This window comes from Diceros bicornis, chromosome 40 (genome assembly GCF_020826845.1).
Source record: "Diceros bicornis minor isolate mBicDic1 chromosome 40, mDicBic1.mat.cur, whole genome shotgun sequence".
NCBI classification, from domain to species: Eukaryota; Metazoa; Chordata; class Mammalia; order Perissodactyla; family Rhinocerotidae; genus Diceros; species Diceros bicornis.
In genome coordinates, this window is record NC_080779.1 from 1,301,069 (window position 1) to 1,373,157 (window position 72,089).

Genomic DNA, 72,089 nt, shown 5'->3' on the forward strand with positions numbered 1-72,089 from the left:
AGAACTGAGCTAAACTTGGTATGTCTCCAACTCCTAGAAATAACTTCATGCCCCAACTCCCTTACTTCCAGCCGGTGAGGATCACATAATTCCTAAAAAGTTTTGACACAGATTCCCAATTCGGGCATTCAGAACATGTCGCACGTTGCTGTAAGCAATCACATTCTCATTCAAAGTTGCAAGTTACTATGTAGGAACAAGTTTGTATAGGTATTTCAAAGATGCCCAGAAGTGAGCTAAACTTGGTATGTGTCCATCTCCTAGAAATAACTTCATGCCCCAAACTCCCTTACTTCCAGCTAGTAAGGATCACATAATTCCTAACAAAGTTTTGACACAGATTCCCAATTCGGTCATTCAGAACATATAGCACGTTGCTGTAAGCAAGCACATTCTCATTCAAAGTTGCAAGTTACTATGTAGGAACAAGTTTGAATAGGAATTTCAAAGATGCCCAGAACTGAGCTAAACTTGGTATGAGTCCAACTCCTAGAAATAACTCCATGCCCCATCTCCCTTACTTCCAGCAAGTAAGGATCACATAATTCCTAACAAAGTTTTGACACAGATTTCCAATTCGGGCCTTCAGAATATATCGCACGTTGCTGTAAGTAAGCACATTCTCATTCAAAGTTGCAAGTTACTATGTAGGAACAAGTTTGTATAGGTATTTCAAAGATGCCCAGAACTGTGCTAAACGTGGTATGTGTCCAACTCCTAGAAATACCTTCATGCCCCAACTCCCTTACTTCCAGCTAGTAAGGATCACATAATTCCTAACAAATTTTGACACAGATTCCCAATTCGGGCATTCAGAACATATAGCACGTTGCTGTAAGCAAGCACATTCTCATTCAAAGTTGCAAGTTAATATGTAGGAACAAGTTTGTATAGGTATTTCAAAGATGCCCAGAACTGAGCTAAACTTGGTATGTCTCCAACTCCTAGAAATAACTTCATGCCCCATCTCCCTTACTTCCAGCTAGTAAGGATCACATAATTCCTAACAAAGTTTTGACACAGATTCCCAATTCGGGCATTCAGAACATATCGCACGTTGCTGTAAGCAAGCACATTCTCATTCAAAGTTGCAAGTTACTATGTAGGAACAAGTTTGTATAGGTATTTCAAAGATGCCCAGAACTGAGCTAAACTTGGTATGTGTCCATCTCCTAGAAATAACTTCATGCCCCAAACTCCCTTACTTCCAGCTAGTAAGGATCACATAATTCCTAACAAAGTTTTGACACAGATTCCCAATTCGGGCATTCAGATCATATAGCACGTTGCCGTAAGCAAGCACATTCTAATTCAAAGTTGCAAGTTACTATGTAGGAACAAGGTTGAATAGGAATTTCAAAGATGCCCAGAACTCAGCTAAACTTGGTATGTGTCCAACTCCTAGAAATAACTCCATGCCCCATCTCCCTTACTTCCAGCTAGTAAGGATCACATAATTCCTAACAAAGTTTTGACACAGATTCCCAATTCGGGCATTCAGAATATATCGCACGTTGCTGTAAGCAGGCACATTCTCATTCAAAGTTGCAAGTTACTATGTAGGAACAAGTTTGTATAGGTATTTCAAAGATGCCCAGAACTGTGCTAAACTTGGTATGTGTCCAACTCCTAGAAATACCTTCATGCCCCAACTCCCTTACTTCCAGCTAGTAAGGATCACATAATTCCTAACAAATTTTGACAAAGATTCCCAATTCGGGCATTCAGATCATATAGCACGTTGCTGAAAGCAAGCACATTCTCATTCAAAGTTGCAAGTTAATATGTAGGAACAAGTTTGTATAGGTATCTCAAAGATGCCGAGAACTGAGCTAAACGTTGCATGTCTCCAGCTCCTAGAAATAACTTCATGCCCCATCTCCCTTACTTCCATCTAGTAAGGATCACATAATTTCTAACAAAGTTTTAACACAGATTCCCAATTCGGGCTTTCAGAACATATAGCACGTTGCTGTAAGCAAGCACATTCTCATTCAAAGTTGCAAGTTACTATGTAGGAACAAGTTTGTATAGGTATTTCAAAGATTCCCAGAACTGAGCTAAACTTGGTATGTGTCCAACCTCTAGAAATAACTTCATGCCCCAACTCCCTTACTTCCAGCTAGTAAGGATCACATAATTCCTAACAAAGTTTTGACACAGATTCCCAATTCGGGCATTCAGAACATATAGCACGTTGCTGTAAGCAAGCACATTCTCATTCAAAGTTGCAAGTTACTATGTAGGAACAAGTTTGTATAGGTATTTCAAAGATGCCCAGAACTGAGCTAAACTTGGTATGTGTCCAACTCCTAGAAATAACTTCATGCCCCATCTCACTTACTTCCACCTAGTAAGGATCACATAATTCCTAACAAAGTTTTGACACAGATTCCCAATTCGGGCATTCAGAACATGTAGCACGTTGCTGTAAGCAAGCACATTCTCATTCAAAGTTGCAAGTTACTATGTAGGAACAAGTTTGTATAGGTATTTCAAACATGCTCAGAACTGAGCTAATTGTTGTATGTCTTCAACTCCTAGAAATAACTTCATGCCCCATCTCACTTACTTCCAGCTATTATGGATCAAATAATTTCTAACAAAGTTTTGACACAGATTCCCAATTCGGGCATTCAGAACATATAGCACGTTGCTGTAAGCAAGCACATTCTCATTCAAAGTTGCAAGTTACTATGTAGGAACAAGTTTGTATAGGTATTTCAAAGATGCCCAGAACTGAGCTAAACGTTGTATGTCTCCAACTCCTAGAAATAACTTCATGCCCCATCTCCCTTACTTCCAGCTAGTAAGGATCACATAATTCCTAACAAAGTTTTGACACAGATTCCCAATTCGGGCATTCAGAACATGTAGCACGTTGCTGTAAGCAAGCACATTCTCATTCAAAGTTGCAAGTTACTATGTAGGAACAAGTTTGTATAGGTATTTCAAAGATGCCCAGAACTGAGCTAAACGTTGTATGTCTCAAACTCCTAGAAATAACTTCATGCCCCATCTCCCTTACTTCCATCTAGTAAGGATCACATAATTTCTAACAAAGTTTTAACACAGATTCCCAATTCGGGCATTCAGAACATATAGCACGTTGCTGTAAGCAAGCACATTCTCATTCAAAGTTGCAAGTTACTATGTAGGAACAAGTTTGTATAGGTATTTCAAAGATTCCCACAACTGAGCTAAACTTGGTATGTGTCCAACCTCTAGAAATAACTTCATGCCCCAACTCCCTTACTTCCAGCCAGTAAGGATCACATAATTCCTAACAAAGTTTTGACACAGATTCCCAATTCGGGCATTCAGAACATATAGCACGTTGCTGTAAGCAAGCACATTCTCATTCAAAGTTGCAAGTTACTATGTAGGAACAAGTTTGTATAGGTATTTCAAAGATGCCCAGAACTGAGCTAAACTTGGTATGTGTCCAACTCCTAGAAATAACTTCATGACCCATCTCATTTACTTCCACCTAGTAAGGATCACATAATTCCTAACAAAGTTTTGACACAGATTCCCAATTCGGGCATTCAGAACATGTAGCACGTTGCTGTAAGCAAGCACATTCTCATTCAAAGTTGCAAGTTACTATGTAGAAACAAGTTTGTATAGGTATTTCAAACATGCCCAGAACTGAGCAAATTGTTGTATGTCTTCAACTCCTAGAAATAACTTCATGCCCCATCTCACTTACTTCCAGCTATTATGGATCACATAATTTCTAACAAAGTTTTGACACAGATTCCCAATTCGGGCATTCAGAACATATAGCACGTTGCTGTAAGCAAGCACATTCTCATTCAAAGTTGCAAGTTACTATGTAGGAACAAGTTTGTATAGGTATTTCAACGATGCCCAGAACTGAGCTAAACGTTGTATGTCTCCAACTCCTAGAAATAACTTCATGCCCCATCTCCCTTACTTCCAGCTAGTAAGGATCACATAATTCCTAACAAAGTTTTGACACAGATTCCCAATTCGGGCATTCCGAACATGTAGGACGTTGCTGTAAGCAAGCACATTCTCATTCAAACTTGCAAGTTACTATGTAGGAACAAGTTTGTATAGGTATTTCAAAGATGCCCAGAACTGAGCTAAACGTTGTATGTCTCCAACTCCTAGAAATACCTTCATGCCCCAACTCCCTTACTTCCAGCTAGTAAGGATCACATAATTCCTAACAAAGTTTTGACACAGATTCCCAAATCGGGCATTCAGAACATATAGCACGTTGCTGTAAGCAAGCACATTCTCATTCAAAGTTGCAAGTTACTATGTAGCAACAAGTTTGTATAGGTATTTCAAAGATGCCCAGAACTGAGCTAAACTTGGTATGTCTCCAACTCCTAGAAATAACTTCATGCCCCATCTCCCTTACTTCCACCTAGTAATGATCACATAATTCCTAACAAAGTTTTGACACAGATTCCCAATTCGGGCATTCAGAACATATCGCACGTTGCTGTAAGCAAGCACATTCTCATTCAAAGTTGCAAGTTACTATGTAGGAACAAGTTTGTATAGGTATTTCAAAGATGCCCAGAAGTGAGCTAAACTTGGTATGTGTCCATCTCCTAGAAATAACTTCATGCCCCAAACTCCCTTAATTCCAGCTAGTAAGGATCACATAATTCCTAACAAAGTTTTGACACAGATTCCCAATTCGGGCATTCAGAATATATCGCACGTTGCTGTAAGTAAGCACATTCTCATTCAAAGTTGCAAGTTACTATGTAGGAACAAGTTTGTATAGGTATTTCAAAGATGCCCAGAACTGTGCTAAACTTGGTATGTGTCCAACTCCTAGAAATACCTTCATGCCCCAACTCCCTTACTTCCAGCTAGTAAGGATCACATAATTCCTAACAAAGTTTTGACACAGATTCCCAATTCGGGCATTCAGAACATGTAGCACGTTGCTGTAAGCAAGCACATTCTCATTCAAAGTTTCAAGTTACTATGTAGGAACAAGTGTGTATAGGTATTTCAAAGATGCCGAGAACTGAGCTAAACGTTGCATGTCTCCAACTCCTAGAAATAACTTCATGCCCCATCTCCCTTACTTCCAGCTAGTAAGGATCACATAATTCCTAACAAAGTTTTGACACAGATTCCCAATTCGGGCATTCAGAACATGTAGCACGTTGCTGTAAGCAAGCACATTCTCATTCAAAGTTGCAAGTTACTATGTAGGAACAAGTTTGTATAGGTATTTCAAACATGCCCAGAACTGAGCTAAACGTTGTATGTCTTCAATTCCTAGAAATAACTTCATGCCCCATCTCACTTACTTCCAGCTATTATGGATCACATAATTTCCAACAAAGTTTTGACACAGATTCCCAATTCGGGCATTCAGAACATATAGCACGTTGCTGTAAGCAAGCACATTCTCATTCAAAGTTGCAAGTTACTATGTAGGAACAAGTTTGTATAGGTATTTCAAAGATGCCCAGAACTGAGCTAAACGTTGTATGTCTCCAACTCCTAGAAATAACTTCATGCCCCATCTCCCTTACTTCCAGCTAGTAAGGATCACATAATTCCTAACAAAGTTTTGACACAGATTCCCAATTCGGGCATTCAGAACATTTAGGACGTTGCTGTAAGCAAGCACATTCTCATTCAAAGTTGCAAGTTACTATGTAGAAACAAGTTTGTATAGGTATTTCAAAGATGCCCAGAACTGAGCTAAACGTTGTATGTCTCCAACTCCTAGAAATACCTTCATGCCCCAACTCCCTTACTTCCAGCTAGTAATGATCACATAATTCCTAACAAAGTTTTGACACAGATTCCCAATTCGGGCATTCAGAACATATAGCACGTTGCTGTAAGCAAGCACATTCTCATTCAAAGTTGCAAGTTACTATGTAGGAACAAGTTTGTATAGGTATTTCAAAGATGCCCAGAACTGAGCTAAACTTGGTATGTGTCCAACTCCTAGAAATAACTTCATGCCCCATCTCCCTTACTTCCACCTAGTAAAGATCACATAATTCCTAACAAAGTTTTGACACAGATTCCCAATTCGGGCATTCAGAACATATCGCACGTTGCTGTAAGCAAGCACATTCTCATTCAAAGTTGCAAGTTACTATGTAGGAACAAGTTTGTATAGGTATTTCAAAGATGCCCAGAACTGAGCTAAACTTGGTATGTGTCCATCTCCTAGAAATAACTTCATGCCCCAAACTCCCTTACTTCCAGCTAGTAAGGATCACATAATTCCTAACAAAGTTTTGACACAGATTCCCAATTCGGGCATTCAGAACATGTAGCACGTTGCTGTAAGCAAGCACATTCTCATTCAAAGTTGCAAGTTACTATGTAGAAACAAGTTTGTATAGGTATTTCAAACATGCCCAGAACTGAGCAAATTGTTGTATGTCTTCAACTCCTAGAAATAACTTCATGCCCCATCTCACTTACTTCCAGCTATTATGGATCACATAATGTCTAACAAAGTTTTGACACAGATTCCCAATTCGGGCATTCAGAACATATAGCACGTTGCTGTAAGCAAGCACATTCTCATTCAAAGTTGCAAGTTACTATGTAGGAACAAGTTTGTATAGGTATTTCAACGATGCCCAGAACTGAGCTAAACGTTGTATGTCTCCAACTCCTAGAAATAACTTCATGACCCATCTCCCTTACTTCCAGCTAGTAAGGATCACATAATTCCTAACAAAGTTTTGACACAGATTCCCAATTCGGGCATTCCGAACATGTAGGACGTTGCTGTAAGCAACCACATTCTCATTCAAACTTGCAAGTTACTATGTAGGAACAAGTTTGTATAGGTATTTCAAAGATGCCCAGAACTGAGCTAAACGTTGTATGTCTCCAACTCCTAGAAATACCTTCATGCCCCAACTCCCTTACTTCCAGCTAGTAAGGATCACATAATTCCTAACAAAGTTTTGACACAGATTCCCAATTCGGGCATTCAGAACATACAGCACGTTGCTGTAAGCAAGCACATTCTCATTCAAAGTTGCAAGTTACTATGTAGCAACAAGTTTGTATAGGTATTTCAAAGATGCCCAGAACTGAGCTAAACTTGGTATGTCTCCAACTCCTAGAAATAACTTCATGCCCCATCTCCCTTACTTCCAGCTAGTAATGATCACATAATTCCTAACAAAGTTTTGACACAGATTCCCAATTCGGGCATTCAGAACATATCTCACGTTGCTGTAAGCAAGCACATTCTCATTCAAAGTTGCAAGTTACTATGTAGGAACAAGTTTGTATAGGTATTTCAAAGATGCCCAGAAGTGAGCTAAACTTGGTATGTGTCCATCTCCTAGAAATAACTTCATGCCCCAAACTCCCTTACTTCCAGCTAGTAAGGATCACATAATTCCTAACAAAGTTTTGACACAGATTCCCAATTCGGTCATTCAGAACATATAGCACGTTGCTGTAAGCAAGCACATTCTCATTCAAAGTTGCAAGTTACTATGTAGGAACAAGTTTGAATAGGAATTTCAAAGATGCCCAGAACTGAGCTAAACTTGGTATGTGTCCAACTCCTAGAAATAACTCCATGCCCCATCTCCCTTACTTCCAGCTAGTAAGGATCACATAATTCCTAACAAAGTTTTGACACAGATTCCCAATTCGGGCATTCAGAATATATCGCACGTTGCTGTAAGTAAGCACATTCTCATTCAAAGTTGCAAGTTACTATGTAGGAACAAGTTTGTATAGGTATTTCAAAGATGCCCAGAACTGTGCTAAACTTGGTATGTGTCCAACTCCTAGAAATACCTTCATGCCCCAACTCCCTTACTTCCAGCTAGTAAGGATCACATAATTCCTAACAAAGTTTTGACACAGATTCCCAATTCGGGCATTCAGAACATGTAGCACGTTGCTGTAAGCAAGCACATTCTCATTCAAAGATTCAAGTTACTATGTAGGAACAAGTGTGTATAGGTATTTCAAAGATGCCGAGAACTGAGCTAAACGTTGCATGTCTCCAACTCCTAGAAATAACTTCATGCCCCATCTCCCTTACTTCCAGCTAGTAAGGATCACATAATTCCTAACAAAGTTTTGACACAGATTCCCAATTCGGGCATTCAGAACATGTAGCACGTTGCTGTAAGCAAGCACATTCTCATTCAAAGTTGCAAGTTACTATGTAGGAACAAGTTTGTATAGGTATTTCAACGATGCCCAGAACTGAGCTAAACGTTGTATGTCTCCAACTCCTAGAAATAACTTCATGCCCCATCTCCCTTACTTCCAGCTAGTAAGGATCACATAATTCCTAACAAAGTTTTGACACAGATTCCCAATTCGGGCATTCAGAACATGTAGCACGTTGCTGTAAGCAAGCACATTCTCATTCAAAGTTCCAAGTTACTGTGTAGGAACAAGTTTGTATAGGTATTTTAAAGATGCCCAGAACTGAGCTAAACGTTGTATGTCTCCAACACCTAGAAATAACTTCATGCCCCATCTCCCTTACTTCCAGCTAGTAAGGATCACATAATTCCTAACAAATTTTGACACAGATTCCCAATTCGGGCATTCAGAAGATATAGCACGTTGCTGTAAGCAAGCAAATTCTCATTCAAAGATGCAAGTTACTATGTAGGAATAAGTTTGTATAGGTATTTCAAAGATGCCCAGAAGTGTGATAAACTTGGTATGTGTCCAACTCCTAGATATAACTTCATGACCCATCTCCCTTACTTCCAGCAGACAAGGATCACATAATTCCTAACATATTTTTGACACAGATTCCCAATTCGGGCATTCAGAACATATAGCACGTTGCTGTAAGCAAGCACATTCTCATTCAAAGTTGCAAGTTACTATGTAGGATCAAGTTTGTATAGGTATCGCAAAGATGCCCAGAACTGAGCTAAACGTTCTATGTCTCCAACTCCTATTAATAACTTCATGCCCAATCTCCCTTACTTCCAGCTAGTAAGGATCACATAATTTCTAACAAAGTTTTGACACAGATTCCCAATTCGGGCATTCAGAACATGTAGCACGTTTCTGTAAGCAAGCACATTCTCATTCAAAGTTGCATGTTACTATGTAGGAACAAGTTTGTATAGGTATTTCAAAGATCCCAGAACTGAGCTAAATGTTGTATGTCTCCAACTCCTAGAAATAACTTCATGCCCCATCTCCCTTACTTCCATCTAGTAAGGATCACATAATTTCTAACAAAGTTTTGACACAAATTCCAAATTCGGGCATTCAGAACATATAGCACGTTTCTTTAAGCAAGCACATTCTCATTCAAAGTTGCAAGTTACTATGTAGGAACAAGTTTGTAAAGGTATTTCAAAGATGCCCAGAACTGAGCTAAACTTGGTATGTGTCCATTTCCTCGAAATACCTTCATGCCCCAACTCCCTTACTTCCAGCTAGTAAGGATCACATAATTCCTAACAATGTTTTGACACAGATTCCCAATTCGGGCATTCAGAACATAGAGCACGTTGATGTAAGCAAGCACATTCTCATTCAAAGTTGCAAGTTAATATGTAGGAACAAGTTCGTATAGGTATTTCAAAGATGCCCAGAACTGAGCTAAACTTGGTATGTGTCCAACTCCTAGAAATAACTTCATGCCCCATCTCCCTTACTTCCAGCTAGTAAGGATCACATAATTCCTAACAAAGATTTGACACAGATTCCCAATTCGGGCATTCAGAACATGTAGCACGTTGCTGTAAGCAAGCACATTCTCATTCAAAGTTGCAAGTTACTATGTAGGAACAAGTTTGTATAGGTATTTCAAACATGCCCAGAACTGAGCTAAACGTTTTATGTCTCCAACTCCTTGAAATAACTTCATGCCCCATCTCCCTTACTTCCAGCTAGTAAGGATCACATAATTCCTAACAATGTTTTGACACAGATTCCCAATTCGGGCATTCAGAACATATAGCACGTTGCTGTAAGCAAGCACATTCTCATTCAAAGTTGCAAGTTACTATGTAGGAACAAGTTTGAATAGGACTTTCAAAGAAGCCCAGAACTGAGCTAAACTTGGTATGTCTCCAACTCCCAGAAATAACTTCATGCCCCATCACCCTTACTTCCAGCTAGTAAGGATCACATAATTCCTAACAAAGTTTTGACACAGATTTCTAATTCGGGCATTCAGAACATATCGCACGTTGCTGTAAGCAAGCACATTCTCATTCAAAGTTGCAAGTTACTATGTAGGAACAAGTTTGTATAGGTATTTCAAAGATGCCCAGAACTGTGCTAAACTTGGTATGTGTCCAACTCCTAGAAATACCTCCATGCCCCAACTCCCTTACTTCCAGCTAGTAAGGATCACATAATTCCTAACAAATTTTGACACAGATTCCCAATTCGGGCATTCAGAACATATAGCACGTTGCTGTAAGCAAGCACATTCTCATTCAAAGTTGCAAGTTAATATGTAGGAACAAGTTCGTATAGGTATTTCAAACATGCCCAGAACTGAGCTAAACTTGGTATGTGTCCAACTCCTAGAAATAACATCAAGCCCCATCTCCCTTGCTTCCATCTGGTAAGGATCACATAATTCCTAACAAAGGTTTGACACAGATTTCCAATTCGGGCATTCAGAACATATAGCACGTTGCTGTAAGCAAGCACATTCTCATTCAAAGTTGCAAGTTACTATGTAGGAACAAGTTTGTATAGGTATTTCAAAGATGCCCAGAACTGAGCTAAACTTGGTATGTCTCCAACTCCTAGAAATAACTTCATGCCCCATCTCCCTTACTTCCAGCTATTAAGGATCACATAATTCCTAACAAAGTTTTGACACAGATTCCCAATTCAGGCATTCAGAACATGTAGCACGTTGCTGTAAGCAAGCACATTCTCATTCAAAGTTGCAAGTTACTATGTAGAAACAAGTTTGTATAGGTATTTCAAAGATGCCCAGAACTGAGCTAAACGTTGTATGTCTCCAACTACTAGAAATAACTTCATGCCCCATCTCACTTACATCCAGCTAGTAAGGATCACATAATTCCTAACAAAGTTTTGACACTGATTCCCAATTCGGGCATTCAGTTCATATACCACGTTGATGTAAGCAAGCACATTCTCATTCAAAGTTGCAAGTTACTATGTAGGAACAAGTTTGTATAGGTATTTTAAAGATGCCAAGAACTGAGCTAAACTTGGTATGTCTCCAACACCTAGAAATAACTTCATGCCCCATCTCCCTTACCTCCAGCTACTAAGGATCACATAATTCCTAACAAAGTTTTGATGCAGATTCCCAATTCGGGAATTCAGAACATATAGCACGTTGCTGTAAGCAAGCACATTCTCATTCAAAGTTGCAAGTTACTATGTAGGAACAAGTTTGTATAGGTATTTCAAAGATGCCCAGACTGAGCTAAACGTTGTATGTCTCAAACTCCTAGAAATAACTTCATGCCCCAACTCCCTTACTTCCATCTAGTAAGGATCACATAATTTCTAACAAAGTTTTAACACAGATTCCCAATTCGGGCATTCAGAACATATAGCACGTTGCTGTAAGCAAGCACATTCTCATTCAAAGTTGCAAGTTACTATGTAGGAACAAGTTTGTATAGGTATTTCAAAGATGCCCAGAACTGAGCTAAACTTGGTATGTGTCCAACCTCTAGAAAAAACTTCATGCCCCAACTCCCTTACTTCCAGCCAGTAAGGATCACATAATTCCTAACAAAGTTTTGACACAGATTCCCAATTCGGGCATTCAGAACATATAGCACGTTGCTGTAAGCAAGCACATTCTCATTCAAAGTTGCAAGTTACTATGTAGGAACAAGATTGTATAGGTATTTGAACGATGCCCAGAACTGAGCTAAACGTTGTATGTCTCCAACTCCTAGAAATAACTTCATGCCCCATCTCACTTTCTTCCAGCTATTATGGATCACATAATTTCTAACAATGTTTTGACACAGATTCCCAATTCGGGCATTCAGAACATATAGCACGTTGCTGTAAGCAAGCACATTCTCATTCAAAGTTGCAAGTTACTATGTAGGAACAAGATTGTATAGGTATTTGAACGATGCCCAGAACTGAGCTAAACGTTGTATGTCTCCAACTCCAGAAATAACTTCATGCCCCATCTCCCTTACTTCCAGCTAGTAAGGATCACATAATTCCTAACAAAGTTTTGACACAGATTCCCAATTCGGGCATTCAGAACATGTAGCACGTTGTTGTAAGCAAGCACATTCTCATTCAAAGTTCCAAGTTACTGTGTAGGAACAAGTTTGTATAGGTATTTCAAAGATGCCCAGAACTGAGCTAAACGTTGTATGTCTCCAACTCCTAGAAATAACTACATGCCCCATCTCCCTTACTTCCAGCTAGTAAGGATCACATAATTCCTAACAAATTTTGACACAGATTCCAAATTCGGGCATTCAGAACATATAGCACGTTGCTGTAAGCAAGCACATTCTCATTCAAAGATGCAAGTTACTATGTAGGAATAAGTTTGTATAGGTATTTCAAAGATGCACAGAAGTGTGCTAAACTTGGTATGTGTCCAACTCCTAGATATAACTTCATGACCCATCTCCCTTACTTCCAGCAGACAAGGATCACATAATTCCTAACAAAGTTTTGACACAGATTCCCAATTCGGGCATTCAGAACATATAGCACGTTGCTGTAAGCAAGCACATTCTCATTCAAAGTTGCAAGTTACTATGTAGGAACAAGTTTGTATAGGTATTTCAAAGATGCCCAGAACTGAGCTAAACTTGGTATGTGTCCAACTCCTAGAAATAACTTCATGCCCCAACTCCCTTACTTCCATCTAGTAAGGATCACATAATTTCTAACAAAGTTTTAACACAGATTCCCAATTCGGGCATTCAGAACATATAGCACGTTGCTGTAAGCAAGCACATTCTCATTCAAAGTTGCAAGTTACTATGTAGGAACAAGTTTGTATAGGTATTTCAAAGATGCCCAGAACTGAGCTAAACTTGGTATGTGTCCAACCTCTAGAAATAACTTCATGCCCCAACTCCCTTACTTCCAGCCAGTAAGGATCACATAATTCCTAACAAAGTTTTGACACAGATTCCCAATTCGGGCATTCAGAACATATAGCACGTTGCTGTAAGCAAGCACATTCTCATTCAAAGTTGCAAGTTACTATGTAGGAACAAGTTTGTATAGGTATTTCAAAGATGCCCAGAACTGAGCTAAACTTGGTATGTGTCCAACTCCTAGAAATAACTTCATGCCCCATCTCCCTTACTTCCAGCTAGTAAGGATCACATAATTCCTAACAAAGTTTTGACACAGATTCCCAATTCGGGCATTCAGAACATGTAGCACGTTGCTGTAAGCAAGCACATTCTCATTCAAAGTTGCAAGTTACTATGTAGGAACAAGTTTGTATAGGTATTTCAAACATGCCCAGAACTGAGCTAAACGTTGTATGTCTCCAACTCCTAGAAATAACTTCATGCCCCATCTCACTTTCTTCCAGCTATTATGGATCACATAATTTCTAACAATGTTTTGACACAGATTCCCAATTCGGGCATTCAGAACATATAGCACGTTGCTGTAAGCAAGCACATTCTCATTCAAAGTTGCAAGTTACTATGTAGGAACAAGTTTGTATAGGTATTTCAACGATGCCCAGAACTGAGCTAAACGTTGTATGTCTCCAACTCCTAGAAATAACTTCATGCCCCATCTCCCTTACTTCCAGCTAGTAAGGATCACATAATTTCTAACAAGGTTTTGACACAGATTCCCAATTCGGGCATTCAGAACATGTAGCACGTTGCTGTAAGCAAGCACATTCTCATTCAAAGTTCCCAGTTACTGTGTCGGAACAAGTTTGTATAGGTATTTCAAAGATGCCCAGAACTGAGCTAAACGTTGTATGTCTCCAACTCCTAGAAATAACTTCATGCCCCATCTCCCTTACTTCCAGCTAGTAAGGATCACATAATTCCTAACAAATTTTGACACAGATTCCCAATTCGGGCATTCAGAACATATAGCACGTTGCTGTAAGCAAGCACATTCTCATTCAAAGATGCAAGATACTATGTAGGAATAAGTTTGTATAGGTATTTCAAAGATGCACAGAAGTGTGCTAAACTTGGTATGTGTCCAACTCCTAGATATAACTTCATGACCCATCTCCCTTACTTCCAGCAGACAAGGATCACATAATTCCTAACAAAGTTTTGACACAGATTCCCAATTCGGGCATTCAGAACATATAGCACGTTGCTGTAAGCAAGCACATTCTCATTCAAAGTTGCAAGTTACTATGTAGGAACAAGTTTGTATAGGTATTTCAAAGATGCCCAGAACTGAGCTAAACTTGGTATGTGTCCAACTCCTAGAAATAACTTCATGCCCCAACTCCCTTACTTCCATCTAGTAAGGATCACATAATTTCTAACAAAGTTTTAACACAGATTCCCAATTCGGGCATTCAGAACATATGGCACGTTGCTGTAAGCAAGCACATTCTCATTGAAAGTTGCAAGTTACTATGTAGGAACAAGTTTGTATAGGTATTTCAAAGATGCCCAGATCTGAGCTAAACTTGGTATGTGTCCAACCTCTAGAAATAACTTCATGCCCCAACTCCCTTACTTCCAGCCAGTAAGGATCACATAATTCCTAACAAAGTTTTGACACAGATTCCCAATTCGGGCATTCAGAACATATAGCACGTTGCTGTAAGCAAGCACATTCTCATTCAAAGTTGCAAGTTACTATGTAGGAACAAGTTTGTATAGGTATTTCAAAGATCCCAGAACTGAGCTAAACTTGGTATGTGTCCAACTCCTAGAAATAACTTCATGCCCCATCTCCCTTACTTCCACCTAGTAAGGATCACATAATTCCTAACAAAGTTTTGACACAGATTCCCAATTCGGGCATTCAGAACATGTAGCACGTTGCTGTAAGCAAGCACATTCTCATTCAAAGTTGCAAGTTACTATGTAGGAACAAGTTTGTATAGGTATTTCAAACATGCCCAGAACTGAGCTAAACGTTGTATGTCTCCAACTCCTAGAAATAACTTCATGCCCCATCTCACTTTCTTCCAGCTATTATGGATCACATAATTTCTAACAATGTTTTGACACAGATTCCCAATTCGGGCATTCAGAACATATAGCACGTTGCTGTAAGCAAGCACATTCTCATTCAAAGTTGCAAGTTACTATGTAGGAACAAGTTTGTATAGGTATTTCAACGATGCCCAGAACTGAGCTAAACGTTGTATGTCTCCAACTCCTAGAAATAACTTCAAGCCCCATCTCCCTTACTTCCAGCTAGTAAGGATCCCATAATTCCTAACAAAGTTTTGAGACAGATTCCCAATTCGGGCATTCAGAACATGTAGCACGTTGCTGTAAGCAAGCACATTCTCATTCAAAGTTCCCAGTTACTGTGTCGGAACAAGTTTGTATAGGTATTTCAAAGATGCCCAGAACTGAGCTAAACGTTGTATGTCTCCAACTCCTAGAAATAACTTCATGCCCCATCTCCCTTACTTCCAGCTAGTAAGGATCACATAATTCCTAACAAATTTTGACACAGATTCCCAATTCGGGCATTCAGAACATATAGCACGTTGCTGTAAGCAAGCACATTCTCATTCAAAGATGCAAGTTACTATGTAGGAATAAGTTTGTATAGGTATTTCAAAGATGCACAGAAGTGTGCTAAACTTGGTATGTGTCCAACTCCTAGATATAACTTCATGACCCATCTCCCTTACTTCCAGCAGACAAGGATCACATAATTCCTAACAAAGTTTTGACACAGATTCCCAATTCGGGCATTCAGAACATATAGCACGTTGCTGTAAGCAAGCACATTCTCATTCAAAGTTGCAAGTTACTATGTAGGAACAAGTTTGTATAGGTATTTCAAAGATGCCCAGAACTGAGCTAAACTTGGTATGTGTCCAACTCCTAGAAATAACTTCATGCCCCAACTCCCTTACTTCCATCTAGTAAGGATCACATAATTTCTAACAAAGTTTTAACACAGATTCCCAATTCGGGCATTCAGAACATATAGCACGTTGCTGTAAGCAAGCACATTCTCATTCAAAGTTGCAAGTTACTATGTAGGAACAAGTTTGTATAGGTATTTCAAAGATGCCCAGATCTGAGCTAAACTTGGTATGTGTCCAACCTCTAGAAATAACTTCATGCCCCAACTCCCTTACTTCCAGCCAGTAAGGATCACATAATTCCTAACAAAGTTTTGACACAGATTCCCAATTCGGGCATTCAGAACATATAGCACGTTGCTGTAAGCAAGCACATTCTCATTCAAAGTTGCAAGTTACTATGTAGGAACAAGTTTGTATAGGTATTTCAAAGATGCCCAGAACTGAGCTAAACTTGGTATGTGTCCAACTCCTAGAAATAACTTCATGCCCCATCTCCCTTACTTCCAGCTAGTAAGGATCACATAATTCCTAACAAAGTTTTGACACAGATTCCCAATTCGGGCATTCAGAACATGTAGCACGTTGCTGTAAGCAAGCACATTCTCATTCAAAGTTGCAAGTTACTATGTAGGAACAAGTTTGTATAGGTATTTCAAACATGCCCAGAACTGAGCTAAACGTTGTATGTCTCCAACTCCTAGAAATAACTTCATGCCCCATCTCACATTCTTCCAGCTATTATGGATCACATAATTTCTAACAATGTTTTGACACAGATTCCCAATTCGGGCATTCAGAACATATAGCACGTTGCTGTAAGCAAGCACATTCTCATTCAAAGTTGCAAGTTACTATGTAGGAACAAGTTTGTATAGGTATTTCAACGATGCCCAGAACTGAGCTAAACGTTGTATGTCTCCAACTCCTAGAAATAACTTCATGCCCCATCTCCCTTACTTCCAGCTAGTAAGGATCACATAATTCCTAACAAAGTTTTGACACAGATTCCCAATTCGGGCATTCAGAACATGTAGCACGTTGCTGTAAGCAAGCACATTCTCATTCAAAGTTCCCAGTTACTGTGTCGGAACAAGTTTGTATAGGTATTTCAAAGATGCCCAGAACTGAGCTAAACGTTGTATGTCTCCAACTCCTAGAAATAACTTCATGCCCCATCTCCCTTACTTCCAGCTAGTAAGGATCACATAATTCCTAACAAATTTTGACACAGATTCCCAATTCGGGCATTCAGAACATATAGCATGTTGCTGTAAGCAAGCACATTCTCATTCAAAGATGCAAGTTACTATGTAGGAATAAGTTTGTATAGGTATTTCAAAGATGCCCAGAATTGTGCTAATCTTGGTATGTGTCCAACTCCTAGATATAACTTCATGACCCATCTCCCTTACTTCCAGCAGACAAGGATCACATAATTCCTAACAAAGTTTTGACACAGATTCCCAATTCGGGCATTCAGAACATATAGCACGTTGCTGTAAGCAAGCACATTCTCATTCAAAGTTGCAAGTTACTATGTAGGAACAAGTTTGTATAGGCATTTCAAAGATGCCCAGAACTGAGCTAAACTTGGTATGTGTCCAACTCCTAGAAATAACTTCATGCCCCATCTCCCTTACCTCCAGCTAGCAAGAATCACATAATTCCTAACAAAGTTTTGACACAGATTCCCAATTCGGGCATTCAGAACATATAGCACGTTACTGTAAGCAAGCACATTCTCATTCAAAGTTTCAAGTTACTATGTAGGAACAAGTTCGTATAGGTATTTCAAAGATGCCCAGAACTGTGCTAAACTTGGTATGTGTCCATCTCCTAGAAATAACTTCATGCCCCAACTCCCTTACTTCCAGCTAGTAAGGATCACATAATTCCTAACAAATTTTGACACAGATTCCCAATTCGGGCATTCAGAACATGTAGCACGTTGCTGTAAGCAAGCACATTCTCATTCAAAGTTGCAAGTTACTATGTAGGAACAAGTTTGTATAGGTATCTCAAAGATGCCCAGAACTGAGCTAAACGTTGTATGTCTCCAACTCCTATAAATAACTTCATGCCCAATCTCCCTTACTTCCAGCTAGTAAGGATCACATAATTTCTAACAAAGTTTTGACACAGATTCCCAATTCGGGCATTCAGAACATGTAGCACGTTTCTGTAAGCAAGCACATTCTCATTCAAAGTTGCATGTTACTATGTAGGGAAAGTTTGTAAAGGTATTTCAAAGATGCCCAGAACTGAGGTAAACGTTTTATGTCTCCAACTCCTAGAAATAACTTCATGCCCCATCACCCTTACTTCCAGCCAGTAAGGATCACATAATTCCTAACAAAGTTTTGACACAGATTCCCAATTCGGGCATTCAGAACATGTAGCACGTTACTGTAAGCAAGCACATTCAATTCAAAGTTGCAAGTTACTATGTAGGAACAAGTTTGTATAGGTATTTCAAAGATCCCAGAACTGAGCTAAATGTTGTATGTCTTCAACTCCTAGAAATAACTTCATGCCCCATCTCCCTTACTTCCATCTAGTAAGGATCACATAATTTCTAACAAAGTTTTGACACAAATTCCAAATTCGGGCATTCAGAACATATAGCACGTTTCTTTAAGCAAGCACATTCTCATTCAAAGTTGCAAGTTACAATGTAGGAAAAAGTTTGTAAAGGTATTTCAAAGATTCCCAGAACTGAGCTAAACTTGGTATGTCATCAACTCCTAGAAATAACTTCATGCCCCATCACCCTTACTTCCAGCTAGTAAGGATCACATAATTCCTAACAAAGTTTTGACACAGATTCCCAATTCGGGCATTCAGAACATATAGCACGTTGCTGTAAGCAAGCACATTCTCATTCAAAGTTGCAAGTTACTATGTAGGAACAAGTCTGTATAGGTATTTCAAAGATGCCCAGAACATAGCTAAACTTGGTATGTGTCTAACTCCTAGAAATAACTTCATGCCCCATCTCCCTTACTTCCATCTAGTAAGGATCACATAATTCCTAACAAAGTTTTGACACAGATTCCCAATTCGGGCATTCAGAACATGTAGCACGTTGCTGTAAGCAAGCACATTCTCATTCAAAGTTGCAAGTTACTATGTAGGAACAAGTTTGTATAGGTATTTCAAACATGCCCAGAACTGAGCTAAACTTGGTATGTGTCCAACTCCTAGAAATAACTTCAGGCCCCATCTCCCTTACTTCCAGCTAGCAAGGATCACATAATTCCTAACAAAGTTTTGACACAGATTCCCAATTCGGGCATTCAGAACATATAGCACGTTGCTGTAAGCAAGCACATTCTCATTCAAAGTTCCAAGTTACTATGTAGGAACAAGTTCGTATAGGTATTTCAAAGATGCCCAGAACTGTGCTAAACTTGGTATGTGTCCAACTCCTAGAAATAACTTCATGCCCCAACTCCCTTACTTCCAGCTAGTAAGGATCACATATTTCCTAACAAATTTTGACACAGATTACCAATTCGGGCATTCAGAACATGTAGCACGTTGCTGTAAGCAAGCACATTCTCATTCAAAGTTGCAAGTTACTATGTAGGAACAAGTTTGTATAGGTATCTCAAAGATGCCCAGAACTGAGCTAAACTTTGTATGTCTCCAACTCCTATTAATAACTTCATGCCCAATCTCCCTTACTTCCAGCTAGTAAGGATCACATAATTTCTAACAAAGTTTTGACACAGATTCCCAATTCGGGCATTCAGAACATGTAGCACGTTTCTGTAAGCAAGCACATTCTCATTCAAAGTTGCATGTTACTATGTAGGAAAAAGTTTGTATAGGTATTTCAAAGATCCCAGAACTGAGCTAAATGTTGTATGTCTCCAACTCCTAGAAATAACTTCATGCCCCATCTCCCTTACTTCCATCTAGTAAGGATCACATAATTTCTAACAAAGTTTTGACACAAATTCCAAATTCGGGCATTCAGAACATATAGCACGTTTCTTTAAGCAAGCACATTCTCATTCAAAGTTGCAAGTTACTATGTAGGAACAAGTTTGTAAAGGTATTTCAAAGATGCCCAGAACTGAGCTAAACTTGGTATGTCATCAACTCCTAGAAATATCTTCATGCCCCATCACCCTTACTTCCAGCTAGTAAGGATCACATAATTCCTAACAAAGTTTTGACACAGATTCCCAATTCGGGCATTCAGAACATATAGCACGTTGCTGTAAGCAAGCACATTCTCATTCAAAGTTCCAAGTTACTATGTAGGAACAAGTTCGTATAGGTATTTCAAAGATGCCCAGAACTGTGCTAAACTTGGTATGTGTCCAACTCCTAGAAATAACTTCATGCCCCAACTCCCTTTCTTCCAGCTAGTAAGGATCACATAATTCCTATAAAATTTTGACACAGATTACCAATTCGGGCATTCAGAACATGTAGCACGTTGCTGTAAGCAAGCACATTCTCATTCAAAGTTGCAAGTTACTATGTAGGAACAAGTTTGTATAGGTATCTCAAAGATGCCCAGAACTGAGCTAAACGTTGTATGTCTCCAACTCCTATTAATAACTTCATGCCCAATCTCCCTTACTTCCAGCTAGTAAGGATCACATAATTTCTAACAAAGTTTTGACACAGATTCCCAATTCGGGCATTCAGAACATGTAGCACGTTTCTGTAAGCAAGCACATTCTCATTCAAAGTTGCATGTTACTATGTAGGAACAAGTTTGTATAGGTATTTCAAAGATCCCAGAACTGAGCTAAATGTTGTATGTCTCCAACTCCTAGAAATAACTTCATGCCCCATCTCCCTTACTTCCATCTAGTAAGGATCACATAATTTCTAACAAAGTTTTGACACAAATTCCAAATTCGGGCATTCAGAACATATAGCACGTTTCTTTAAGCAAGCACATTCTCATTCAAAGTTGCAAGTTACTATGTAGGAACAAGTTTGTAAAGGTATTTCAAAGATGCCCAGAACTGAGCTAAACTTGGTATGTCATCAACTCCTAGAAATAACTTCATGCCCCATCACCCTTACTTCCAGCTAGTAAGGATCACATAATTCCTAACAAAGTTTTGACACAGATTCCCAATTCGGGCATTCAGAACATATAGCACGTTGCTGTAAGCAAGCACATTCTCATTCAAAGTTCCAAGTTACTATGTAGGAACAAGTTCGTATAGGTATTTCAAAGATGCGCAGAACTGAGCTAAACTTGGTATGTGTCCAACTCCTAGAAATACCTTCATGCCCCAACTCCCTTACTTCCAGCTAGTAAGCATCACATAATTCCTAACAAAGTTTTGACACAGATTCCCAATTCGGGCATTCAGAACATATACCACGTTGGTGTAAGCAAGCACATTCTCATTCAAAGTTGCAAGTTACTATTTAGGAACAAGTTTGTATAGGTATTTCAAAGATGCTCAGAACTGAGCTAAACTTGGTATGTGTCCATTTCCTAGAAATACCTTCATGCCCCAACTCCCTTACTTCCAGCTAGTAAGGATCACATAATTCCTAACAATGTTTTGACACAGATTCCCAATTCGGGCATTCAGAACATATACCACGTTGCTGTAAGCAAGCACATTCTCATTCAAAGTTGCAAGTTACTATGTAGGAACAAGTTTGAATAGGACTTTCAAAGAAGCCCAGAACTGAGCTAAACTTGGTATGTCTCCAACTCCCAGAAATAACTTCATGCCCCATCACCCTTACTACCAGCTAGTAAGGATCACATAATTCCTAACAAAGTTTTGACACAGATTCCCAATTCGGGCATTCAGAATATATCGCACGTTGCTGTAAGCAAGCACATTCTCATTCAAAGTTGCAAGTTACTATGTAGGAACAAGTTTGTATAGGTATTTCAAAGATGCCCAGAACTGTGCTAAACTTGGTATGTGTCCAACTCCTAGAAATACCTTCATGCCCCAACTCCCTTACTTCCAGCTAGTAAGGATCACATAATTCCTAACAAATTTTGACAAAGATTCCCAATTCGGGCATTCAGAACATGTAGCACGTTGCTGTAAGCAAGCACATTCTCATTCAAAGTTTCAAGTTACTATGTAGGAACAAGTTTGTATAGGTATTTCAAAGATGCCGAGAACTGAGCTAAACGTTGCATGTCTCCAACTGCTAGAAATAACTTCATGCCCCATCTCCCTTACTTCCAGCTAGTAAGGATCACATAATTCCTAACAAAGTTTTGACACAGATTCCCAATTCGGGCATTCAGAACATATAGCACGTTGCTGTAAGCAAGCACATTCTCATTCAAAGTTGCAAGTTACTATGTAGGAACAAGTTTGTATAGGTATTTCAAAGATGCCCAGAACTGAGCTAAACGTTGTATGTCTCAAACTCCTAGAAATAACTTCATGCCCCATCTCCCTTACTTCCATCTAGTAAGGATCACATAATTTCTAACAAAGTTTTAACACAGATTACCAATTCGGGCATTCAGAACATATAGCACGTTGCTGTAAGCAAGCACATTCTCATTCAATGTTGCAAGTTACTATGTAGGAACAAGTTTGTATAGGTATTTCAAAGATGCCCGGAACTGAGCTAAACTTGGTATGTGTCCAACCTCTAGAAATAACTTCATGCCCCAACTCCCTTACTTCCAGCCAGTAAGGATCACATAATTCCTAACAAAGTTTTGACACAGATTCCCAATTCGGGCATTCAGAACATATAGCACGTTGCTGTAAGCAAGCACATTCTCATTCAAAGTTGCAAGTTACTATGTAGGAACAAGTTTGTATAGGTATTTCAAAGATGCCCAGAACTGAGCTAAACTTGGTATGTGTCCAACTCCTAGAAATAACTTCATGCCACATCTCCCTTACTTCCAGCTAGTAAGGATCACATAATTCCTAACAAAGATTTGACACAGATTCCCAATTCGGGCATTCAGAACATGTAGCACGTTGCTGTAAGCAAGCACATTCTCATTCAAAGTTGCAAGTTACTATGTAGGAACAAGTTTGTATAGGTATTTCAAACATGCCCAGAACTGAGCTAAAAGTTTTATGTCTCCAACTCCTTGAAATAACTTCATGCCCCATCTCCCTTACTTCCAGCTAGTAAGGATCACATAATTCCTAACAATGTTTTGACACAGATTCCCAATTCGGGCATTCAGAACATATAGCACGTTGCTGTAAGCAAGCACATTCTCATTCAAAGTTGCAAGTTACTATGTAGGAACAAGTTTGAATAGGACTTTCAAAGAAGCCCAGAACTGAGCTAAACTTGGTATGTCTCCAACTCCCAGAAATAACTTCATGCCCCATCACCCTTACTTCCAGCTAGTAAGGATCACATAATTCCTAACAAAGTTTTGACACAGATTTCTAATACGGGCATTCAGAACATATCGCACGTTGCTGTAAGCAAGCACATTCTCATTCAAAGTTGCAAGTTACTATGTAGGAACAAGTTTGTATAGGTATTTCAAAGATGCCCAGAACTGTGCTAAACTTGGTATGTGTCCAACTCCTAGAAATACCTCCATGCCCCAACTCCCTTACTTCCAGCTAGTAAGGATCACATAATTCCTAACAAATTTTGACACAGATTCCCAATTCGGGCATTCAGAACATATAGCACGTTGCTGTAAGCAAGCACATTCTCATTCAAAGTTGCAAGTTAATATGTAGGAACAAGTTCGTATAGGTATTTCAAACATGCCCAGAACTGAGCTAAACTTGGTATGTGTCCAACTCCTAGAAATAACATCCAGCCCCATCTCCCTTGCTTCCATCTGGTAAGGATCACATAATTCCTAACAAAGGTTTGACACAGATTCCCAATTCGGGCATTCAGAACATATAGCACGTTGCTGTAAGCAAGCACATTCTCATTCAAAGTTGCAAGTTACTATGTAGGAACAAGTTTGTATAGGTATTTCAAAGATGCCCAGAACTGAGCTAAACTTGGTATGTGTCCAACCTCTAGAAAAAACTTCATGCCCCAACTCCCTTACTTCCAGCTAGTAAGGATCACATAATTCCTAACAAAGTTTTGACACAGATTCCCAATTCGGGCATTCAGAACATATAGCACGTTGCTGTAAGCAAGCACATTCTCATTCAAAGTTGCAAGTTACTATGTAGGAACAAGATTGTATAGGTATTTGAACGATGCCCAGAACTGAGCTAAACGTTGTATGTCTCCAACTCCTAGAAATAACTTCATGCCCCATCTCACTTTCTTCCAGCTATTATGGATCACATAATTTCTAACAATGTTTTGACACAGATTCCCAATTCGGGCATTCAGAACATATAGCACGTTGCTGTAAGCAAGCACATTCTCATTCAAAGTTGCAAGTTACTATGTAGGAACAAGATTGTATAGGTATTTGAACGATGCCCAGAACTGAGCTAAACGTTGTATGTCTCCAACTCCAGAAATAACTTCATGCCCCATCTCCCTTACTTCCAGCTAGTAAGGATCACATAATTCCTAACAAAGTTTTGACACAGATTCCCAATTCGGGCATTCAGAACATGTAGCACGTTGTTGTAAGCAAGCACATTCTCATTCAAAGTTCCAAGTTACTCTGTAGGAACAAGTTTGTATAGGTATTTCAAAGATGCCCAGAACTGAGCTAAACGTTGTATGTCTCCAACTCCTAGAAATAACTTCATGCCCCATCTCCCTTACTTCCAGCTAGTAAGGATCACATAATTCCTAACAAATTTTTACACAGATTCCCAATTCGGGCATTCAGAACATATAGCACGTTGCTGTAAGCAAGCACATTCTCATTCAAAGATGCAAGTTACTATGTAGGAATAAGTTTGTATAGGTATTTCAAAGATGCACAGAAGTGTGCTAAACTTGGTATGTGTCCAACTCCTAGATATAACTTCATGACCCATCTCCCTTACTTCCAGCAGACAAGGATCACATAATTCCTAACAAAGTTTTGACACAGATTCCCAATTCGGGCATTCAGAACATATAGCACGTTGCTGTAAGCAAGCACATTCTCATTCAAAGTTGCAAGTTACTATGTAGGAACAAGTTTGTATAGGTATTTCAAAGATGCCCAGAACTGAGCTAAACTTGGTATGTGTCCAACTCCTAGAAATAACTTCATGCCCCAACTCCCTTACTTCCATCTAGTAAGGATCACATAATTTCTAACAAAGTTTTAACACAGATTCCCAATTCGGGCATTCAGAACATATAGCACGTTGCTGTAAGCAAGCACATTCTCATTCAAAGTTGCAAGTTACTATGTAGGAACAAGTTTGTATAGGTATTTCAAAGATGCCCAGAACTGAGCTAAACTTGGTATGTGTCCAACCTCTAGAAATAACTTCATGCCCCAACTCCCTTACTTCCAGCCAGTAAGGATCACATAATTCCTAACAAAGTTTTGACACAGATTCCCAATTCGGGCATTCAGAACATATAGCACGTTGCTGTAAGCAAGCACATTCTCATTCAAAGTTGCAAGTTACTATGTAGGAACAAGTTTGTATAGGTATTTCAAAGATGCCCAGAACTGAGCTAAACTTGGTATGTGTCCAACTCCTAGAAATAACTTCATGCCCCATCTCCCTTACTTCCAGCTAGTAAGGATCACATAATTCCTAACAAAGTTTTGACACAGATTCCCAATTCGGGCATTCAGAACATGTAGCACGTTGCTGTAAGCAAGCACATTCTCATTCAAAGTTGCAAGTTACTATGTAGGAACAAGTTTGTATAGGTATTTCAAACATGCCCAGAACTGAGCTAAACGTTGTATGTCTCCAACTCCTAGAAATAACTTCATGCCCCATCTCACTTTCTTCCAGCTATTATGGATCACATAATTTCTAACAATGTTTTGACACAGATTCCCAATTCGGGCATTCAGAACATATAGCACGTTGCTGTAAGCAAGCACATTCTCATTCAAAGTTGCAAGTTACTATGTAGGAACAAGTTTGTATAGGTATTTCAACGATGCCCAGAACTGAGCTAAACGTTGTATGTCTCCAACTCCTAGAAATAACTTCATGCCCCATCTCCCTTACTTCCAGCTAGTAAGGATCACATAATTCCTAACAATGTTTTGACACAGATTCCCAATTCGGGCATTCAGAACATGTAGCACGTTGCTGTAAGCAAGCACATTCTCATTCAAAGTTCCCAGTTACTGTGTCGGAACAAGTTTGTATAGGTATTTCAAAGATGCCCAGAACTGAGCTAAACGTTGTATGTCTCCAACTCCTAGAAATAACTTCATGCCCCATCTCCCTTACTTCCAGCTAGTAAGGATCACATAATTCCTAACAAATTTTGACACAGATTCCCAATTCGGGCATTCAGAACATATAGCACGTTGCTGTAAGCAAGCACATTCTCATTCAAAGTTGCAAGTTACTATGTAGGAACAAGTTTGTATAGGTCTTTCAAAGATGCCCAGAATTGAGCTAAACTTGGTATGTGTCCAACTCCTAGAAATAACTTCATGCCCCAACTCCCTTACTTCCAGCTACTAAGGATCACATAATTCCTAACAAAGTTTTGACACAGATTCCCAATTCGGGCATTCAGAACATATAGCACGTTGCTGTAAGCAAGCACATTCTCATTCAAAGTTGCAAGTTACTATGTAGGAACAAGTTCGTATAGGTATTTCAAAGATCCCCAGAACTGACCTAAACGTTGTATGTCTCCAACTCCTAGAAATAACTTCATGCCCAATCTCCCTTACTTCCAGCTAGTAAGGATCACATAATTTCTAACAAAGTTTTGACACAGATTCCCAATTCGTGCATTCAGAACATGTAGCACGTTGCTGTAAGCAAGCACATTCTCATTCAAAGTTGCAAGTTACTATGTAGGAACAAGTTTGTATAGGTATTTCAAAGATGCCCAGAACTGAGCTAAACGTTGTATGTCTCCAACTCCTAGAAATAACTTCATGCCGCATCCCCCCACTTCCAGCTAGTAAGGATCACATAATTCCTAACAAAGTTTTGACACAGATTCCCAATTCGGGCATTCAGAACATGTAGCACGTTGCTGTAAGCAAGCACATTCTCATTCAAAGTTGCAAGTTACTATGTAGGAACAAGTTTGTATAGGTATTTCAAAGATGCCCAGAACTGAGCTAAACGTTGTATGTCTCCAACTCCTAGAAATAACTTCATGCCCCATCTCCCTTACTTCCAGCTAGTAAGGATCACAGAATTCCTAACAAAGATTTGACACAGAGTCCCAATTCGGGCATTCAGAACATATAGCACGTTGATGTAAGCAAGCACATTCTCATTCAAAGTTGCAAGTTACTATGTAGGAACCAGTTTGAATAGGAATTTCAAAGATGCCCAGAACTGAGCTAAACTTGGTATGTGTCCAACTCCTAGAAATAACTCCATGCCCCATCTCCCTTACTTCCAGCTAGTAAGGATCACATAATTCCTAACAAATTTTGATACAGATTCCGTATTCGGGCATTCAGAAAATATAGCACGTTGCTGTAAACAAGCACATTCTCATCCAAAGTTGCAAGTTAATATGTAGGAACAAGTTTGTATAGGTATTTCAAAGATGCCCAGAAGTGAGCCAAACGTTGTATGTCTCCAACTCCTAGAAATAACTTCATGCCCCATCTCCCTTACTTCCAGCTAGTAAGGATCACATAATTCCTAACAAAGTTTTGACACAGATTCCCAATTCGGGCATTCAGAACATATAGCACGTTTCTGTAAGCAAGCACATTCTCATTCAAAGTTCCAAGTTACTATGTAGGAACAAGTTCGTATAGGTATTTCAAAGATGCCCAGAACTGTGCTAAACTTGGTATGTGTCCAACTCCTAGAAATAAATTCATGCCCCAACTCCCTTACTTCCAGCTAGTAAGGATCACATAATTCCTAACAAATTTTGACACAGATTCCCAATTCGGGCATTCAGAACATGTAGCACGTTGCTGTAAGCAAGCACATTCTCATTCAAAGTTGCAAGTTACTATGTAGGAACAAGTTGTATAGGTATCTCAAAGATGCCCAGAACTGAGCTAAACGTTGTATGTCTCCAACTCCTAGAAATAACTTCATGCCCCATCTCCCTTACATCCAGCTAGTAAGGATCACATAATTTCTAACAAAGTTTTGACACAGAATCCCAAATCGGGCATTCAGAAAATGTAGCACGTTGATGTAAGCAAGCACATTCTCATTCAAAGTTGCAAGTTACTATGTAGGAACAAGCTTGTGTAGGTATTTCAAACATGCCCAGAAAAGAGCTAAACTTGGTATGTCTCCAACTCCTAGAAATAACTTCATGCCCCATCTCCCTTACTTCCAGCTAGTAAGGATCACATAATTCCTAACAAAGTTTTGACACAGATTCCCAATTCGGGCATTCAGAACATATAGCACGTTGCTGTAAGCAAGGACATTCTCATTCAAAGTTGCAAGTTACTATGTAGGAACAAGTTTGTATAGGTATTTCAAAGATGCCCAGAACTGAGCTAAACTTGGTATGTGTCCTACCTCTACAAATAACTTGATGCCCCAACTCCCTTACTTCCAGCTAGTAAGGATCACATAATTCCTAACAAAGTTTTGACACAGATTCCCAATTCGGGCATTCAGAACATATAGCACGTTGCTGTAAGCAAGCACATTCTCATTCAAAGTTGCAAGTTACTATGTAGGAACAAGTTTGTATAGGTCTTTCAAAGATGCCCAGAATTGAGCTAAACTTGGTATGTGTCCAACTCCTAGAAATAACTTCATGCCCCAACTCCCTTACTTCCAGCTACTAAGGATCACATAATTCCTAACAAAGTTTTGACACAGATTCCCAATTCGGGCATTCAGAACATATAGCACGTTGCTGTAAGCAAGCACATTCTCATTCAAAGTTGCAAGTTACTATGTAGGAACAAGTTCGTATAGGTATTTCAAAGATGCCCAGAACTGAGCTAAACTTGGTAGGTCTCCAACTCCTAGAAATAACATCATGCCCCATCTCCCTTACTTCCATCTAGTAAGGATCACATATTTTCTAACAAAGTTTTGACACAGATTCCCAATTCGGGCATTCAGAACATGTAGCACGTTGCTGTAAGCAAGCACATTCTCATTCAAAGTTGCAAGTTACTATGTAGGAACAAGTTCGTATAGGTATTTCAAAGATGCCCAGAACTGAGCTAAACTTGGTAGGTCTCCAACTCCTAGAAATAACATCATGCCCCATCTCCCTTACTTCCATCTAGTAAGGATCACATAATTTCTAACAAAGTTTTGACACAGAATCCCAATTCGGGCATTCAGAACATATAGCACGTTGCTGTAAGCAAGCACATTCTCATTCAAAGTTGCAAGTTACTATGTAGGAACAAGTTCGTATAGGTATTTCAAAGATCCCCAGAACTGAGCTAAACGTTGTATGTCTCCAACTCCTAGAAATAACTTCATGCCCAATCTCCCTTACTTCCAGCTAGTAAGGATCACATAATTTCTAACAAAATTTTGACACAGATTCCCAATTCGGGCATTCAGAACATGTAGCACGTTACTGTAAGCAAGAACATTCTCATTCAAAGTTGCAAGTTACTATGTAGGAACAAGTTTGTATAGGTATTTCAAAGATGCGCAGAACTGAGCTAAACGTTGTATGTCTCCAACTCCTAGAAATAACTTCATGCCCCATCTCCCTTACTTCCAGCTAGTAAGGATCACAGAATTCCTAACAAAGATTTGACACAGATTCCCAATTCGGGCATTCAGAACATATAGCACGTTGATGTAAGCAAGCACATTCTCATTCAAAGTTGCAAGTTACTATGTAGGAACAAGTTCGTATAGGTATTTCAAAGTTGCCCAGAACTGAGCTAAACTTGGTAGGTCTTCAACTCCTAGAAATAACATCATGCCCCATCTACCTTACTTCCATCTAGTAAGGATCACATATTTTCTAACAAAGTTTTGACACAGATTCCCAATTCAGGCATTCAGAACATATAGCACGTTGCTGTAAGCAAGCACATTCTCATTCAAAGTTGCAAGTTACTATGTAGAAACAAGTTCGTATAGGTATTTCAAAGATCCCCAGAACTGAGCTAAACGTTGTATGTCACAAACTCCTAGAAATAACTTCATGCCCAATCTCCCTTACTTCCAGCTAGTAAGGATCACATAATTTCTAACAAAGTTTTGACACAGATTCCCAATTCGGGCATTCAGAACATGTAGCACGTTGCTGTAAGCAAGCACATTCTCATTCAAAGTTGCAAGTTACTATGTAGGAACAAGTTTGTATAGGTATTTCAAAGATGCCCAGAACTGAGCTAAACGTTGTATGTCTCCAACTCCTGGAAATAACTTCATGCTCCATCTCCCTTACTTCCAGCTAGTAAGGATCACATAATTCCTAACAAAGTTTTGACACAGATTCGCAATTCGGGCATTCAGAACATATAGCACGTTGATGTAAGCAAGCACATTCTCATTCAAAGTTGCAAGTTACTATGTAGGAACAAGTTTGTATAGGTATTTCAAAGAAGCCCAGAACTGAGCTAAACTTGGTATGTGTCCAACTCCTAGAAATAACTTCATGTCCCATCTCCCTTACTTCCAGCTAGTAATGATCACATAATTCCTAACAAAGTTTTGACACAGTTTCCCAATTCGGGCATTCAGAACATATAGCACGTTGCTGTAAGCAAGCACATTCTCATTCAAAGTTGCAAGTTACTATGTAGGAACAAGTTTGTATAGGTATTTCAAAGATGCCCAGAACTGAGCTAAACTTGGTATGTGTCAAACCTCTAGAAATAACTTCATGCCACAACTCCCCAACCTCCAGCTAGTAAGGATCACATAATTCCTAACAAAGTTTTGACACAGATTCCCAATTCGGGCATTCAGAACATATAGCACGTTGCTGTATGCAAGCACATTCTCATTCAAAGTTACAAGTTACTATGTAGGAACAAGTTCGTATAGGTATTTCAAAGATCCCCAGAACTGAGCTAAACATTGTATGTCTCCAACTCCTAGAAATAACTTCATGCCCAATCTCCCTTGCTTCCAGCTAGTCAGGATCACATAATTTCTAACAAAGTTTTGACACAGATTCCCAATTCGGGCATTCAGAACATGGAGCACGTTGCTGTAAGCAAGCACATTCTCATTCAAAGTTGCAAGTTACTATGTAGGAACAAGTTTGTATAGGTATTTCAAAGATTCCCAGAACTGAGCTAAAAGTTGTATGTCTCCAACTCCTAGAAATAACTTCATGCCCCATCCCCCTACTTCCAGCTAGTAAGGATCACATAATTCCTAACAAAGTTTTGACACAGATTCCCAATTCGTGCATTCAGAACATGTAGCACGTTGCTGTAAGCAAGCACATTCAATTCAAAGTTGCAAGTTACTATGTAGGAACAAGTTTGTATAGGTATTTCAAAGATGCCCAGAACTGAGCTAAACGTAGTATGTCTCCAACTCCTAGAAATATCTTCATGCCCCATCTCCCTTACTTCCAGCTAGTAAGGATGACATAATTTCTAACAAAGTTTTGACACAGATTCCCAATTCGGGCATTCAGAACATATAGCACGTTGCTGTAAGCAAGCACATTCTCATTCAAAGTTGCAAGTTACTATGTAGGAACAAGTTTGTATAGGTATTTCAAAGATGCCCAGAACTGAGCTAAACTTGGTATGTCTCCAACTCCTAGAAATAACTTAATGCCCCATCTCCCTTACTTCCATCTAGTAAGGATCACATAATTCCTAACAAAGTTTTGACACAGATTCGCAATTCGGGCATTCAGAACATATAGCACGTTGCTGTAAGCAAGCACATTCTCATTCAAAGTTGCAAGTTACTATGTAGGAACAAGTTTGTATAGGTCTTTCAAAGATGCCCAGAATTGAGCTAAACTTGGTATGTGTCCAACTCCTAGAAATAACTTCATGCCCCAACTCCCTTACTTCCAGCTAGTAAGGATCACATAATTCCTAACAAAGTTTTGACACAGATTCCCAATTCGGGCATTCAGAACATGTAGCACGATGCTGTAAGCAAGCACATTCTCATTCAAACTTGCAAGTTACTATGTAGGAAAAAGTTTGTATAGGTATTTCAAAGATGCCCAGAACTGAGCTAAACGTTGTATGTCTCCAACTCCGAGAAATAACTTCATGCCCCATCCTCCTACTTCCAGCTAGTGAGGATCACATAATTCCTAACAAAGTTTTGACACAGATTCCCAATTCGGGCATTCAGAACATGTAGCACGTTGCTGTAAGCAAGCACATTCTCATTCAAAGTTGCAAGTTACTATGTAGGAACAAGTTTGTATAGGTATTTCAAAGATGCCCAGAACTGAGCTAAACTTGGTATGTGTCCAACTCCTAGAAATAACTTCATGCCCCATCTCCCTTACTTCCAGCTAGTAAGGATCACATAATTCCTAACAAATTTTGACACAGATTCCCAATTCGGGCATTCAGAACATATAGCACGTTGCTGTAAGCAAGCACATTCTCATTCAAAGTTGCAAGTTACTATGTAGGAACAAGTTTGTATAGGTATTTCAAAGATGCCCAGAACTGAGCGAAACTTGGTATGTGTCCAACTCCTAGAAATAACTTCATGCCCCATCTCCCTTACTTCCAGCTAGTAAGGATCACATAATTCCTAACAAAGTTTTGACACAGATTCCCAATTCGGGCATTCAGAACATATAGCACGTTGCTGTAAGCAAGCACATTCTCATTCAAAGATGCAAGTTACTATGTAGGAACAAGTTTGTATAGGTATTTCAAAGATGCCCAGAACTGTGCTAAACTTGGTATGTGTCCAACTCCTAGAAATAACTTCATGCCCTATCTCCCTTACTTCCAGCTAGTAAGGATCACATAATTTCTAACAAAGTTATGACACAGATTCCGAATTCGGGTATTCAGAACATATGGCACGTTGCTGTAAGCAAGCACATTCTCATTCAAAGTTGCAAGTTACTATGTAGGAACAAGTTTGTATAGGTATTTCAAAGATGCCCAGAACTGAGCTAAACTTGGTATGTGTCCAACTCCTAGAAATAACTTCATGCCCCATCTCCCTTACTTCCAGCTAGTAAGGATCACATAATTCCTAACAAAGTTTTGACACAGATTCCCAATTCGGGCATTCAGAACATATAGCACGTTGCTGCAAGCAAGCACATTCTCATTCAAAGATGCAAGTTACTATGTAGGAACAAGTTTGTATAGGTATTTCAAAGATGCCCAGAACTGAGCTAAACTTGGTATGTCTCCAACTCGTAGAAATAACTTCATGCTCCATCTCCCTTACTTCCAGCTAGTAAGGATCACATAATTCCTAACAAAGTTTTGACACAGATTCCCAAATCGGGCATTCAGAACATATAGCACGTTGCTGCAAGCAAGCACATTCTCATTCAAAGTTGCAAGTTACTATGTAGGAACAAGTTTGTATAGGTATTTCAAAGATGCCCAGAACTGAGCTAAACTTTGTATGTCTCCAACTTCAAGAAATAACTTCATGCCCCATCTCCCTTACTTCCAGCTAGTAAGGATCACATAATTCCTAACAAAGTTTTGACACAGATTCCCAATTAGGGCATTCAGAACATATAGCACGTTGCTGCAAGCAAGCACATTCTCATTCAAAGTTGCAAGTTACTATGTAGGAACAAGTTTGTATAGGTCTTTCAAAGATGCCCAGAATTGAGCTAAACTTGGTATGTGTCCAACTCCTAGAAATAACTTCATGCCCCAACTCCCTTACTTCCAGCTAGTAAGGATCACATAATTCCTAACAAAGTTTTGACACAGATTCCCAATTCGGGCATTCAGAACATGTAGCACGTTGCTGTAAGCAAGCACATTCTCATTCAAAGTTGCAAGTTACTATGTAGGAACAAGTTTGTATAGGTATTTCAAAGATGCCCAGAACTGAGCTAAACGTTGTATGTCTCCAACTCCTAGAAATAACTTCATGCCCCATCTCCCTTACTTCCAGCTAGTAAGGATCACAGAATTCCTAACAAAGATTTGACACAGATTCCCAATTCGGGCATTCAGAACATATAGCACGTTGATGTAAGCAAGCACATTCTCATTCAAAGTTTCAAGTTACTATGTAGGAACAAGTTTGTATAGGTATTTCAAAGATGCCCAGAACTGAGCTAAATGTGTTATGTGTCCAACTCCTAGAAATAACTTCATGCCCCATCTCCCTTACTTCCAGCTAGTAAGGATCACATAATTCCTAACAAAGTTTTGACACAGATTCACAATTCGGGCATTCAGAACATATAGCACGTTGCTGTAAGCAAGCACATTCTCATTCAAAGTTGCAAGTTACTATGTAGGAACAAGTTTGTATAGGTATTTCAAAGATGCCCAGAACTGAGCTAAACTTGGTATGTGTCCAACTCCTAGAAATAACTTCATGGCCCATCTCCCTTACTGCCAGCTAGTAAGGATCACATAATTCCTAAGAAAGTTTTGACACAGATTCCCAATTCGGGCATTCAGAACATATAGCACGTTGCTGTAAGCAAGCACATTCTCATTCAAAGTTGCAAGTTACTATGTAGGAACAAGTTTGTATAGGTATTTCAAAGATGCCCAGAACTGAGCTAAACTAGGTATGTGTCCAACTCCTAGAAATAACTTCATTCCCCATCTCCCTTACTTCCAGCTAGTAAGAAGCACATAATTCCTAACAAAGTTTTGACACAGTTTCCCAATTCGGGCATTCAGAACATATAGCACGTTGCTGTAAGCCAGCACATTCTCATTCAAAGTTGCAAGTTACTATGAACGAACAAGTTTGTATAGGTATTTCAACGATGCCCAGAACTGAGCTAAACCTGTTATGTGTCCAACCTCTAGAAATAACTTCATGCCCCAACTCCCCTACCTCCAGCTAGTAAGGATCACATAATTCCTAACAAAGTTTTGACACAGATTCCCAATTCGGGCATTCAGAACATATAGCACGTTGCTGTATGCAAGCACATTCTCATTCAAAGTTGCAAGTTACTATGTAGGAACAAGTTCGTATAGGTATTTCAAAGATCCCCAGAACTGAGCTAAACATTGTATGTCTCCAACTCCAGGAAATAACTTCATGCCCAATCTCCCTTACTTCCAGCTGGTAAGGATCACATAATTTCTAACAAAGTTTTGACACAGATTCCCAATTCGGGCATTCAGAACATGGAGCACGTTGCTGTAAGCAAGCACATTCTCATTCAAAGTTGCAAGTTACTATGTAGGAACAAGTTTGTATAGGTATTTCAAAGATGCCCAGAACTGAGCTAAAAGTTGTATGTCTCCAACTCCTAGAAATAACTTCATGCCCCATCCCCCTACTTCCAGCTAGTAAGGATCACATAATTCCTAACAAAGTTTTGACACAGATTCCCAATTCGGGCATTCAGAACATATAGCACGTTGCTGTAAGCAAGCACATTCTCATTCAAAGTTGCAAGTTACTATGTAGGAACAAGTTTGTATAGGTATTTCAAAGATGCCCAGAACTGAGCTAAACTTGGTATGTGTCCAACTCCTAGAAATAACTTCATGGCCCATCTCCCTTACTTCCAGCTAGTAAGGATCACATAATTCCTAAGAAAGTTTTGACACAGATTCCCAATTCGGGCATTCAGAACATATAGCACGTTGCTGTAAGCAAGCACATTCTCATTCAAAGTTGCAAGTTACTATGTAGGAACAAGTTTGTATAGGTATTTCAAAGATGCCCAGAACTGAGCTAAACTTGGTATGTGTCCAACTCCTAGAAATAACTTCATGCCCCATCACCCTTACTTCCAGCTAGTAAGGATCACATAATTCCTAACAAAGTTTTGACACAGATTCCCAATTCGGGCATTCAGAACATATAGCACGTTGCTGTAAGCAAGCACATTCTCATTCAAAGTTGCAAGTTAATATGTAGGAACAAGTTTGTATAGGTATTTCAAAGAAGCCCAGAACTGAGCTAAACTTGGTATGTGTCCAACCTCTAGAAATAACTTCATGCCCCAACTCCCCTACTTCCAGCTTGTAAGGATCACATAATTCCTAACAAAGTTTTGACACAGATTCCCACTTCGGACATTCAGAACATATAGCACGTTGCTGTAAGCAAGCACATTCTCATTCAAAGTTGCAAGTTACTATGTAGGAACAAGTTTGTATAGGTATTTCAAAGATGCCCAGAACTGAGCTAAACTTGGTATGTGTCCAACTCCTAGAAATAACTTCATGCCCCAACTCCCTTACTTCCAGCTAGTAAGGATCACATAATTTCTAACAAAGTTTTGACACAGATTCCCAATTCGGGCATTCAGAACATATAGCACGTTGCTGTAAGCAAGCACATTCTCATTCAAAGTTGCAAGTTACTATGTAGGAACAAGTTTGTATAGGTCTTTCAAAGATGCCCAGAACTGAGCTAAACTTGGTATGTGTCCAACTCCTAAAAATAACTTCATGCCACATCTCCCTTACTTCCAGCTAGTAAGGATCACATAATTCCTAACAAAGTTTTGACACAGATTCCCAATTCGGGCATTCAGAACATATAGCACGTTGCTGTAAGCAAGCACATTCTCATTCAAAGTTGCAAGATTCTATGTAGGAACAAGTTTGTATAGGTATTTCAAAGATGCCCAGAACTGAGCTAAACTTGGTATGTGTCCTACCTCTAGAAATAACTTCATGCCCCAACTCCCTTACTTCCAGCTAGTAAGGATCACATAATTCCTAACAAAGTTTTGACACAGATTCCCAATTCGGGCATTCAGAACATATAGCACGTTTCTGTAAGCAAGCACATTCTCATTCAAAGTTGCAAGTTACTATGTAGGAACAAGTTTGTATAGGTATTTCAAAGATGCCCAGAACTGAGCTAAACTTGGTATGTCTCCAACTCCAAGAAATAACTTCAAGCCCCAACTCCCTTCCTTCCAGCCAGTAAGGATCACATAATTCCTAACAAAGTTTTGACACAGATTCCCAATTCGGGCATTCAGAACATATAGCACGTTGCTGTAAGCAAGCACATTCTCATTCAAAGTTGCAAGTTACTATGTAGGAACAAGTTTGTATAGGTTTTTCAAAGATGCCCAGAACTGAGCTAAATGTTGTATGTCTCCAACTCCTAGAAATAACTTCATGCCCCATCTCCCTTACTTCCATCTAGTAAGGATCACATAATTCCTAACAAAGTTTTGACACAAATTCCAAATTCGGGCATTCAGAACATATAGCACGTTGCTGTAAGCAAGCACATTCTCATTCAAAGTTGCAAGTTACTATGTAGGAACAAGTTTGTATAGGTATTTCAAAGATGCCCAGAACTGAGCTAAACTTGGTATGTGTCCAACTCCTAGAAATAACTTCATGGCCCATCTCCCTTACTTCCAGCTAGTAAGGATCACATAATTCCTAAGAAAGTTTTGACACAGATTCCCAATTCGGGCATTCAGAACATATAGCACGTTGCTGTAAGCAAGCACATTCTCATTCAAAGTTGCAAGTTACTATGTAGGAACAAGTTTGTATAGGTATTTCAAAGATGCCCAGAACTGAGCTAAACTAGGTATGTGTCCAACTCCTAGAAATAACTTCATTCCCCATCTCCCTTACTTCCAGCTAGTAAGAAGCACATAATTCCTAACAAAGTTTTGACACAGTTTCCCAATTCGGGCATTCAGAACATATAGCACGTTGCTGTAAGCCAGCACATTCTCATTCAAAGTTGCAAGTTACTATGAACGAACAAGTTTGTATAGGTATTTCAACGATGCCCAGAACTGAGCTAAACCTGTTATGTGTCCAACCTCTAGAAATAACTTCATGCCCCAACTCCCCTACCTCCAGCTAGTAAGGATCACATAATTCCTAACAAAGTTTTGACACAGATTCCCAATTCGGGCATTCAGAACATATAGCACGTTGCTGTATGCAAGCACATTCTCATTCAAAGTTGCAAGTTACTATGTAGGAACAAGTTCGTATAGGTATTTCAAAGATCCCCAGAACTGAGCTAAACATTGTATGTCTCCAACTCCAGGAAATAACTTCATGCCCAATCTCCCTTACTTCCAGCTGGTAAGGATCACATAATTTCTAACAAAGTTTTGACACAGATTCCCAATTCGGGCATTCAGAACATGGAGCACGTTGCTGTAAGCAAGCACATTCTCATTCAAAGTTGCAAGTTACTATGTAGGAACAAGTTTGTATAGGTATTTCAAAGATGCCCAGAACTGAGCTAAAAGTTGTATGTCTCCAACTCCTAGAAATAACTTCATGCCCCATCCCCCTACTTCCAGCTAGTAAGGATCACATAATTCCTAACAAAGTTTTGACACAGATTCCCAATTCGGGCATTCAGAACATATAGCACGTTGCTGTAAGCAAGCACATTCTCATTCAAAGTTGCAAGTTACTATGTAGGAACAAGTTTGTATAGGTATTTCAAAGATGCCCAGAACTGAGCTAAACTTGGTATGTGTCCAACTCCTAGAAATAACTTCATGGCCCATCTCCCTTACTTCCAGCTAGTAAGGATCACATAATTCCTAAGAAAGTTTTGACACAGATTCCCAATTCGGGCATTCAGAACATATAGCACGTTGCTGTAAGCAAGCACATTCTCATTCAAAGTTGCAAGTTACTATGTAGGAACAAGTTTGTATAGGTATTTCAAAGATGCCCAGAACTGAGCTAAACTTGGTATGTGTCCAACTCCTAGAAATAACTTCATGCCCCATCACCCTTACTTCCAGCTAGTAAGGATCACATAATTCCTAACAAAGTTTTGACACAGATTCCCAATTCGGGCATTCAGAACATATAGCACGTTGCTGTAAGCAAGCACATTCTCATTCAAAGTTGCAAGTTAATATGTAGGAACAAGTTTGTATAGGTATTTCAAAGAAGCCCAGAACTGAGCTAAACTTGGTATGTGTCCAACCTCTAGAAATAACTTCATGCCCCAACTCCCCTACTTCCAGCTTGTAAGGATCACATAATTCCTAACAAAGTTTTGACACAGATTCCCACTTCGGACATTCAGAACATATAGCACGTTGCTGTAAGCAAGCACATTCTCATTCAAAGTTGCAAGTTACTATGTAGGAACAAGTTTGTATAGGTATTTCAAAGATGCCCAGAACTGAGCTAAACTTGGTATGTGTCCAACTCCTAGAAATAACTTCATGCCCCAACTCCCTTACTTCCAGCTAGTAAGGATCACATAATTTCTAACAAAGTTTTGACACAGATTCCCAATTCGGGCATTCAGAACATATAGCACGTTGCTGTAAGCAAGCACATTCTCATTCAAAGTTGCAAGTTACTATGTAGGAACAAGTTTGTATAGGTCTTTCAAAGATGCCCAGAACTGAGCTAAACTTGGTATGTGTCCAACTCCTAAAAATAACTTCATGCCACATCTCCCTTACTTCCAGCTAGTAAGGATCACATAATTCCTAACAAAGTTTTGACACAGATTCCCAATTCGGGCATTCAGAACATATAGCACGTTGCTGTAAGCAAGCACATTCTCATTCAAAGTTGCAAGATTCTATGTAGGAACAAGTTTGTATAGGTATTTCAAAGATGCCCAGAACTGAGCTAAACTTGGTATGTGTCCTACCTCTAGAAATAACTTCATGCCCCAACTCCCTTACTTCCAGCTAGTAAGGATCACATAATTCCTAACAAAGTTTTGACACAGATTCCCAATTCGGGCATTCAGAACATATAGCACGTTTCTGTAAGCAAGCACATTCTCATTCAAAGTTGCAAGTTACTATGTAGGAACAAGTTTGTATAGGTATTTCAAAGATGCCCAGAACTGAGCTAAACTTGGTATGTCTCCAACTCCAAGAAATAACTTCATGCCCCAACTCCCTTCCTTCCAGCCAGTAAGGATCACATAATTCCTAACAAAGTTTTGACACAGATTCCCAATTCGGGCATTCAGAACATATAGCACGTTGCTGTAAGCAAGCACATTCTCATTCAAAGTTGCAAGTTACTATGTAGGAACAAGTTTGTATAGGTTTTTCAAAGATGCCCAGAACTGAGCTAAATGTTGTATGTCTCCAACTCCTAGAAATAACTTCATGCCCCATCTCCCTTACTTCCATCTAGTAAGGATCACATAATTTCTAACAAAGTTTTGACACAAATTCCAAATTCGGGCATTCAGAACATATAGCACGTTGCTGTAAGCAAGCACATTCTCATTCAAAGTTGCAAGTTACTATGTAGGAACAAGTTTGTATAGGTATTTCAAAGATGCCCAGAACTGAGCTAAACGTTGTATGTCTCCAACTCCGAGAAATAACTTCATGCCCCATCCTCCTACTTCCAGCTAGTGAGGATCACATAATTCCTAACAAAGTTTTGACACAGATTCCCAATTCGGGCATTCAGAACATGTAGCACGTTGCTGTAAGCAAGCACATTCTCATTCAAAGTTGCAAGTTACTATGTAGGAACAAGTTTGTATAGGTATTTCAAAGATGCCCAGAACTGAGCTAAACTTGGTATGTGTCCAACTCCTAGAAATAACTTCATGCCCCATCTCCCTTACTTCCAGCTAGTAAGGATCACATAATTCCTAACAAAGTTTTCACACAGATTCCCAATTCGGGCATTCAGAACATATAGCACGTTGCTGTAAGCAAGCACATTCTCATTCAAAGTTGCAAGTTAATATGTAGGAACAAGTTTGTATAGGTATTTCAAAGAAGCCCAGAACTGAGCTAAACTTGGTATGTGTCCAACCTCTAGAAATAACTTCATGCCCCAACTCCCCTACTTCCAGCTTGTAAGGATCACATAATTCCTAACAAAGTTTTGACACAGATTCCCACTTCGGGCATTCAGAACATATAGCACGTTGCTGTAAGCAAGCACATTCTCATTCACAGTTGCAAGTTACTATGTAGGAACAAGTTTGTATAGGTATTTCAAAGATGCCCAGAACTGAGCTAAACTTGGTATGTGTCCTACCTCTACAAATAACTTCATGCCCCAACTCGCTTACATTCAGCTAGTAAGGATCACATAATTCCTAACAAAGTTTTGACACAGATTCCCAATTCGGGCATTCAGAACATATAGCACGTTGCTGTAAGCAAGCACATTCTCATTCAAAGTTGCAAGTTACTATGTAGGAACAAGTTTGTATAGGTCTTTCAAAGATGCCCAGAATTGAGCTAAACTTGGTATGTGTCCAACTCCTAGAAATAACTTCATGCCCCAACTCCCTTACTTCCAGCTAGTAAGGATCACATAATTTCTAACAAAGTTTTGACACAGATTCCCAATTCGGGCATTCAGAACATATAGCACGTTGCTGTAAGCAAGCACATTCTCATTCAAAGTTGCAAGTTACTATGTAGGAACAAGTTCGTATAGGTATTTCAAAGATCCCCAGAACTGAGCTAAACGTTGTATGTCTCCAACTCCTAGAAATAACTTCATGCCCCAACTCCCTTCCTTCCAGCCAGTAAGGATCACATAATTCCTAACAAAGTTTTGACACAGATTCCCAATTCGGGCATTCAGAACATATAGCACGTTGCTGTAAGCAAGCACATTCTCATTCAAAGTTGCAAGTTACTATGTAGGAACAAGTTTGTATAGGTTTTTCAAAGATGCCCAGAACTGAGCTAAATGTTGTATGTCTCCAACTCCTAGAAATAACTTCATGCCCCATCTCCCTTACTTCCATCTAGTAAGGATCACATAATTTCTAACAAAGTTTTGACACAAATTCCAAATTCGGGCATTCAGAACATATAGCACGTTGCTGTAAGCAAGCACATTCTCATTCAAAGTTGCAAGTTACTATGTAGGAACAAGTTTGTAAAGGTATTTCAAAGATGCCCAGAACTGAGCTAAACTTGGTATGTGTCCAATCCTAGAAATAACCTCATGCCACATCTCCCTTACTTCCAGCTAGTAAGGATCACATAATTCCTAAGAAAGTTTTGACACAGATTCCCAATTCGGGCATTCAGAACATATAGCACGTTGCTGTAAGCAAGCACATTCTCATTCAAAGTTGAAAGTTACTATGTAGGAACAAGTTTGTATAGGTATTTCAAAGATGCCCAGAACTGAGCTAAACTTGGTATGTGTCCAACTCCTTGAAATACCTTCATGCCCCTTCTCCCTTAATTCAAGCTAGTAAGGATCACATAATTCCTAACAAAGTTTTGACACAGATTCCCAATTCGGGCATTCAGAACATATAGCACGTTGCTGTATGCAAGCACATTCTCATTCAAAGTTGCAAGTTACTATGTAGGAACAAGTTCGTATAGGTATTTCAAAGATCCCCAGAACTGAGCTAAACATTGTATGTCTCCAACTCCTAGAAATAACTTCATGCCCAATCTCCCTTACTTCCAGCTAGTAAGGATCACATAATTTCTAACAAAGTTTTGACACAGATTCCCAATTCGGGCATTCAGAACATGGAGCACGTTGCTGTAAGCAAGCACATTCTCATTCAAAGGTGCAAGTTACTATGTAGGAACAAGTTTGTATAGGTATTTCAAAGATGCCCAGAACTGAGCTAAAAGTTGTATGTCTCCAACTCCTAGAAATAACTTCATGCCCCATCCCCCTACTTCCAGCTAGTAAGGATCACATAATTCCTAACAAAGTTTTGACACAGATTCCCAATTCGGGCATTCAGAACATGTAGCACGTTGCTGTAAGCAAGCACATTCTCTTTCAAAGTTGCAAGTTACTATGTAGGAACAAGTTTGTATAGGTATTTCAAAGATGCCCAGAACTGAACTAAATGTTGTATGTCTCCAACTCCTAGAAATAACTTCATGCCCCGTCTCCCTTACTTCCAGCTAGTAAGGATCACATAATTCCTAACAAAGTTTTGACACAGATTCCCAATTCGCGCATTCAGAACATATAGCACGTTGCTATAAGCAAGCACATTCTCATTCAAAGTTGCAAGTTACTATGTAGGAACAAGTTTCTATAGGTATTTCAAAGATGCCCAGAACTGAGCTAAACGTTGTATGTCTCCAACTCCTAGAAATAACTTAATGCCCCATCTCCCTTACTTCCATCTAGTAAGGATCACATAATTCCTAACAAAGTTTTGACACAGATTCCCAATTTGGGCATTCAGAACATATAGCACGTTGCTGTAAGCAAGCACATTCTCATTCAAAGTTGCAAGTTACTATGTAGGAACAAGTTTGTATAGGTATTTCAAAGATGCCCAGAACTGAGCTAAACTTGGTATGTGTCCAACTCCTAGAAATAACTTCATGGCCCATCTCCCTTACTTCCAGCTAGTAAGGATCACATAATTCCTAAGAAAGTTTTGACACAGATTCCCAATTCGGGCATTCAGAACATATAGCACGTTGCTGTAAGCAAGCACATTCTCATTCAAAGTTGCAAGTTACTATGTAGGAACAAGTTTGTATAGGTATTTCAAAGATGCCCAGAACTGAGCTAAACTTGGTATGTGTCCAACTCCTAGAAATAACTTCATGCCCCATCTCCCTTACTTCCAGCTAGTAAGGATCACATAATTCCTAACAAAGTTTTGACACAGATTCCCAATTCGGGCATTCAGAACATATAGCACGTTGCTGTAAGCAAGCACATTCTCATTCAAAGTTGCAAGTTAATATGTAGGAACAAGTTTGTATAGGTATTTCAAAGAAGCCCAGAACTGAGCCAGACTTGGTATGTGTCCAACCTCTAGAAATAACTTCATGCCCCAACTCCCCTACTTCCAGCTTGTAAGGATCACATAATTCCTAACAAAGTTTTGACACAGATTCCCACTTCGGACATTCAGAACATATAGCACGTTGCTGTAAGCAAGCACATTCTCATTCAAAGTTGCAAGTTACTATGTAGGAACAAGTTTGTATAGGTATTTCAAAGATGCCCAGAACTGAGCTAAACTTGGTATGTGTCCAACTCCTAGAAATAACTTCATGCCCCAACTCCCTTACTTCCAGCTAGTAAGGATCACATAATTTCTAACAAAATTTTGACACAGATTCCCAATTCGGGCATTCAGAACATATAGCACGTTGCTGTAAGCAAGCACATTCTCATTCAAAGTTGCAAGTTACTATGTAGGAACAAGTTTGTATAGGTCTTTCAAAGATGCCCAGAACTGAGCTAAACTTGGTATGTGTCCAACTCCTAAAAATAACTTCATGCCACATCTCCCTTACTTCCAGCTAGTAAGGATGACATAATTCCTAACAAAGTTTTGACACAGATTCCCAATTCGGGCATTCAGAACATATAGCACGTTGCTGTAAGCAAGCACATTCTCATTCAAAGTTGCAAGATTCTATGTAGGAACAAGTTTGTATAGGTATTTCAAAGATGCCCAGAACTGAGCTAAACTTGGTATGTGTCCTACCTCTAGAAATAACTTCATGCCCCAACTCCCTTACTTCCAGCTAGTAAGGATCACATAATTCCTAACAAAGTTTTGACACAGATTCCCAATTCGGGCATTCAGAACATATAGCACGTTTCTGTAAGCAAGCACATTCTCATTCAAAGTTGCAAGTTACTATGTAGGAACAAGTTTGTATAGGTATTTCAAAGATGCCCAGAACTGAGCTAAACTTGGTATGTCTCCAACTCCAAGAAATAACTTCATGCCCCAACTCCCTTCCTTCCAGCCAGTAAGGATCACATAATTCCTAACAAAGTTTTGACACAGATTCCCAATTCGGGCATTCAGAACATATAGCACGTTGCTGTAAGCAAGCACATTCTCATTCAAAGTTGCAAGTTACTATGTAGGAACAAGTTTGTATAGGTTTTTCAAAGATGCCCAGAACTGAGCTAAATGTTGTATGTCTCCAACTCCTAGAAATAACTTCATGCCCCATCTCCCTTACTTCCATCTAGTAAGGATCACATAATTTCTAACAAAGTTTTGACACAAATTCCAAATTCGGGCATTCAGAACATATAGCACGTTGCTGTAAGCAAGCACATTCTCATTCAAAGTTGCAAGTTACTATGTAGGAACAAGTTTGTAAAGGTATTTCAAAGATGCCCAGAACTGAGCTAAACTTGGTATGTGTCCAATCCTAGAAATAACCTCATGCCACATCTCCCTTACTTCCAGCTAGTAAGGATCACATAATTCCTAAGAAAGTTTTGACACAGATTCCCAATTCGGGCATTCAGAACATATAGCACGTTGCTGTAAGCAAGCACATTCTCATTCAAAGTTGAAAGTTACTATGTAGGAACAAGTTTGTATAGGTATTTCAAAGATGCCCAGAACTGAGCTAAACTTGGTATGTGTCCAACTCCTTGAAATACCTTCATGCCCCTTCTCCCTTAATTCAAGCTAGTAAGGATCACATAATTCCTAACAAAGTTTTGACACAGATTCCCAATTCGGGCATTCAGAACATATAGCACGTTGCTGTAAGCAAGCACATTCTCATTCAAAGTTGCAAGTTAATATGTAGGAACAAGTTTGTATAGGTATTTCAAAGATGCCCAGAACTGAGCTAATCTTGGTATGTGTTCCAACCTCTAGAAATAACTTCATGCCCCAACTCCCTTACTTCCAGCTAGTAAGGATCACATAATTCCTAACAAAGATTTGACACAGATTCCCAATTCGGGCATTCAGATCATATAGCACGTTGCTGTAAGCAAGCACATTCTCATTCAAAGTTGCAAGTTACTATGTAGGAACAAGTTTGTATAGGTATATCAAAGATGCCCAGAACTGAGCTAAACTTGGTATGTCTCCAACTCCTAGAAATAACTTCATGTCCCATCTCCCTTACTTCCAGCTAGTAAGGATCACATAATTCCTAACAAAGTTTTGACACAGATTCCCAATTCGGGCATTCAGAACATGTAGCACGTTGCTGTAAGCAAGCACATTCAATTCAAAGTTGCAAGTTACTATGTAGGAACAAGTTTGTATAGGTCTTTCAAAGGTGCCCAGAACTGAGCTAAACTTGGTATGTGTCCAACTCCTAGAAATAACTTCATGCCCCATCTCCCTTACTTCCATCTAGTAAGGATCACATAATTCCTAACAAAGTTTTGACACAGATTCCCAATTCGGGCATTCAGAACATGTAGCACGTTCCTGTAAGCAAGCACATTCTCATCCAAAGTTGCAAGTTACTATGTAGGAACAAGTTTGTATAGGTATTTCAAAGATTCCCAGAACTGAGCTAAACGTTGTATGTCTCCAACTCCTAGAAATAACTTCATGCCCCATCCCCCTACTTCCAGCTAGTAAGGATCACATAATTCCTAACAAAGATTTGACAGAGATTCCCAATTCGGGCATTCAGAACATGTAGCACGTTGCTGTAAGCAAGCACATTCTCATTCAAAGTTGCAAGTTACTATGTAGGAACAAGTTTGTATAGGTATTTCAAAGATGCCCAGAACTGAGCTAAACGTTGTATGTCTCCAACTCCTAGAAATAACTTCATGCCCCATCCCCCTACTTCCAGCTAGTAAGGATCACATAATTCCTAACAAAGTTTTGACACAGATTCCCAATTCGGGCAATCAGAACATGTAGCACGTTGCTGTAAGCAAGCACATTCTCATTCAAAGTTGCAAGTTACTATGTAGGAACAAGTTTGTATAGGTATTTCAAAGATGCCCAGAACTGAGCTAAACTTGGTATGTCCCCAACTCATAGAAATAACTTCATGCCCCATCTCCCTTACTTCCAGCTAGTAAGGATCACATAATTCCTAACAAAGCTTTGACACAGATTCCCAATTCGGGCATTCAGAACATGTAGCACGTTGCTGTATGCAAGCACATTCTCATTCAAAGTTGCAAGTTACTATGTAGGAACAAGTTTGTATAGGTATTTCAAAGATGCCCAGAACTGAGATAAACGTTGTATGTCTCCAACTCCTAGAAATAACTTCATGCCCCATCTCCCTTACTTCCAGCTAGTAAGGATCACATAATTTCTAACAAAGTTTTGACACAGATTCCCAATTCGGGCATTCAGAACATGTAACACGTTGATTAAGCAAGCACATTCTCATTCAAAGTTGCAAGTTACTATGTAGGAACAAGTTTGTATAGGTATTTCAAAGATGCCCAGAACTGAGCTAAACGTTGTATGTCTCCAACTCCTAGAAATAACTTCATGCCCCATCACCCTTACTTCCAGCTAGTAAGGATCACATAATTCCTAACAAGGTTTTGACACAGATTCCCAATTCGGGCATTCAGAACATATAGCACGTTGCTGTAAGCAAGCACATTCTCATTCAAAGTTGCAAGTTACTATGTAGGAACAAGTTTGTAAAGGTATTTCAAAGATGCTCAGAACTGAGCTAAACTTGGTATGTGTCCAACTCCTAGAAATAAATTCATGCCCCATCTCCCTTAATTCCAGCTAGTAAGGATCACATAATTCCTAACAAAGTTTTGACACAGATTCCCAATTCGGGCATTCAGAACATATAGCACGTTGCTGTAAGCAAGCACATTCTCATTCAAAGTTGCAAGATTCTATGTAGGAACAAGTTTGTATAGGTATTTCAAAGATGCCCAGAACAGTGCTAAACTTGGTATGTATCCAACTCCTAGAAATACCTTCATGCCCCAACTCCCTTACTTCCAGCTAGTAACGATCACATAATTCCTAACAAAGTTTTGACACAGATTCCCAATTCGGGCATTCAGAATATGTAGCACGTTGCTGTAAGCAAGCACATTCAATTCAAAGTTGCAAGTTAATATGTAGGAACAAGTTTGTATAGGTATTTCAAAGATGCCTAGAACTGAGCTAAATGTTGTATGTCTCCAACTCCTAGAAATAACTTCATGCCCCATCTCCCTTACTTCCATCTAGTAAGGATCACATAATTTCTAACAAAGTTTTGACACAAATTCCAAATTCGGGCATTCAGAACATATAGCTCGTTGCTGTAAGCAAGCACATTCTCATTCAAAGTTGCAACTTACTATGTAGGAACAAGTTTGTAAAGGAATTTCAAAGATGCCCAGAACTGAGCTAAACTTGGTATGTCATCAACTCCTAGAAATTACTTCATGCCCCATCACACTTACTTCCAGCTAGTAAGGATCACATAATTCCTAACAAAGTTTTGACACAGATTCCCACTTCGGGCATTCAGAACATATAGCACGTTGCTGTAAGCAAGCACATTCTCATTCAAAGTTGCAAGTTACTATGTAGGAACAAGTTTGTATAGGTATTTCAAAGATGCCCAGAACTGAGCTAAATGTTGTAAGTCTCCAACTCCTAGAAATAACTTCATGCCCCATCTCCCTTACTTCCATCTAGTAGGGATCACATAATTTCTAACAAAGTTTTGACACAAATTCCAAATTCGGGCATTCAGAACATATAGCACGTTGCTGTAAGCAAGCACATTCTCATTCAAAGTTGCAAGTTACTATGTAGGAACAAGTTTGTAAAGGTATTTCAAAGATGCCCAGAACTGAGCTAAACTTGGTATGTGTCCTACCTCTAGAAATAACTTCATGCTCCAACTCCCTTACTTCCAGCTAGTAAGGATCACATAATTCCTAACAAAGTTTTGACACAGATTCCCAATTCGGGCATTCAGAACATATAGCACGTTTCTGTAAGCAAGCACATTCTCATTCAAAGTTGCAAGTTACTATGTAGGAACAATTTTGTATAGGTATTTCAAAGATTTCCAGAACTGAGCTAAACTTGGTATGTGTCCAACCTCTAGAAATAACTTCATGCCCCAACTCCCTTACTTCCAGCCAGTAAGGATCACATAATTCCTAACAAAGTTTTGACACAGATTCCCAATTCGGGCATTCAGAACATATAGCACGTTGCTGTAAGCAAGCACATTCTCATTCAAAGTTGCAAGTTACTATGTAGGAACAAGTTTGTATAGGTATTTCAAAGATGCCCAGAACTGAGCTAAACGTTGTATGTCTCCAACTCCTAGAAATAACTTCATGCCCCATCTCCCTTACTTCCAGCTAGTAAGGATCACATAATTTCTAACAAAATTTTGACACAAATTCCAAATTCGGGCATTCAGAACATATAGCACGTTGCTGTAAGCAAGCACATTCTCATTCAAAGTTGCAAGTTACTATGTAGGAACAAGTTTGTAAAGGTATTTCAAAGATGCCCAGAACTGAGCTAAACTTGGTATGTGTCCTACCTCTAGAAATAACTTCATGCCCCAACTCCCTTACGTCCAGCTAGTAAGGATCACATAATTCCTAACAAAGTTTTGACTCAGATTCCCAATTCGGGCATTCAGAACATATAGCACGTTTCTGTAAGCAAGCACATTCTCATTCAAAGTTGCAAGTTACTATGTAGGAACAAGTTTGTATCGGTATTTCAAAGATTTCCAGAACTGAGCTAAACTTGGTATGTGTCCAACCTCTAGAAATAACTTCATGCCCCAACTCCCTTACTTCCAGCCAGTAAGGATCACATAATTCCTAACAAAGTTTTGACACAGATTCCCAATTCGGGCATTCAGAACATATAGCACGTTGCTGTAAGCAAGCACATTCTCATTCAAAGTTGCAAGTTACTATGTAGGAACAAGTTTGTATAGGTATTTCAAAGATTCCCAGAACTGAGCTAAACGTTGTATGTCTCCAACTCCTAGAAATAACTTCATGCCCCATCTCCCTTACTTCCAGCTAGTAAGGATCACATAATTTCTAACAAAGTTTTGACACAGAATCCCAAATCGAGCATTCAGAAAATGTAGCACGTTGATGTAAGCAAGCACATTCTCATTCAAAGTTGCAAGTTACTATGTAGGAACAAGCTTGTGTAGGTATTTCAAACATGCCCAGAAAAGAGCTAAACTTGGTATGTCTCCAACTCCTAGAAATAACTTCATGCCCCATCTCCCTTACTTCCAGCTAGTAAGGATCACATAATTCCTAACAAAGTTTTGACACAGATTCCCAATTCGGGCATTCAGAACATATAGCACGTTGCTGTAAGCAAGCACATTCTCATTGAAAGTTGCAAGTTACTATGTAGGAACAAGTTTGTATAGGTATTTCAAAGATTTCCAGATCTGAGCTAAACATGGTATGAATCCAACTCCTAGAAATACCTTCATGCCCCAACTCCCTTACTTCCAGCTAGTAACGATCACATAATTCCTAACAAAGTTTTGACACAGATTTCCAATTCGGGCATTCAGAACATGTAGCACGTTGCTGTAAGCAAGCACATTCAATTCAAAGTTGCAAGTTACTATGTAGGAACAAGTTTGTAAAGGTATTTCAAAGATGCCCAGAACTGCGCTAAATTTGGTATGTCTCCAACTCCTAGAAATAACTTCATGCCCCATCACACTTACTTCCAGCTAGTAAGGATCACATAATTTCTAACAAAGATTTGACACAGATTCCAAATTCGGGCATTCAGAACATATAGCACGTTGCTGTAAGCAAGCACATTCTCATTCAAAGTTGCAAGTTACTGTGTAGGAACAAGTTTATAAAGGTATTTCAAAGATGCCCAGAACTGAGCTAAACTTGGTATGTGTCCTACCTCTAGAAATATCTTCATGCCCCTTCTCCCTTAATTCCAGCTAGTAAGGATCACATAATTCCTAACAAAGTTTTGACACAGATTCCCAATTCGGGCATTCAGAACATATAGCACGTTTCTGTAAGCAAGCACATTCTCATTCAAAGATGCAAGTTACTATGTAGCAACAAGTTTGTATAGGTATTTCAAAGATTTCCAGAACTGAGCTAAACTTGGTATGTGTCCAACCTCTAGAAATAACTTCATGCCACAACTCCCTTACTTCCAGCCAGTAAGGATCACATAATTCCTAACAAAGTTTTGACACAGATTCCCAATTCGGGCATTCAGAACATATAGCACGTTGCTGTAAGCAAGCACATTCTCATTCAAAGTTGCAAGTTACTATGTAGGAACAAGTTTGTATAGGTATTTCAAAGATGCCCAGAACTGAGCTAAACGTTGTATGTCTCCAACTCCTAGAAATAACTTCATGCTCCATCTCCCTTACTTCCAGCTAGTAAGGATCACATAATTTCTAACAAAGTTTTGACACAAATTCCAAATTCGGGCATTCAGAACATATAGCACGTTGCTGTAAGCAAGCACATTCTCATTCAAAGTTGCAAGTTACTATGTAGGAACAAGTTTGTAAAGGTATTTCAAAGATGCCCAGAACTGAGCTAAACTTGGTATGTGTCCTACCTCTAGAAATAACTTCATGCCCCAACTCCCTTACTTCCAGCTAGTAAGGATCACATAATTCCTAACAAAGTTTTGACACAGATTCCCAATTCGGGCATTCAGAACATATAGTACGTTTCTGTAAGCAAGCACATTCTCATTCAAAGTTGCAAGTTACTATGTAGGAACAAGTTTGTATAGGTATTTCAAAGATTTCCAGAACTGAGCTAAACTTGGTATGTGTCCAACCTCTAGAAATAACTTCATGCCCCAACTCCCTTACTTCCAGCCAGTAAGGATCACATAATTCCTAACAAAGTTTTGACACAGATTCCCAATTCGGGCATTCAGAACATATAGCACGTTGCTGTAAGCAAGCACATTCTCATTCAAAGTTGCAAGTTACTATGTAGGAACAAGTTTGTATAGGTATTTCAAAGATGCCCAGAACTGAGCTAAACGTTGAATGTCTCCAACTCCTAGAAATAACTTGATGCCCCATCTCCCTTACTTCCAGCTAGTAAGGATCACATAATTTCTAACAAACTTTTGACACAGAATACCAAATCGAGCATTCAGAAAATGTAGCACGTTGATGTAAGCAAGCACATTCTCATTCAAAGTTGCAAGTTACTATGTAGGAACAAGCTTGTGTAGGTATTTCAAACATGCCCAGAAAAGAGCTAAACTTGGTATGTCTCCAACTCCTAGAAATAACTTCATGCCCCATCTCCCTTACTTCCAGCTAGTAAGGATCACATAATTCCTAACAAAGTTTTGACACAGATTCCCAATTCGGGCATTCAGAACATATAGCACGTTGCTGTAAGCAAGCACATTCTCATTCAAAGTTGCAAGTTACTATGTAGGAACAAGTTTGTATAGGTATTTCAAAGATTTCCAGAACTGAGCTAAACGTTGTATGTCTCCAACTCCTAGAAATAACTTCATGCCCCATCTCCCTTACTTCCAGCTAGTAAGGATCACTTAATTTCTAACAAAGTTTTGACACAGATTCCAAATTCGGGCATTCAGAACATATAGCACGTTGCTGTAAGCAAGCACATTCTCATTCAAAGTTGCAAGTTACTATGTAGGAACAAGTTTGTAAAGGTATTTCAAAGATGCCCAGAACTGAGCTAAACTTGGTATGTGTCCAACTCCTAGAAATAACTTCATGCCCCATCTCCCTTACTTCCAGCTAGTAAGGATCACATAATTTCTAACAAAGTTTTGACACAAATTCCAAATTCGGGCATTCAGAACATATAGCACGTTGCTGTAAGCAAGCACATTCTCATTCAAAGTTGCAAGTTACTATGTAGGAACAAGTTTGTAAAGGTATTTCAAAGATGCCCAGAACTGAGCTAAACTTGGTATGTTATCAACTCCTAGACATAACTTCATGCCCCATCACCCTTACTTCCAGCTAGTAAGGATCACATAATTCCTAACAAAGTTTTCACACAGATTCCCAATTCGGGCATTCAGAACATATAGCACGTTGCTGTAAGCAAGCACATTCTCATTCAAAGTTGCAAGTTACTATGTAGGAACATGTTTGTATAGGTATTTCAAACATGCCCAGAACTGAGCTAAACTTGGTATGTGTCCAAATCCTAGAAAAACTTCATGCCCCATCTCCCTTACTTCCAGCTAGTAAGGATCACATAATTCCTAAAAATATTTTGACACAGATTCCCAATTCGGGCATTCAGAACATATAGCACGTTGCTGTAAGCAAGCACATTCTCATCAAAGTTGAAAGTTACTATGTAGGAACAAGTTTGTATAGGTATTTCAAAGATGCCCAGAACTGAGCTAAACTTGGTATGTGTCCAACTCCTAGAAATAACTTCATGCCCCTTCTCCCTTAATTCCAGCTAGTAAGGATCACATAATTCCTAACAAAGTTTTGACACAGATTCCCAATTCAGGCATTCAGAACATATAGCACGTTGCTGTAAGCAAGCACATTCTCATTCAAAGTTGCAAGTTAATATGTAGGAACAAGTTTGTATAGGTATTTCAAAGATGCCCAGAACTGAGCTAAACTTGGTAAGTCTCCAACTCCAAGAAATAACTTCATGCCCCAACTCCCTTCCTTCCAGCCAGTAAGGATCACATAATTCCTAACAAAGTTTTGACACAGATTCCCAATTCGGGCATTCAGAACATATAGCACGTTGCTGTAAGCAAGCACATTCTCATTCAAAGTTGCAAGTTACTATGTAGGAACAAGTTTGTATAGGTTTTTCAAAGATGTCCAGAACTGAGCTAAATGTTGTATGTCTCCAACTCCTAGAAATAACTTCATGCCCCATCTCCCTTACTTCCATCTAGTAAGGATCACATAATTTCTAACAAAGTTTTGACACAAATTCCAAATTCGGGCATTCAGAACATATAGCACGTTGCTGTAAGCAAGCACATTCTCATTCAAAGTTGCAAGTTACTATGTAGGAACAAGTTTGTAAAGGTATTTCAAAGATTCCCAGAACTGAGCTAAACTTGGTATGTCATCAACTCCTAGAAATAACTTCATGCCCCATCACCCTTACTTCCAGCTAGTAAGGATCACATAATTCCTAACAAAATTATGACACAGATTCCCAATTCGGGCATTCAGAACATATAGCACGTTGCTGTAAGCAAGCACATTCTCATTGAAAGTTGCAAGTTACTATGTAGGAACAAGTTTGTATAGGTATTTCAAAGATGCCCAGAACTGAGCTAAACTTGGTATGTGTCCAATCCTAGAAATAACCTCATGCCACATCTCCCTTACTTCCAGCTAGTAAGGATCACATAATTCCTAAGAAAGTTTTGACACAGACTCCCTATTCGGGCATTCAGAACATATAGCACGTTGCTGTAAGCAAGCACATTCTCATTCAAAGTTGAAAGTTACTATGTAGGAACAAGTTTGTATAGGTATTTCAAAGATGCCCAGAACTGAGCTAAACTTGGTATGTGTCCAACTCCTTGAAATACCTTCATGCCCCTTCTCCCTTAATTCCAGCTAGTAAGGATCACATAATTCCTAACAAAGTTTTGACACAGATTCCCAATTCGGGCATTCAGAACATATAGCACGTTGCTGTAAGCAAGCACATTCTCATTCAAAGTTGCAAGTTAATATGTAGGAACAAGTTTGTATAGGTATTTCAAAGATGCCCAGAACTGAGCTAAACTTGGTATGTGTTCCAACCTCTAGAAATAACTTCATTCCCCAACTCCCTTACTTCCAGCTAGTAAGGATCACATAATTCCTAACAAAGATTTGACACAGATTCCCAATTCGGGCATTCAGATCATATAGCACGTTGCTGTCAGCAAGCAATTCTCATTAAAAGTTGCAAGTTACTATGTAGGAACAAGTTTGTATAGGTATATCAAAGATGCCCAGAACTGAGCTAAACTTGGTATGTCTCCAACTCCTAGAAATAACTTCATGTCCCATCTCCCTTACTTCCAGCTAGTAAGGATCACATAATTCCTAACAAAGTTTTGACACAGATTCCCAATTCGGGCATTCAGAACATGTAGCACGTTGCTGTAAGCAAGCACATTCAATTCAAAGTTGCAAGTTACTATGTAGGAACAAGTTTGTATAGGTCTTTCAAAGATGCCCAGAACTGAGCTAAACTTGGTATGTGTCCAACTCCTAGAAATAACTTCATGCCCCATCTCCCTTACTTCCATCTAGTAAGGATCACATAATTCCTAACAAAGTTTTGACACAGATTCCCAATTCGGGCATTCAGAACATGTAGCACGTTCCTGTAAGCAAGCACATTCTCATCCAAAGTTGCAAGTTACTATGTAGGAACAAGTTTGTATAGGTATTTCAAAGATTCCCAGAACTGAGCTAAACGTTGTATGTCTCCAACTCCTAGAAATAACTTCATGCCCCATCCCCCTACTTCCAGCTAGTAAGGATCACATAATTCCTAACAAAGATTTGACAGAGATTCCCAATTCGGGCATTCAGAACATGTAGCACGTTGCTGTAAGCAAGCACATTCTCATTCAAAGTTGCAAGTTACTATGTAGGAACAAGTTTGTATAGGTATTTCAAAGATGCCCAGAACTGAGCTAAACGTTGTATGTCTCCAACTCCTAGAAATAACTTCATGCCCCATACCCCTACTTCCAGCTAGTAAGGATCACATAATTCCTAACAAAGTTTTGACACAGATTCCCAATTCGGGCAATCAGAACATGTAGCACGTTGCTGTAAGCAAGCACATTCTCATTCAAAGTTGCAAGTTACTATGTAGGAACAAGTTTGTATAGGTATTTCAAAGATGCCCAGAACTGAGCTAAACTTGGTATGTCCCCACCTCATAGAAATAACTTCATGCCCCATCTCCCTTACTTCCAGCTAGTAAGGATCACATAATTCCTAACAAAGCTTTGACACAGATTCCCAATTCGGGCATTCAGAACATGTAGCACGTTGCTGTATGCAAGCACATTCTCATTCAAAGTTGCAAGTTACTATGTAGGAACAAGTTTGTATAGGTATTTCAAAGATGCCCAGAACTGAGATTAACGTTGTATGTCTCCAACTCCTAGAAATAACTTCATGCCCCATCTCCCTTACTTCCAGCTAGTAAGGATCACATAATTTCTAACAAAGTTTTGACACAGATTCCCAATTCGGGCATTCAGAACATGTAACACGTTGATTAAGCAAGCACATTCTCATTCAAAGTTGCAAGTTACTATGTAGGAACAAGTTTGTATAGGTATTTCAAAGATGCCCAGAACTGAGCTAAACGTTGTATGTCTCCAACTCCTAGAAATAACTTCATGCCCCATCACCCTTACTTCCAGCTAGTAAGGATCACATAATTCCTAACAAGGTTTTGACACAGATTCCCAATTCGGGCATTCAGAACATATAGCACGTTGCTGTAAGCAAGCACATTCTCATTCAAAGTTGCAAGTTACTATGTAGGAACAAGTTTGTATAGGTATTTCAAAGATTTCCAGAACAGAGCTAAACTTGGTATGTGTCCAACCTCTAGAAATAACTACATGCCCCAACTCCCTTACTTCCAGCCAGTAAGGATCACATAATTCCTAACAAAGTTTTGACACAGATTCCCAATTCGGGCATTCAGAACATATAGCACGTTGCTGTAAGCAAGCACATTCTCATTCAAAGTTGCAAGTTATTATGTAGAAAAAAGTTTGTATAGGTATTTCAAAGATGCCCAGAACTGAGCGAAATGTTGTATGTCTCCAACTCCTAGAAATAACTTCATGCCCCATCTCCCTTACTTCCATCTAGTAAGGATCACATAATTTCTAACAAAGTTTTGACACAAATTCCAAATTCCGGCATTCAGAAAATATAGCACGTTGCTGTAAGCAAGCACATTCTCATTCAAAGTTGCAAGTTACTACGTAGGAACAAGTTTATAAAGGTATTTCAAAGATGCCCAGAACTGAGCTAAACTTGGTATGTGTCCTACCTCTAGAAATAACTTCATGCTCCAACTCCCTTACTTCCAGCTAGTAAGGATCACATAATTCCTAACAAAGTTTTGACACAGATTCCCAATTCGGGCATTCAGAACATATAGCACGTTTCTGTAAGCAAGCACATTCTCATTCAAAGATGCAAGTTACTATGTAGCAACAAGTTTGTATAGGTATTTCAAAGATTTCCAGAACTGAGCTAAACTTGGTATGTGTCCAACCTCTAGAAATAACTTCATGCCACAACTCCCTTACTTCCAGCCAGTAAGGATCACATAATTCCTAACAAAATTTTGACACAGATTCCCAATTCGGGCATTCAGAACATATAGCACGTTGCTGTAAGCAAGCACATTCTCATTCAAAGTTGCAAGTTACTATGTAGGAACAAGTTTGTATAGGTATTTCAAAGATGCCCAGAACTAAGCTAAACGTTGTATGTCTCCAACTCCTAGAAATAACTTCATGCCCCATCTCCCTTACTTCCAGCTAGTAAGGATCACATAATTTCTAACAAAGTTTTGACACAAATTCCAAATTCGGGCATTCAGAACATATAGCACGTTGCTGTAAGCAAGCACATTCTCATTCAAAGTTGCAAGTTACTATGTAGGAACAAGTTTGTAAAGGTATTTCAAAGATGCCCAGAACTGAGCTAAACTTGGTATGTGTCCTACCTCTAGAAATAACTTCATGCCCCAACTCCCTTACTTCCAGCTAGTAAGGATCACATAATTCCTAACAAAGTTTTGACACAGATTCCCAATTCGGGCATTCAGAACATATAGCACGTTTCTGTAAGCAAGCACATTCTCATTCAAAGTTGCAAGTTACTATGTAGGAACAAGTTTGTATAGGTATTTCAAAGATTTCCAGAACTGAGCTAAACTTGGTATGTGTCCAACCTCTAGAAATAACTTCATGCCCCAACTCCCTTACTTCCAGCCAGTAAGGATCACATAATTCCTAACAAAGTTTTGACACAGATTCCCAATTCGGGCATTCAGAACATATAGCACGTTGCTGTAAGCAAGCACATTCTCATTCAAAGTTGCAAGTTACTATGTAGGAACAAGTTTGTATAGGTATTTCAAAGATGCCCAGAACTGAGCTAAACGTTGAATGTCTCCAACTCCTAGAAATAACTTCATGCCCCATCTCCCTTACTTCCAGCTAGTAAGGATCACATAATTTCTAACAAAGTTTTGACACAGAATCCCAAATCGAGCATTCAGAAAATGTAGCACGTTGATGTAAGCAAGCACATTCTCATTCAAAGTTGCAAGTTACTATGTAGGAACAAGCTTGTGTAGGTATTTCAAACATGCCCAGAAAAGAGCTAAACTTGGTATGTCTCCAACTCCTAGAAATAACTTCATGCCCCATCTCCCTTCCTTCCAGCTAGTAAGGATCACATAATTCCTAACAAAGTTTTGACACAGATTCCCAATTCGGGCATTCAGAACATATAGCACGTTTCTGTAAGCAAGCACATTCTCATTCAAAGTTGCAAGTTACTATGTAGGAACAAGTTTGTATAGGTATTTCAAAGATTTCCAGAACTGAGCTAAACTTGGTATGTGTCCAACCTCTAGAAATAACTTCATGCCCCAACTCCCTTACTTCCAGCCAGTAAGGATCACTTAATTCCTAACAAAGTTTTGACACAGATTCCCAATTCGGGCATTCAGAACATATAGCACGTTGCTGTAAGCAAGCACATTCTCATTCAAAGCTGCAAGTTACTATGTAGGAACAAGTTTGTATAGGTATTTCAAAGATGCCCAGAACTGAGCTAAACTTGGTATGTGTCCAACTCCTAGAAATAACTTCATGCCCCATCTCCCTTACTTCCAGCTAGTAAGGATCACATAATTTCTAACAAAGTTTTGACACAAATTCCAAATTCGGGCATTCAGAACATATAGCACGTTGCTGTAAGCAAGCACATTCTCATTCAAAGTTGCAAGTTACTATGTAGGAACAAGTTTGTAAAGGTATTTCAAAGATGCCCAGAACTGAGCTAAACTTGGTATGTGTCCTACCTCTAGAAATAACTTCATGCCGCAACTCCCTTACTTCCAGCTAGTAAGGATCACATAATTCCTAACAAAGTTTTGACACAGATTCCCAATTCGGGCATTCAGAACATATAGCACGTTTCTGTAAGCAAGCACATTCTCATTCAAAGTTGCAAGTTACTATGTAGGAACAAGTTTGTATAGGTATTTCAAAGATTTCCAGAACTGAGCTAAACTTGATATGTGTCCAACCTCTAGAAATAACTTCATGCCCCAACTCCCTTACTTCCAGCCAGTAAGGATCACATAATTCCTAACAAAGTTTTGACACAGATTCCCAATTCGGGCATTCAGAACATATAGCACGTTGCTGTAAGCAAGCACATTCTCATTCAAAGTTGCAAGTTACTATGTAGGAACAAGTTTGTATAGGTATTTCAAAGATGCCCAGAACTGAGCTAAATGTTGTATGTCTCCAACTCCTAGAAATAACTTCATGCCCCATCTCCCTTACTTCCATCTAGTAAGGATCACATAATTTCTAACAAAGTTTTGACACAAATTCCAAATTCGGGCATTCAGAACATATAGCACGTTGCTGTAAGCAAGCACATTCTCATTCAAAGTTGCAGTTACTATGTAGGAACAAGTTTGTAAAGGTATTTCAAAGATGCCCAGAACTGAGCTAAACTTGGTATGTTATCAACTCCTAGAAATAACTTCATGCCCCATCACCCTTACTTCCAGCTAGTAAGGATCACATAATTCCTAACAAAGTTTTCACACAGATTCCCAATTCGGGCATTCAGAACATATAGCACGTTGCTGTAAGCAAGCACATTCTCATTCAAAGTTGCAAGTTACTATGTAGGAACAAGTTTGTATAGGTATTTCAAAGATGCCCAGAACTGAGCTAAACTTGGTATGTGTCCAAATCCCAGAAAAACTTCATGCCCCATCTCCCTTACTTCCAGCTAGTAAGGATCACATAATTCCTAACAATATTTTGACACAGATTCCCAATTCGGGCATTCAGAACATATAGCACGTTGCTGTAAGCAAGCACATTCCCATCAAAGTTGAAAGTTACTATGTAGGAACAAGTTTGTATAGGTATTTCAAAGATGCCCAGAACTGAGCTAAACTTGGTATGTGTCCAACTCCTAGAAATAACTTCATGCCCCTTCTCCCTTAATTCCAGCTAGTAAGGATCACATAATTCCTAACAAAGTTTTGACACAGATTCCCAATTCGGGCATTCAGAACATATAGCACGTTGCTGTAAGCAAGCACATTCTCATTCAAAGTTGCAAGTTAATATGTAGGAACAAGTTTGTATAGGTATTTCAAAGATACCCAGAACTGAGCTAAACTTGGTATGTGTCCAACCTCTAGAAATAACTTCATGCCCCAACTCCCTTACCTCCAGCTAGTAAGGATCACATAATTCCTAACAAAGTTTTGACACAGATTCCCAATTCGGGCATTCAGAACATATAGCACGTTGCTGTAAGCAAGCACATTCTCATTCAAAGTTGCAAGTTACTATGTAGGAACAAGTTTGTATAGGTATATCAAAGATGCCCAGAACTGAGCTTAACTTGGTATGTCTCCAACTCCTAGAAATAACTTCATGCCCCATCTCCCTTACTTCCAGCTAGTAAGGATCACGTAATTCCTAACAAAGTTTTGACACAGATTCCCAATTCGGGCATTCAGAACATGTAGCACGTTGCTGTAAGCAAGCAGATTCTCATTCAAAGTTGCAAGTTACTATGTAGGAACAAGTTTGTATAGGTATTTCAAAGATGCCCAGAACTGAGCTAAATGTTGTATGTCTCCAACTCCTAGAAATAACTTCATGCCCCATCTCCCTTACTTCCATCTAGTAAGGATCACATAATTTCTAACAAAGTTTTGACACAGATTCCAAATTCGGGCATTCAGAACTTATAGCACGTTGCTGTAAGCAAGCACATTCTCATTCAAAGTTGCAAGTTACTATGTAGGAACAAGTTTGTAAAGGTATTTCAAAGATGCCCAGAACTGAGCTAAACTTGGTATGCCATCAAATCCTAGAAATAACTTCATGCCCCATCTCCCTTACTTCCACCTAGTAAGGATCACATAATTCCTAACAAAGTTTTGACACAGATTCCCACTTCGGGCATTCAGAACATATAGCACGTTGCTGTAAGCAAGCACATTCTCATTCAAAGTTGCAAGTTACTATGTAGGAACAAGTTTGTATAGGTATTTCAAAGTTGCCCAGATGTGCTAAACTTGGTATGTATCCAACTCCTAGAAATAACTTCATGCCCCATCTCCCTTAATTCCAGCTAGTAAGGATCACATAATTCCTAACAGTGTTTTGACACAGATTCCCAATTCGGGCATTCAGAACATATAGCACGTTGCTGTAAGCAAGCAGATTCTCATTCAAAGTTGCAAGTTACTATGTAGGAACAAGTTTGTATAGGTATTTCAAAGATGCCCATAACTGAGCTAAACTTGGTATGTGTCCAACTCCTAGAAATAACTTCATGCCCCATCTTCCTTAATTCCAGCTAGTACGGATCACATAATTCCTAACAAAGTTTTGACACAGATTCCCAATTCGGGCATTCAGAACATATAGCACGTTGCTGTAAGCAAGAACATTCTCATTCTAAGTTGCAAGTTACTATGTAGGAACAAGTTTGTATAGGTATTTCAAAGATGCCCAGAACTGAGCTAAACGTTGTATGTCTCGAACTCGTAGAAATAACTTCATGCCCCATCTCCCTTTCTTCCAGCTAGTAAGGATCACATAATTTCTAACAAAGTTTTGACACAGAATCCCAAATCGGGCATTCAGAAAATGTAGCACGTTGATGTAAGCAAGCACATTCTCATTCAAAGTTGCAAGTTACTATGTAGGAACAAGCTTGTGTAGGTATTTCAAACATGCCCAGAAAAGAGCTAAACTTGGTATGTCTCCAACTCGTAGAAATAACTTCATGCCCCATCTCCCTTACTTCTAGCTAGTAAGGATCACATAATTCCTAACAAAGTTTTGACACAGATTCCCAATTCGGGCATTCAGAACATATAGCACGTTGCTGTAAGCAAGCACATTCTCATTCAAAGTTGCAAGTTACTATGTAGGAACAAGTTTGTATAGGTATTTCAAAGATGCCCAGAACTGAGCTAAACTTGGTATGTGTCCAACCTCTAGAAATAACATCATGCCCCAACTCCCTTACTTCCAGCTAGTAAGGATCACATAATTCCTAACAAAGTTTTGACACAGATTCCCAATTCGGGCATTCAGAACATATAGCACGTTGCTGTAAGCATGCACATTCTCATTCAAAGTTGCAAGTTACTATGTAGGAACAAGTTTGTATAGGTATTTCAAAGATGCCCAGAACTGAGCTAAACCTTGTATGTCTCCAACTCGTAGAAATAACTTCATGCCAAATCTCCCTTACTTCCAGCTAGTAAGGATCACAGAATTTCTAACAAAGTTTTGACACAGATTCCCAATTCGGGCATTCAGAACATTTAGCACGTTGCTGTAAGCAAGCACATTCTCATTCAAAGTTGCAAGTTACTATGTAGGAACAAGTTTGTATAGGTATTTCAAAGATGCCCAGAACTGAGCTAAACGTTGTATGTCTCCAACTCCTAGAAATAACTTCATGCCCCATCTCCCTTACATCCAGCTAGTAAGGATCACATAATGTCTAACAAAGTTTTGACACAGAATCCCAAATCGGGCATTCAGAAAATGTAGCACGTTGATGTAAGCAAGCACATTCTCATTCAAAGTTGCAAGTTACTATGTAGGAACAAGCTTGTGTAGGTATTTCAAACATGCCCAGAAAAGAGCTAAACTTGGTATGTCTCCAACTCCTAGAAATAACTTCATGTCCCATCTCCCTTACTTCCAGCTAGTAAGGATCACATAATTCCTAACAAAGTTTTGACACAGATTCCCAATTTGGGCATTCAGAACATATAGCACGTTGCTGTAAGCAAGCACATTCTCATTCAAAGTTGCAAGTTACTATGTAGGAACAAGTTCGTATAGGTATTTCAAAGATGCCCAGAACTGAGCTAAACTTGGTATGTGTCCTACCTCTACAAATAACTTCATGCCCCAACTCCCTTACTTCCAGCTAGTAAGGATCACATAATTCCTAACAAAGTTTTGACACAGATTCCCAATTCGGGCATTCAGAACATATAGCACGTTGCTGCAAGCAAGCACATTCTCATTCAAAGTTGCAAGTTACTATGTAGGAACAAGTTTCTATAGGTATTTCAAAGATGCCCAGAACTGAGCTAAACGTTGTATGTCTCCAAATCCTAGAAATAACTTCATGCCCCCTCTCACTTTCTTCCAGCTAGTAAGGATCACATAATTTCTAACAAAGATTTGACACAGATTCCCAATTCGGGCATTCAGAACATGTAGCACGTTGCTGTATGCAAGCACATTCTCATTCAAAGTTGCAAGTTACTATGTAGGAACAAGTTTGTATAGGTATTTCAAAGATGCCCAGAACTGAGATAAAAGTTGTATGTCTCCAACTCCTAGAAATAACTTCATGCCCCATCTCCCTTACTTCCAGCTAGTAAGGATCACATAATTTCTAACAAAGTTTTGACACAGATTCCCAATTCGGGCATTCAGAACATGTAACACGTTGATTAAGCAAGCACATTCTCATTCAAAGTTGCAAGTTACTATGTAGGAACAAGTTTGTATAGGTATTTCAAAGATGCCCAGAAGTGAGCTAAACGTTGTATGTCTCCAACTCCTAGAAATAACTTCATGCCCCATCACCCTTACTTCCAGCTAGTAAGGATCACATAATTCCTAACAAAGTTTTGACACAGATTCCCAATTCGGGCATTCAGAACATATAGCACGTTGCTGTAACCAAGCACATTCTCATTCAAAGTTGCAAGTTACTATGTAGGAACAAGTTTGTAAAGGTATTTCAAAGATGCCCAGAACTGAGCTAAACTTGGTATGTGTCCAACTCCTAGAAATAACTTCATGCCCCATCTCCCTTAATTCCAGCTAGTAAGGATCACATAATTCCTAACAAAGTTTTGACACAGATTCCCAATTCGGGCATTCAGAACATATAGCACGTTGCTGTAAGCAAGCACATTCTCATTCAAAGTTGCAAGTTACTATGTAGGAACAAGTTTGTATAGGTATTTCAAAGATGCCCAGAACAGTGCTAAACTTGGTATGTATCCAACTCCTAGAAATACCTTCATGCCCCAACTCCCTTACTTCCAGCTAGTAACGATCACATAATTCCTAACAAAGTTTTGACACAGATTCCCAATTCGGGCATTCAGAACATGTAGCACGTTGCTGTAAGCAAGCACATTCAATTCAAAGTTGCAAGTTAATATGTAGGAACAAGTTTGTATAGGTATTTCAAAGATGCCCAGAACTGAGCTAAATGTTGTATGTCTCCAACTCCTAGAAATAACTTCATGCCCTATCTCCCTTACTTCCATCTAGTAAGGATCACATAATTTCTAACAAAGTTTTGACACAAATTCCAAATTCGGGCATTCAGAACATATAGCTCGTTGCTGTAAGCAAGCACATTCTCATTCAAAGTTGCAACTTACTATGTAGGAACAAGTTTGTAAAGGTATTTCAAAAATGCCCAGAACTGAGCTAAACTTGGTATGTCATCAACTCCTAGAAATTACTTCATGCCCCATCACACTTACTTCAAGCTAGTAAGGATCACATAATTCCTAACAAAGTTTTGACACAGATTCCCACTTCGGGCATTCAGAACATATAGCACGTTGCTGTAAGCAAGCACATTCTCATTCAAAGTTGCAAGTTACTATGTAGGAACAAGTTTGTATAGGTATTTCAAAGATGCCCAGAACTGAGCTAAATGTTGTATGTCTCCAACTCCTAGAAATAACTTCATGCCCCATCTCCCTTACTTCCATCTAGTAAGGATCACATAATTTCTAACAAAGTTTTGACACAAATTCCAAATTCGGGCATTCAGAACATATAGCACGTTGCTGTAAGCAAGCACATTCTCATTCAAAGTTGCAAGTTACTATGTAGGAACAAGTTTGTAAAGGTATTTCAAAGATGCCCAGAACTGAGCTAAACTTGGTATGTGTCCTACCTCTAGAAATAACTTCATGCTCCAACTCCCTTACTTCCAGCTAGTAAGGATCACATAATTCCTAACAAAGTTTTGACACAGATTCCCAATTCGGGCATTCCGAACATATAGCACGTTGCTGTAAGCAAGCACATTCTCATTCAAAGTTGCAAGTTACTATGTAGGAACAAGTTTGTATAGGTATTTCAAAGATTTCCAGAACTGAGCTAAACTTGGTATGTGTCCAACGTCTAGAAATAACTTCATGCCCCAACTCCCTTACTTCCAGCCAGTAAGGATCACATAATTCCTAACAAAGTTTTGACAGAGATTCCCAATTCGGTCATTCAGAACATATAGCACGTTGCTGTAAGCAAGCACATTCTCATTCAAAGTTGCAAGTTACTATGTAGGAACAAGTTTGTATAGGTATTTCAAAGATGCCCAGAACTGAGCTAAACGTTGTATGTCTCCAACTCCTAGAAATAACTTCATGCCCCATCTCCCTTACTTCCAGCTAGTAAGGATCACATAATTCCTAACAAAGTTTTGACACAGATTCCCACTTCGGGCAATCAGAACATGTAGCACGTTGCTGTAAGCAAGCACATTCTCATTCAAAGTTGCAAGTTACTATGTAGGAACAAGTTTGTATAGGTATTTCAAAGATGCCCAGAACTGAGCTAAACGTTGAATGTCTCCAACTCCTAGAAATAACTTCATGCCCCATCTCCCTTACTTCCAGCTAGTAAGGATCACATAATTTCTAACAAAGTTTTGACACAGAATCCCAAATCGAGCATTCAGAAAATGTAGCACGTTAATGTAAGCAAGCACATTCTCATTCAAAGTTGCAAGTTACTATGTAGGAACAAGCTTGTTTAGGTATTTCAAACATGCCCAGAAAAGAGATAAACTTGGTATGTCTCCAACTCCTAGAAATAACTTCATGCCCCATCTCCCTTACTTCCAGCTAGTAAGGATCACATAATTCCTAAAAAAGTTTTGACACAGATTCCCAATTCGGGCATTCAGAACATATAGCACGTTTCTGTAAGCAAGCACATTCTCATTCAAAGTTGCAAGTTACTATGTAGGAACAAGTTTGTATAGGTATTTCAAAGATTTCCAGAACTGAGCTAAACTTGGTATGTGTCCAACCTCTAGAAATAACTTCATGCCCCAACTCCCTTACTTCCAGCCAGTAAGGATCACTTAATTCCTAACAAAGTTTTGACACAGATTCCCAATTCGGGCATTCAGAACATATAGCACGTTGCTGTAAGCAAGCACATTCTCATTCAAAGTTGCAAGTTACTATGTAGGAACAAGTTTGTATAGGTATTTCAAAGATGCCCAGAACTGAGCTAAATGTTGTATGTCTCCAACTCCTAGAAATAACTTCATGCCCCATCTCTCTTACTTCCATCTAGTAAGGATCACATAATTTCTAAAAAAGTTTTGACACAAATTCCAAATTCGGGCATTCAGAACATATAGCACGTTGCTGTAAGCAAGCACATTCTCATTCAAAGTTGCAAGTTACTATGTAGGAACAAGTTTGTATAGGTTTTTCAAAGATGCCCAGAACTGAGCTAAATGTTGTATGTCTCCAACTCCTAGAAATAACTTCATGCCCCATCTCCCTTACTTCCATCTAGTAAGGATCACATAATTTCTAACAAAGTTTTGACACAAATTCCAAATTCGGGCATTCAGAACATATAGCACGTTGCTGTAAGCAAGCACATTCTCATTCAAAGTTGCAGTTACTATGTAGGAACAAGTTTGTAAAGGTATTTCAAAGATGCCCAGAACTGAGCTAAACGTTGTATGTCTCCAACTCCTAGAAATAACTTCATGCCCCATCTCCCTTACTTCCAGCTAGTAAGGATCACATATTTTCTAACAAAGTTTTGATACAGATTCCCAATTCGGGCATTCAGAACATGTAACACGTTGCTGTAAGCAAGCACATTCTCATTCAAAGGTGCAAGTTACTATGTAGGAACAAGTTTGTATAGGTATTTCAAAGATGCCCAGAACTGAGCTAAACTTGGTATGTGTCCAACTCCTAGAAATAACTTCATGCCCCATCTCCCTTACTTCCAGCTAGTAAGGATCACATAATTCCTAACAAAGTTTTGACACAGATTCCCAAATCGGGCATTCAGAACATGTGGCACGTTGTTGTATGCAAGCACATTCTCATTCAAAGTTGCAAGTTACTATGTAGGAACAAGTTTGCATAGGTAATTCAAAGATGCCCAGAACTGAGCTAAACTTGGTATGTTTCCAACTCCTAGAAATAACTTCATGCCCCATCTCCCTTACATCCAGCTAGTAAGGATCACATAATTCCTAACAAAGTTTTCACACAGATTCCCAATTCGGGCATTCAGAACATATAGCACGTTGCTGTAAGCAAACACATTCTCATTCAAAGTTGCAAGTTACTATGTAGGAACAAGTTTGTATAGGTATTTCAAAGATGCCCAGAACTGAGCTAAACTTGGTATGTGTCCAACCTCTAGAAATAACTTCATGCCCCAACTCCCTTACTTCCAGCTAGTAAGGGTCACATAATTCCTAACAAAGTTTTGACACAGATTCCCAATTCGGGCATTCAGAACATATAGCACGTTTCTGTAAGCAAGCACATTCTCATTCAAAGTTGCAAGTTACTATGTAGGAACAAGTTTGTATAGGTATTTCAAAGATTTCCAGAACTGAGCTAAACTTGGTATGTGTCCAACCTCTAGAAATAACTTCATGCCCCAACTCCCTTACTTCCAGCTAGTAAGGATCACATAATTCCTAACAAAGTTTTGACACAGATTCCCAATTCGGGCATTCAGAACATAAAGCACGTTGCTGTAAGCAAGCACATTCTCATTCAAAGTTGCAAGTTACTATGTAGGAACAAGTTTGTATAGGTATGTCAAAGATGCCCAGAACTGAGCTAAACGTTGTATGTCTCCAACTCCTAGAAATAACTTCATGCCCCATCTCCCTTACTTCCAGCCAGTAAGGATCACATAATTTCTAACAAAGTTTTAACAGAGATTCCCAATTCGGGCATTCAGAACATATAGCACGTTTCTGTAAGCAAGCACATACTCATTCAAAGTTGCAAGTTACTATGTAGGAACAAGTTTGTAAAGGTATTTCAAAGATGACCAGAACTGAGCTAAACGTTGTATGTCTCCAACTCCTAGAAATAACTTCATGCCCCATCACCCTTACTTCCAGCCAGTAAGGATCACATAATTCCTAACAAAGTTTTGACACAGATTCACAATTCGGGCATTCAGAACATATAGCACGTTGCTGTAAGCAAGCACATTCTCATTCAAAGTTGCAAGTTACTATGTAGGAACAAGTTTGTATAGGTATTTCAAAGATTTCCAGAACTGAGCTAATCGTGGTATGTGTCCAACATCTAGAAATTACTTCATTACCCAACTCCCTTACTTCTAGCCAGTAAGGATCACATAATTCCTAACAAAGTTTTGACACAGATTCCCAATTCGGGCATTCAGAACATATAGCACGTTGCTGTAAGCAAGCACATTCTCATTCAAAGTTGCAAGTTACTATGTAGGAACAAGTTTGTATAGGTATTTCAAAGATGCCCAGAACTGTGCTAAACTTGGTATGTGTCCAACACCTAGAAATACCTTCATGCCCCCACTCCCTTACTTCCAGCCAGTAAGGATCACATAATTCCTAACAAAGTTTTGACACAGATTCCCAATTCGGGCATTCAGATCATATATCACGTTGCTGTAAGCAAGCACATTCTCATTCAAAGTTGCAAGTTACTATGTAGAAACAAGTTTGAATAGGACTGTCAAAGATGCCCAGAACTGTGCTAAACTTGGCATGTGTCCAACTCCTAGAAATAACTTCATGCCCCATCTCCCTTAATTCCAGCTAGTAAGGATCACATAATTCCTAACAAAGTTTTGACACAGATTCCCAATTCGGGCATTCAGAACATATAGCACGTTGCTGTAAGCAAGCACATTCTCATTCAAAGTTGCAAGTTACTATGTAGGAACAAGTTTGCATAGGTATTTCAAAGATGCTCAGAACTGAGCTAAACTTGGTATGTCTCCAACTCCTAGAAATAACTTCGTGCCTCATCTCCCTTACTTCCAGCTAGTAAGGATCACATAATTACTAACAAAGTTTTGACACAGATTCCCAATTCGGGCATTCAGAATATGTAGCACGTTGCTGTAAGCAAGCACATTCTCATTCAAAGTTGCAAGTTACTATGTAGGAACAAGTTTGTATAGGTATTTCAAAGATGCCCAGAACTGAGCTAAACGTTGTATGTCTCCAAATCCTAGAAATAACTTCATGCCCCCTCTCACTTACTTCCAGCTAGTAAGGATCACATAATTTCTAACAAAGTTTTGACTCAGATTCCCAATTCGGGCATTCAGAACATGTAGCACGTTGCTGTATGCAAGCACATTCTCATTAAAAGTTGCAAGTTACTATGTAGGAACAAGTTTGTATAGGTATTTCAAAGATGCCCAGAACTGAGCTAAACGTTGTATGTCTCCAACTCCTAGAAATAACTTCATGCCCCATCTCCCTTACTTCCAGCTAGTAAGGATCACATAATTTCTAACAAAGATTTGACACAGATTCCCAATTCGGGCATTCAGAACATGTAACACGTTGCTGTAAGCAAGCACATTCTCATTCAAAGTTGCAAGTTACTATATAGGAACAAGTTTGTATAGGTATTACAAAGATGCCCAGAACTGAGCTTAACTTGGTATGTCTCCAATTCCTAGAAATAACTTCATGCCCCATCTCCCTTACTTCCAGCTAGTAAGGATCACATAATTCCTAACAAAGTTTTGACACAGATTCCCAATTCGGGCATTCAGAACATGTAGCACGTTGCTGTATGCAAGCACATTCTCATTCAAAGTTGCAAGTTACTATGTAGGAACAAGTTTGTATAGGTATTTCAAAGATGCCCAGAACTGAGCTAAACTTGGTATGTGTCCAACCTCTAGAAAGAACTTCATGCCCCAACTCCCTTACTTCCAGCTAGTAAGGATCACATAATTTCTAACAAAGTTTTGACACAGATTCCCAATTCGGGCATTCAGAACATATAGCACGTTGCTCTAAGCAAGCACATTCTCATTCAAAGTTGCAATTTACTATGTAGGAACAAGTTTGTATAGGTATTTCAAAGATGCCCAGAACTGAGCTAAACTTGGTATGTGTCCAACTCCTAGAAATAAATTCATACCCCATCTCCCTTAATTCCAGCTATTAAGGATCACATAATTCCTAACAAAGTTTTGACACAGATTCCCAATTGGGGCATTCAGAACATATAACACGTTGCTGTAAGCAAGCACATTCTCATTCAAAGTTGCAAGTTACTATGTAGGAACAAGTTTGTATAGGTATTTCAAAGATGCCCAGAACTGAGCTAAACTTGGTATGTGTCCTACCTCTACAAATAACTTCATGCCCCAACTCCCTTACTTCCAGCTAGTAAGGATCACATAATTCCTAACAAAGTTTTGACACAGAATCCCAATTCGGGCATTCAGAACATATAGCACGTTGCTGTAAGCAAGCACATTCTCATTCAAAGTTGCAAGTTACTATGTAGGAACAAGTTTGTATAGGTATTTCAAAGATGCCCAGAACTGAGCTAAACGTTGTATGTCTCCAAATCCTAGAAATAACTTCATGCCCCCTCTCACTTACTTCCAGCTAGTAAGGATCACATAATTTCTAACAAAGTTTTGACACAGATTCCCAATTCGGGCATTCAGAACATGTAACACGTTGCTGTAAGCAAGCACATTCTCATTCAAAGTTGCAAGTTACTATGTAGGAACAAGTTTGTATAGGTATTACAAAGATGCTCAGAACTGAGCTAAACTTGGTATGTCTCCAATTCCTAGAAATAACTTTATGCCCCATCTCCCTTACTTCCAGCTAGTAAGGATCACATAATTCCTAACAAAGATTTGACACAGATTCCCAATTCGGGCATTCACAACATGTAGCACGTTGCTGTATGCAAGCACATTCTCATTCAAAGTTGCAAGTTACTATGTAGGAACAAGTTTGTATAGGTATTTCAAAGATGCCCAGAACTGAGCTAAACTTGGTATGTGTCCATCTCCAAGAAATAACTTCATGCCCCATCTCCCTTAATTCCAGCCAGTAAGGATCACATAATTCCTAACAAAGTTTTGACACAGATTCCCAATTCGGGCATTCAGAACATATAGCACGTTGCTGTAAGCAAGCACATTCTCATTCAAAGTTGCAAGTTACTATGTAGGAACAAGTTTGTATAGGTATTTCAAAGATGCCCAGAACTGAGCTAAACTTGGTATGTGTCCAACCTCTAGAAAGAACTTCATGACCCAACTCCCTTACTTCCAGCTAGTAAGGATCACATAATTCCTGACATAGTTTTGACTCAGATTCCCAATTCGGGCATTCAGAACATATAGCACGTTGCTGTAAGCAAGCACATTCTCATTCAAAGTTGCAAGTTACTATGTAGGAACAAGTTTGTATAGGTATTTCAAAGATGCCCAGAACTGAGCTAAACGTTGTATGTCTCCAAATCCTAGAAATAACTTCATGCCCCCTCTCACTTCCTTCCAGCTAGTAAGGATCACATAATTTCTAACAAGCTTTGACACAGATTCCCAATTCGGGCATTCAGATCATGTAGCACGTTGCGGTATGCAAGCACATTCTCATTCAAAGTTGCAAGTTACTATGTAGGAACAAGTTTGTATAGGTATTTCAAAGATGCCCAGAACTGAGCTAAACGTTGTATGTCTCCAACTCCTAGAAATAACTTCATGCCCCATCTCCCTTACTTCCAGCTAGTAAGGATCACATAATTCCTAACAAAGTTTTGACACAGATTCCCAATTCGGGCATTCAGAACATGTAACACGTTGATGTAAGCAAGCACATTCTCATTCAAAGGTGCAAGTTACTATGTAGGAACAAGTTTTTATAGGTATTTCAAAGATGCCCAGAACTGAGCTAAACTTGGTATGTGTCCAACTCCTAGAAATAACTTCATGCCCCATCTCCCTTACTTCCAGCTAGTAAGGATCACATAATTCCTAAC